Source organism: Oryx dammah, unplaced genomic scaffold (assembly GCF_014754425.2).
Source record: "Oryx dammah isolate SB20612 unplaced genomic scaffold, SCBI_Odam_1.1 HiC_scaffold_23, whole genome shotgun sequence".
Lineage (NCBI taxonomy): Eukaryota > Metazoa > Chordata > Mammalia > Artiodactyla > Bovidae > Oryx > Oryx dammah.
In genome coordinates, this window is record NW_024070207.1 from 110365587 (window position 1) to 110437675 (window position 72089).

Sequence of the window (72089 nt, forward strand, 5' to 3'; positions counted from 1 at the left end):
GAATTTAAAATGATACAACTAAAAAAAAAAAAAATGATACAACTACATTGGAAAAAAAGTTTGTGTCTAAAATGTTAAACATAGACCATACAAACCACTCACTCCATTTACCCAAAAGAAATGAAAACTTATATCCACACAAATACATAAATGTTCATGGCAGTTTAATTTGTAATAGCCTAAAACTGCAAACAATCCAAATATCCATCAATGGGTGAATGTATAAAACTATTGTGGTATATCCATACAATGGAATAACACTCAGCAATGAAAAGGAATGAACTATTAGTATATGTGCAAATATGGAGGAAATTCAAAATAATCTTGCTGAGTGAAAGAAACAAAAGAAAGCAAAGAAAGAAGGAAAGAAAGAAAAGAAAAAGAATAGCAGAGTTAAGAGCAGACTATATGCAGCCATTGATCACTTAGGAAGGCTTTCTTATCTCTCCATGCTATTCTTTGGAACTCTGCAATTCAGATGGGTATATCTTTCCTTTTCCCCTTTGCCTTTAGCTTCTCACCTTTTCTCAGCTATTTGTAAGGGCTTCTCAGACAACCATTTTGCCTTTTTGCAATTATTTTTCTTAGGGACGGTCTTGATCCCTGCCTCCTGTAGTTCTTCAGGCACTCTGTCTATCAGATCTAATCCCTTGAATCTATTTGTCACTTCCACTGAAAGGGATTTGATTTAGGTCATACCTGAATGGTCTAGTGGTTTTTCCTACTTTCTTCAATTACTTTGCTGACAAAGGTCTGTATAGTCGAAGCTAGCTAGGCTATGGTTTTTCCAGTAGTCATGTATGGATGTGAGAGTTGGACCATAAAGAAAGCTGAGCACCAAAGAATGGATGCTTTTGAACTGTGGTGCTAGAGAAGACTCTTGAGAGTCCCTTGGACTGCAAGGAGATCAAACCAGTCAGTCTAAAAGGAAATCAGTCCTGAATATTCATTGGAAGGACTGATGCTGAAGCTGAAGCTCCAATACTTTGGCCACCTGATGTGAAGAACTGACTAATTGTAAAAGATCCTGATGCTGGGAAAGACTGAAGGCTGGAGGAGAAGGGGACGACAGAGGATGAGATGGTTGGATGACATCACCGACTCGACGGACACGAGTTTGAGTAATCTCCGGGAGTTGGTGATGGACAGGGAAGCCTGGTGTGCTGCAGTCCATGGGGTCACAAAGAGTCAGACATGACTGAGCAACTGAACTGAACTGAACTGATATGCAGCCAATGATAGAATTACTGAACTGGAAGGTAGGTCACAAGAAACTACCCAAAAATGAAGCATGGAGAGATTTAAAGGATGAAAAATGTATTTTAAAAAGTATGAGACACGAGCTACAATATAGAGACCTAAAATAGATCTCACTGGACTCCCAGAAAGAGAGGAGAGAGAGAATTAAGAAGTTGCATTTGAAGAGAGAACAGAAGTCATTAATTTCTGGTTTCAAGAAACCCAACAAATCCTAAGCAAGAAAAATCAAAAGAAATTCACACCCAGACACATCACAGCAGAATTACAGGGGTGGGGAAAGCACACACAAGGGAAAAACCGAATCACTTGCCAAAGAGCTATAGTTAGATCAGTAGCTGACTTCTCAACGATAACAACGGAATCCAGAAAACACTATAATGAGAATAACTGCCAACATAGTATTCTAATGTAGAGTTTACAACACACCGAGAATTTAAATGTATGACAACAGTCGTGGGGCAACTAAGCCCATGTGCCTTAACTACTGAGTCCGTGCCCTAGAGGCCAGGAGCCCCATCTACTGAGCCCACGTTCTGCAACTACTGAAACCCATGGGCCTAGAGCCCATGATCTAGAACAAGAGAAGCCACCTCAGTGAGAAGCCCATGCACCTCCCCTGCTCACCACAACTAGAGAAAACCTGTGCAGCAACAAAGACCCAGCACAGCCAAATAAATAAAAGTATAATAATAAACAATACAAATGAAACTATTTACAAGACAGAAATTGAGTCACAGATCTAGAAAACAGACTTATGGTTACTAAGGGGGGATAAACTGGGAGGCTGGGATTGGCATATACCGACGTCTATATATAAAAGATAACTAATAAGAACCTACTATATAGCACAGGGAACTCTATTTGGTGCTCTGTAATGACCTATATCGGAATGGAGTCTAAAGAGAGTAGATACATGTATATGTATGGGTGATTCACTTTGCTGTACAGCAGAAACACAACACTGTAAACCAACTATAATAAAAAGCCAGTTTTAAAAGAGTAAATCAAAAGTCCTCATCACAAGAAAAAAAATTGTTCTTGTAACTATATATGGTGACAGATGTTGTTAACTAGACTTGTGGTGATCATTTCACAGTATATACAAATACTGAATCATTACGTTAAATGCCTGAAACTAATATCACGTTATATGTTAACTGCATCTCAATAAAATATTAAAAATTTTTTTTTCCAAAAAAACATATATATGACAACAGTAGCATTTAAGTTAGGAAGACTAATCTATAGTCCTTACATTTTCTCAGAGAAGTATAAAAGTACCAATTAACATTTGACTTTGATAAGTGAAGAAGTCATAATGTACAGGGTAACAATTATTAAAACAGCAAAAGAAATTTCTTTTATTTGCAGACCAACAGAAGGGGAAAAGTGAAGCAGGAAAAAACAATAAATCCAAAATAAAGCAATTACATAGATAAAAGGTAAATATGCATCTAAATTTACTCAACAATCACTAAAGGTGCAAAAACCAGATCTTCTGTGCCCAAGCATGTGATGCAATATGAAGAACCACCTATTAAGTATTTCTGCCAAAAACCTGAATATGAATCTAATCAAGGCTTCAGATCTAACTACTCATTTGCAAGAAATAAGAGCAACAGAAGAACAAGTTAAATGACATCAAGAGGAAGCAACCAGCCAAATGCAGTCTGTGAGACATTCCATATAACAAATGACCTGATTTCTCTGAAAAATTAATTCTGTAAAAATGGGCGGCTGAGTGGGTGAAGAACTCTTAAAGAATAAAAGAGTCAATTAGGGAAATTTGGATATGGATTGGGTAATATAAGATAAGCAATTATTGTAAATGGTGATGGCATAGTAGTTACATTTTTTAAATGCCATCTGCTTGAGAAGCATACTTGGGTATTTATCAGTGAAGCTACATGATATCTAGAATTTGCTTTAAAATACTGCAGCATAAAATGGGGTGGGAGGAATAGATGAAGGAGATTGGCAAAATGTTGATAATTATTGAATATGGATAATGGGTAAATGGGGGTCCATTATCCTATCCTGACTGCTTTTGTTTATACTTGAATTTTTATAATAAAAATATAAAAATGTACAGGTTAGACAAATATGAAATATTTATCACTGATAAATATCACAAATATTTTAAAACTTTCTTATGTACTGCTTACAAGAGATTAATTTTAAAGCATGATGACACCATAAGGCTATAAGTAAAAATATTTTTTTAAAAAAGGAAAATGTTAAGAATGATACATTTGTAAGTACATAATAAGCTCCCCAAATTTATATTATGTGGTCATTGCAAAGAACCAAGAAACTCAAGACATCCTTGAAGAAGAACAAAATGGGTAGACTTTCCCTAAGAAATATAAGAATTATTCTTGGTACTCCCCTGGTGGTCCAGTGGCTAAGAACTGTACTCACAATGCAGGTGGCCCAAGTTCCATCCTTGGTCGGGGAACTAGATCCCACATGCTACAACTAAGATCTCGAATGCCATTACTAAGATGTGGTACAGTCAAATAAATAAATAAATAAATTTTTAAAAAGAAATATAAGAATTATTCTTAAACTATAGTAGGTCATGTGACTAGTATCCAGAGTATATAAAAACTCTTTCAACTCAATAATAGAAAGACAGACAACCCAATTTTAAATGAGCAAAGGATTTAATAGACATTTCTCCAAAGAAGGCATATACATGGCCAGTAAGCATATGAAAAGTGCTCAACATCCTTAGTCATTAAGTGAAAGTCACTCAGTCGTGTCTGACTCTTTGCGACCCCATGGACTATACAGTCCATGGAATTCTCCAGGCCAGAATACTGGAGTGGATAGCCTTTCCCTTTTCCAGGGGATCTTCCCAACCCAGGGATCAAATCCAGGTCTCCTGCATTGCAGGCAGATTCTTTACCAGGTGAGCCAAAAGGGAAGCCCAAGAATGTATTAAGTAAGTATACTATTTACTCCATTAAATTTTAATAAAGTAGAATTAACCCACTGAAATAATGTTTTAATAATGAAATAATGTTCTAATGTTACAGTAAGTTGGAAATTGCATTCCTTAGTCATTAGGGAAACACAAATCAAAACCACAATGAGATAAAACTTCACATCCACTAAGATAACTATAATCAAAACAACGGCCAATAACAAGTGTTGGCAAGAAAGTAGAGAAATTGGCACCCTCATAATGCTACTGATGGGAATGTAAAATCAGGCAACTGCTTTGGAAAATAGTCTGGCAGTTGGTCAAAATATTAAACAGAATTATTATATGACCTAGCAATTCTACTCCTAAGTATACATACCCAAGAGAAATGAAACTACACGTACATGCAAAAACTTGTGCACAAAAGCTTATTGCAGCATTATTCGTAATAACCAAAATGTAGTAAGCCAGAAAGAGAAAGACAAATACCATATGATATACCAATACTTACATGTAGAATCTAAAATACAACGTGAATGAACAAAACAGACTCACAGACATAGAGAACAGACTTCTGGTTGCCCAGGGGGGAGGCAGGGTAGGGGACAGACGGATTGGGAGTTTGGGATTAACAGATGCAAACTGTTATATATAAGATGGATAAACAACAAGATACCACAATATAGCACAGGGAACTATATTTAATATCCTGTGATAAACCATAATGGAAAAGAATATGAAAAAGAATATATATATGTATGTATAACTGAATCACTTTGCTGTATAGCAGAATTTAACATAACATTGTAAATCAACTATACTTCAATAAAATAAAAAAAAACAAAATAGCCAAAAAGTGGAAGAACTCAATTGTCTGTTAACTGATTAATGGATAAACAGAAGTGGTATACCCATACAATGGAATATTATTCTATCATAAAAAGAATGAATTACTGATACATATCACAATATGGGGGGCTTCCCAGGTGGCTCAGTGGGTAAAGAATCCACCTGCAATACAGGAGACGCAGGAGGTCTGGGTTCAATCCCTGGGTCAGGAAGATGCCCTGGAGGAGGGCATGGCAACCCACTCCAGTATTTCTGCCTGGAGAATCCCATGGACAGAGGAGTCTAGTGGGCTACAGTTCATGGGATCACAAAGAGTCAAACATGACTGAAGTGACTAAGCACACTCGCACGTACTACGATATGGATGACCTTTGAAAACACTATGCTAAGTGAAAGATGCCAGTCAAAAAGAGCACGTATCATGTGATTCCATTTATTTGAAATTACCAGAGTAGCAAATCTATAGAGACCGAAAGTAGACCAATGGTTTCCAGAGGCTGGGAGGAGAGGGGGACCAGGGAGTGACTGCTAGTGAGTGCAAGATTCCTTTTGGGGTGATGAAATATTCTAAACTTAGATCATGGTGATGGTTGCAAAACTCTTTAATTATACTAAAAGCACGCAATTGTGTGTTTTAAATGCATGGATTTTATAGTATGTGAATTATATCTTAATAAAGATGCTTTTAAAAAAGTACAGTAATTCAAACAGGGTGGCATAGTTGCAGAAAAAGACAAATGACAAATGGAACAAAACAGAACACCCAGAAACAGACTCATATACATAGGAATATTTTCAGCTGGCTCTGAAAATCAGCGAAGACAGTACTGGCTTTTCAATAAAGAGTTGAACTTGTATCCATTTGAAATTGAAAAAATTTAAATTGGATGCCTAATTCTTAGGCATATATATTCTAGAACTGACTCTGTGGATTAAAGACTTAGTTGCGAAAAGTCAAACTACAAAGCTTTTCAAGATAATATCAGAGAGCATCTTCATTAGAGTAGGGAAGGGAAGGCTTTCCTAAGACACATAAAGCACTAAACAGAATGAAAATATTTCCATGTTGGTTCTTTAAAATGAAGACTTATGTTCATTAAACAAAGCAACAGAAAGTAAAATGGCAAGCCGTAGAGGAAGAGAAGATACATGCAGAGACTGCTAAATTACATATACCTGGCAAAGGACTAATATCAACAAAGAAAAGGTAAACAATCCAACAGAAATGGGCACAAAAAAAAAAATCTGTACAGGCTTTCACAGAAGAAGAAACACAAATGATCAATAAGCATGTCAAAAGATGCTCAATATTATTCATATTTAGGGATATGTTAAAGCCTCAGTGTAAATTTTTTTTTTTTACATGTACAAAGTTGGCAAGACTTGAAAGTCTGAGAAAATGCTTTGGTGAGAATGGGTAGCAGTGGGACTTTTCATACATTGCTGCACCTGTCAGAGTGTAAATGGGTTCATTTTGAAACAAAGCTTGGCATTCCATGTTAAATTTGAATAATGTGAGAAAACACATTCAGAAATAACAGCTATGTCTGCAACAATAAATGCTCTCCTTGCTAGCTTAACAAGATTTATAATATACTGAGAAAGAAGGATATGGAGATTTCTTATCTAGCACCATCTATAGGCTAAGCATAAAGTTAAGACCTTTTCACATGCTTCTTAAAGTTGAAGCAAAAGGGGTACCCAGACTGCTGTTATTCTATGACAGGAAGCTTCTGGCTGAAGTTCCTTCTACCACATAAAAATAACTCAGAAGCACTGTTAGTCCATGAGGACAAGCTACACATTTACAAATATCACCACTCTCTTGCTTTGCTCTTCAAACGACATAGGTTTCAAACATTTAAATTTTTCAGTACAATAACAATCACATGCTGGGATGTGAAATTAAAGAGATTCTTTCTTCAGTTGAAGACAGACTTGACCCATCACCAAGAAAGTGTTCAACAAGTAACTTCCAGACATGATTAAAACAGCCCACACACACACGATGTATCCTAATGAGATTTCTGAATTTCAAAGATATTTTAAAAATCATATGAACTTTAGAAAACAAAGGAAAGATATAGAAAAGAGAACCAGTGAAATAACATCTATCAACGGTGAAAGGTTTATAACCTCCCAACTAAGGGACTATGACCAAAAGTTTATACCTCCCAACTAAGACAGCATTTGTCTTAGTTGGGAAGGCAAAAGTAGATATTTTGGGGTAGTCAAGGCCTCAGAAAGAATATAAGACACCCACATATCAGACATGAGGGAATAAACATTTGGTACGCATCAATCAAACGACAATTTATTCAGCATAGAGATGTCAAATGGGGAGAGATAAAATGAATAAGAAACAAGAGTAGCAATAAATCTTGCAATATATGCTTACATATAAATAGAGTATGATAACGTGACTGAAGATTTATAATATAAGCAGTAAGAAAGGATTGTTGAAATAGAAAACACGTATCAGACAAAGCAGAATTCAAGATCAAACACTAAAAAGGACAAAAACAGATGCTCTGTACAATCATAGAGAAGATATGTCATACATCTGTCTAACAGAAATGTACAAATGGCAAATACATAATGCAAACTTGAAATACAAGGAAACTGAGTAAAACACCAATATGATGGGAGACTCGAATATTTTTTCAAAAATTTAAAAATCAGGTAGTTAAAACAGTATAATATATATTTGAAATTATAATGAAGTCCAACTTTATAAATTTATTTCATAAGTGGAAAAACATACATTGTACTAATTTTCCTGTACTGTATGTTCCCCCCAAAAAACTTATTATGCCTTGCCCAAAAAGAAAACTATAAAATTCCAAAAAATGTAGAGGATATTTGGGCCACAGTATGAACCCAAGCCAATAAAACTAGTGATCAACACTAGAAAGGAGATATTACCAGAAATGCAAGAGAATAAAATAATTATAAGAGAATATTATGTGCATCTTTATGGTAATAAATAGAAAAATCTAGAAAAGTGGTCCTCAACCATGGCTACACATTGTCATCAATTGAGGAACTTAGAAAATTACTGATGCCTAAGTCCCTCCGTCTAGTCAAGGCTATGGTTTTTCCAGTAGTCATGTATGGATGTGAGAGTTGCATGCTCTTCACATTAACTGTGAAGAAAGCTAAGTGCCAAAGAATTGATGCTTTTGAACTGTGGTGTTGGAGAAGACTCTTGAGAGTCCCTTGGACTGTAAGGAAATCCAACCAGTCCATTCTAAAGATCAGTCCTGGGTGTTCTTTGGAAGGACTGATGCTAAAGCTGAAACACCAATACTTTGGCCACCTCATGCGAAGAGTTGACTCACTGATGCTGGGGGGGATTGGGGACAAAGGATGAGATGGCTGGATGGCATCACCGACTCGACGGACATGAGTCTGAGTGAACTCCGGGCATTAGTGATGGACAGGGAGGCCTGGTGTGCTGCGATTCATGGGGTCGCAAAGAGTCGGACACGACTGAGCGACTGAACTGAACTGGACTGAACTGAACTGAAGTCCCTCCCAGAGATTCCAATTTAATTGGTCTGGAGTGTTGCCCGGGCACTGGGTGGGACAAAGCCTGCCTCACGTGATTCTGATGGTTGACCAAAATTGAGAATCACTGAATTCTTAGTGGGCTTGGACCATATGGTCCATGAACCAGCATCACTATCTCCACGGAGCATGCAAGAAGTGCAGAATCTTGGACCCCACATCAGGCCCACAGAATTAGAATGAGCATTTTCACAACCTCCCTCAGGTGATGTGAATGCACATTAATGTTTGCAGAGTACTGATTTAGAAGAAATGGATGATTTCCCATGGAAATACAGATATCAAAATTCATTTAAGAAGAAAAGTTGGTGGGCCAATTAAAGTAGAAGAGATCATTAAAGTAAAAACCTACCATTTTACAAAGAGGCAGCAGACCCAAATGCTTTCATGACTGAGTTCTATCGAGATTATAGAAAAGTTTCCAAGTTTATCTTATGGAGTTAGCTTTACATTAACATTTAAACCTGATGACAACAGTACAAAACAAGGAAACACCAAAATTATGAACACAGATAAAAAAATTCTTTTAAAAAATACTAGTCAAATTTAAGTAACAATATATTTAAAGAACAATAAAAATTTCCTAAGTAGGATACTTTTATCCTAGAAATGCAAGTTTGGTTTAACTTTTGGAGAAGGCAATGGCACCCCACTCCAGTACTCTTGCCTGGAAAAGCCCATGGACAGAGGAGCCTGGTGGGCTGCAGTCCATGGGGTCGCTGAGGGTTGGACACGACTGAGTGACTTCACTTTCGCTTTTCACTTTTATACATTGGAGAAGGAAATGGCAACCCACTCCATCATTCTTGCCTTGAGAATCACAGGGACGGGGGAGCCTGGTGGGCTGCCATCTATGGGGTTGCACAGAGTCGGACACGACTGAAGTGACTTAGTAGTAGTAATAGTTAGGAACCTATCAGTGTAATTCAGTATCAAATAAAGAGAAAATCAAGTAACTGTATCAATATGTGGTTAAAAGACATTTGATAACATTAGTTATTCCTAATAAAGTCTCTAAGTAAAATAATAGTGGATGGAAACTAACTTTGATAAACATGTTTTCCAAAACCAACATTATACTAAGTGGTTAAATGCTGGACTGTTGCCATTAAAAGCAGGAGTAACACAGAAATGTCTGCTGTAATATATATAGTATTCAGCATTGTTTTAGAAGTTCTAGCTAACATAAAATAGAAAATGGGAATAATTGACATCTTTTTGCAATATGACTGCAAACATAAAAATTCAAGACTACTAAAACAAATTAGAATTGAGACTGTCATGTGGTAAAGTAGCTAGGTCTATGAAAAATATATAAAGATCAATAGATGCTTTAATAGTATCTAAGTTGAGTAGACTATGGTGAGTACAATCTCTGGCAAGTTTTTCAGCTGTTAAAGAGAAGGAGAGAGAGCTCAGTCTATTTTCCCAAAGGGATAGATATGATATATTATATGACTTATAGAGATGCACAGTCTTATTTTGGTCAAAATTTACATTCCTCCAAACATGGTGGCTCAGAGGTTAAATCGTATGCCTGCAATGCAGGAGACCTGGGTTCGATACCTGGGTCGGGAAGATCCCCTGGAGAAGGAAATGGCAACCCACTCCAGTATTCTTGCCTGGAGAATCCCATGGACGGAGGAGCCTGGTGGGCTACAGTCCACGGGGTCGCAAAGAGTCGGACACGACTGAGTGACTTCACAATTCACAAAAACGTCCTCTTGCTCTGTTTACCTATTTATCTTTATACAGTTTTGTATGAGCAAGAAGGGAAGGCATACAGTCTATTAACTATGATTACCTTAAGAAAATTGGCTTGACGGAAGTGTAAAGGTGACATCATTAAGCTGCCTTTATACGGCATGTTACAATAACATGCGTTTTATAACCTAAAAATGTAACAAAATTAAAACTCAGTATACTAAGATTTTCTTTTCTCTGCGCTGTGTCTTGTCATGGCGCACAGGCTCCAGAGTGCGCAGGCTCAGTAGTTGCGCTGTACCGGCCCTAGCACTTCCATGGTGGCTCAGAGTAAAGAATCCGCCTGCAGTGCGGGAGACCTGGGTTCGATCCCTGGGTCAGGAAGATCACCTGGAGGAGAGCATGGCAACCCACTCGATTATTCTTGCCTGGAGAACCCCCATGGACAGAGGAACCTGGAGGGCTACAGTCCATGGGGTCCAAACAGTTGGACACGACTGACGACATGGCCCTAGAGCACGCAGGCTCAGTTGCCCCCAGGGCATGTGGATGTTAATTACCTGACCAGGGACCAGGGACTGAACCTTCATCCCATGCACTCAACATAGATTCTTAAACACTGGATCACCAGGGAAATCACACAGTAAAGATTCATTTAAAGGATGTTCTGGATGGGACTTCCCAGGTGGCTCAGTGTAAAGAATCTGCCTGCCAATGCAGGAGACTGCAGGTTCAATCCCTGTGTGGAGATCCCCTGGAGAAGGAAATGGCAACCCACTCCAGCATTCTTGCCTGGGAAATCTCACGGACAGAGCAGCCTGGCAGGCTACAGTCCACGGGGTCGCATGAGTCGGACACAATTGAAGCAACTAAACCACCACCACCAGTGTTCCGGGTAATAGGATAAGAGGGAAAGGCATTTTACTTTCTTCTCTGTACCATTCTGAATTTTCCATAGTCTCTCCAAAAAGAATGTGCATTAAAAAAAATCTTTTAAGTCAAACAATAGTTACAGAAATACTTGATGTTTGGAAATCACTAAACATACAACAGAATCAATGCTGTGGTTACAAAACACAAGATTTATGCGTTATCAACTGAGACTGGAAGAAAACAAAGAACAGCCCTTTAATAAAGCAAGTGTATTGTGGGTCACATACAATAAAAATTACTTGCAAGATATCCATCTTTGTATAGTTTAATAAATGTTCCCTTTAAAAGCTATTTTTTTCCTGAAGAAAAATTGAAGCATACCACCCTGGGAGAAATAGGAACTAAACGTTTGAAAGTCTGTCACAACTTCCTCAAGAGAGGTAAAACCAACAGGAATATGCAAGGCCAAAAGTAAAGATCTCTGCTAGTGGGCTAATGCCAGAGGGCAACCCAGAATTGGAGTAACCCTTACTTTATGAGAATGGCTTAAGGGAACTTTTCTTTGCTTCCCCTGAGAGGGTGGGGAAGATGGCTGTTCCATTTCTCTGGTAGAGGACCAAGCCGTCTCTCTATAGCTCAGACGGTAAGGTGAACCCCACACTTTCAAGTGACTGGCTGCATTATTCAAGGCCTGGCGTGCTGCGATTCAAGGGGTCGCAAAGAGTCGGACATGACTGAGCGACTGAACTGAACAGAGACTGGATGGAGTAAAAGATTCGGCCTCTGAGTCTCTCAATCCAGCTTTACGATGTGAAGCCACATACCCAGTGCGGGTGGTTTATGTCTGTTTTCAACGTAATTAGAACCTCCCAAACTCCATCAGATAGCTTTGGAATACCTCCCCTCATTTCAGAGTTCAGGCAAGGTGAAATGGGTTCTGCATTTAAAGTCAAACACAAGCATGAAGGAAAAGCAGAAATTGGCCTCTCTTGAAAAGTAAAATATAGGTCTAGTTAACTATTCCATTTTTGTCAATGGGTTTAGCTATTTCTGAGTAATTCACATCATCAGTGAATAAAGACCATCCAGAAGTACTACATCGGTTTTCTGTGCTGAACTTCCCTTGTGGCTCTACAGTATCAGTACATCACTACAACGCCAAGTCCTTTGTGTTCACCAGTATCAGCAACCCAAGTAACCCGAGACCAAGAGAATAGGAAAAATCAAGGAAAATAATTCTTGATTTTTTTTTACTTTGACCTCAAACTTGGTTGACTGAGTTTCCATCAGAGGCCATGAAAAAGATTCTGAAGTCTGAGCAGGTGCAGATGGTATATCTAGGTATAACAGTGATACTTTCACCGGGCCTAGAAGTGATGAACTACTGAAGGAGTCACATTACTTCCCGCTTGTACTGTGTTGGGGATTTATTAACTGTGTGATTTAAGCCTCGTGTCCATGTATGTGTGTGTAGGCCTTGTCTACAGGCAACACTCCACTAGAGTAACTTAAAAATAGGAATTTATTTACAATAGCAAAGGTGTCAAAAATAACAGGAACAATATATAACAAATCCAAGAGTTATTTTATGAAAAAGGCAAACAATACATACACAAGATAAAACAAAATCCAAAAGGGCAAACTTAATGTGACCTTAACAGCTGCATATGTGGCAAAATGGTTTTTCAGATATGAATTACTTAAGTACTGCTAGGCCATTCAACACACACATTTTTCAGCCTTTCTTTTTTACTTGCTGAACCTTCCTCTGAATTCTATTTACTTTTGAGGAATGTAACTTTGGGGAGGCCATACAAGATTTATGAAGTACATACAGGATATTTACATGTATACTAAAAGATAGACTTACTGACAGGCTCACATTTCAAAAGGGGTATAAAGTGGTGTGAAAGTGAACGTATAAACCGAGTCCCACTTCACCATCACTGCTTCCTTCTAGGGCATGTGTGTGTGTTGTCTGCTACATAAAATTAATGCACCAGTAATCTTTAAAGTTCCTCAAGTGCTCTAAAGCAGTGCTTCCCAAACTTGAGCATGCATCAAAGTCATATGTTAAGACATGTTAAAACACAGGTCATGACTGGGTCCCACACCCAGTTTCTGATTCAGTGAATCTAGGGTGGGGCTGAGAATTTGCGTCTTTTAACAAAGTCCAGGTGATGATAATGCCACGGCTGCTACCAGGCCACACTTTCAAAACCACTGCCCTGAACTATCACCCTTTTAAGATTTCAACTACTCATAAAGCTTCTCCTTACACAAATCCTAGAATTTGTGAGAAATAAAGGAAATTGTTAATACTGAGATTCCCAGAGAAGAGAGCAGTACATTGTCCGTGGTTGGGATCAGACAAGTAAGATCAGGGGTTCTATCGTGATTAAGTTTTTCAGCATGGCGTGGTTTTGTCTTTTTTTATGGCTCTAGACAGTGACATTCACCATGTCTTCTTAATCATTTACCTCAAATTTTGATTAGTGTTTCAACTATTAGAGAAACACTTGTTCCAACAGTTAAATAACTGTAAGATCTCATCTTTAAAAGTCAAAGATGACTCAAATCTGTTTTATTATTTTCTTCTTCTGACTCCTGATAACTTTTACCTGTCTTCTGATTTTTATTATAACAATGACCGTTCTCTAGGATGTTAGTGTCTACTAAAGCCTTCCAACTGTGTACAAAGGGGTAACTCTAGGGCAGGGCTTCTGCTGTGGAGGTGAGGACAACCCCACTGATTAAATGTGCTATTGGACTGATGCTGAAGTAAACTTTAAGTGCTCTCAAAAACCATTTTGTGCGTGGGGAAATTTATCTTGGGGGAATTAGAGATGCTAATAAAACAAATCCCTTATGAAGATAAAAGAAAATAAGAATTTAAAGGACATGCTCATCAAAGGACTTCCCAATCACCTCTTAACTTCTCTGAAATGTTACTTGCAAATTTGCAGAACTGAAATATTAGTAGTATTTAAATCCAAGTCACAAAATTCAAAGCAACCAAGCATTGTGCATTACGCTGCTGCATGTAAGGAATTAAGAAATGGGGAAAGGAAAATAATCCACTGCTTTTGATGTTTATTGGGTTTACAAAAACTGTACATTTTTTTTTCTTAAGAAAAAGCATTAACTTAGTACTGGTATCAAATAGACTAAACATTAACAGGAAAATATTCTGATTTTTATTTTTGCACGTTATTCTCAAGTACACAATTACAATAATGTCACACATCCCTATATGATTTTATGTATTTTACTTTTTTTACAAAGTGTACAGAGGGAGGGACATACAATATTTAATAGGATATTTCTACAGAACAATAACTTATATTATGTCCTTGTAAAAATCTGTACCTCTTTAAAACATTTAACTGAAACATCCTTTTAGCTTTGCTAATCAAAATTGTTTTAAGAATTAAAACTAGGTTGTAACTAATGTCAGTACATAACAGTGACTACGATTTCAGTTTCTCTTTATACAGACAAATACACTTTATCATATTCACTTGACCAAACCCTTAAATACCTTTGAAAGGTTTCAATATTGTGCTTTAAAAAGAAAAGAACGGTGTATGATTCCAGACCATGTAAGAGAAATATAAAGTGTGTAAATTGTTGTGTTCTTTATCTTTCAGTTTATTTAAAAAAATATAAATGACCAATTATATTTTCTGTATTAATTTTTACAGGATGTTTTAAAATTTAACAAATTTCCACTTTCATTTAAGTGTTTTCTTTTACATTATTTGTGGGAAAAATAAAAATTAAGGGAGATTTTAAAGGTTCTCACAAAAAAACAGACAGAGCTTTCAACTGTACTGCGGGGCAATGAATCACAAAATTGTTAGTTACTTAAAAAAAAAAAAAAAAAGCACGTTACGGGGGGCAAAAGGGCACAGGCGTTTCTATGCCCTGGCTTTCACTGGCATTCAAGGATGGTGTTCATACCCGCCTAAAGCACTTGATTTAGAAATGGACTCAATCAATCTAGCACTTCAGAGGCTTGCCAAACACTATTAGATTTCTAACCCTAAAAATATAACTCTTGCAAAGAAGTATCAATGGCAAAGAGAAAGATGAAAGCTAAAACCCTAAAACCCTAATAGCACAAAGGAGATAGAGCACCGTAAGTGGCAAGGCAGGTAACAAGTGGGCAAAGAATTCCAAAATCTCCCACAATGTGCCAGATACTCGTGTGTCAACAGCCAATGTACTAAGGATTTGTTCAGTTGTGTCCGACTCTTTGCGACCCCATGGAGTATAGCCCACCAGGCTCCTCCGTCCATGGGATTCTCCAGGCAAGAGTACTGGAGTGGATTGCCATTTCCTTCTCCAGGGGATCTTCCCGACCCAGGGATTGAACCCAGGTCTCGAGCATTGCAGGAAGACACTTTAACCTCTGAGCCACCAGGGGAGCGAGACCCCAAAATCCATTTTATGTTCTCCAAAATTCACCTTAACCAAATTCTAAGTAACCAAGTACATTCTATGTATTTATGACCCTGAATCATTATCTATTTGTTAAAAAACAAAGTTAACTGCTGAAGAAAAACACAACTGTGAAAAACTTGGTGATATTCCAAATAAGGCCTCAAAATTTTCTCATGCACTGAGAATACACCTTTACCTTCTAATCAAAGCCAACATGAGTGTTACATTTTTGAAAGGTTGCTAGCTATAATGGAGAAGTAACGAGCAGTCTCAACTTGCTAACTGGAAGTCGTAATTAGCACCCATTCTGTGGTACATGGAACCGCTGCTTCCTTAGTCCCCTCCCTTGGTGACACAGAGTCCCCTCACGGGCTTCTCAGAGAGAACTGAGGGAGTATATATCTGGATACTCATTAGCTTTTCAGAAAAATATAAAGGCATGAAGCTGAAGTTATATGAAAACATTCTATGTAGAAACATCTTAAGTTCTATTTTTCAGTTACCAAAGATATTTAAAAGAAAATACCTTTACTCTTTAAAAATACTAGTGTCCTTATTTTCCTTCTAATTCTTCACCTGAGTAGTCTCTCCAAAGAGCATGATTTACAAAATGCTCTCTCATGCATCCCTGCATCTTTCATGTTACTGTAAATTTAATACTTTTCATTACTATAGATTTTAAACAACTACTAATTGGGGTTGTGTGTATAAATATGTAAAATAAGCAATACACACGATACATGTCATATATATGTGCATATACATGTCAGGGTACATTTACATATATAAAGTTGCAAAAGATCCTATGAGCCACGAATTACCTCTAGGAGATTCCAAATGCAGTCCTCAGTAAGTCTCATTTGTAGCACACAACCATTCCAACACAAAGCAGCACAGACAAAATACAACAGGATCAAGCAAAATTTTTCAATAAAGTTTTCTAAAAGTTTGCTATGCTGACAAAAGGTGTAAATACTCCAAAGAAAGCACCCCCTGAAAGGATATTTTGTCTGCTGAACAAAACGAAAGTTAAACCCGAACCTAGCCACTGCTCTTCACTCAGCAATGCCAGGGACGCAAAAGCTTGAATGAAAACTTTCACTGTCACGTGGTCTGAAAATATTAAACAAGAGTAAATGACCTTCATGTTAGGATAATTAGACCTGACCATAAAATCTCCCATTTATGTTAGCAGATGTCTCTGACAATTTTATTGTGAGAAATTTATGGGAAAAAATAAGTCAACATGAGTACTTTCAGAGTTACCAATCTAAAATTACCTTAACTTTAAGTTAAATGGTCTTAGAAGAGTACCATCAAGGTAAGCAAGGTAAATATTTAAATAAATATAAAACTTCTAAGATAGAAAAATTCAGTATAGAATCAGGGATTACTTTATTAAAAGCAACTTGCTTGTTGCTGCTTTTCCCCATTTATTAAACAAACTGAATAGAATTCAGAACACACTATTGAACAAAATGTAAAAAAAAAAAGGCAACTAAGAGCAATAAATCTATTTGTACACAGCATAAATCAATATACAGTATTGTATGTGAACAAGACTGACTGGCTTTTAAAATGATTTTTCTGCTTCAAAGCCAACATCTCTACAAAAGTCTGCCGAAGTACTACTAGGGCAGGCCAACTTCTTTATGATGTCGCATTATGTGCTGGTTCTTTTCTGAAGGTCTTCGAAACCCTTTCTTGCAGTACTCACAACGGTGAGGGTAGTCTTTTGTATGAATGGAAATAACGTGCCGTTTAAAGCCTGAGGCATCTGTAGTGCTATACTCACAGTACTCACACTGATACACTTTCCTGCCACTGTGTGTCTTCATATGCTTTTTAAGCTCATTCTGTTGCCTAAATCCCTTTCTACATCTCTTACACCTAAACGGAAGATCTTTTGTGTGAACTGAGAGAATATGGCGACTTAGAACAAACGGATCTGCAATCTTAAAGTCACAATGTCTACACTGGTGCATTTTTTTACCCTTGTGGGCAGCCACATGTTTCTTGAGTTCTGAAGGCCTATGAAAGCCTTTATCACACATGTCACACTTATGGGGGTAGTCCTTTGTGTGAACTGAAATTATGTGTCGTTTCAAATCGCTTGAGTTCGAACTCTTGTGGTCACAATGCAAACACTGGTGTGTTTTGCTTTCTTGGTGGATAAGAGCATGTTGCTGGACCTCTTTGGTATCTGAGAAAGTCAGAAGACAAATGTCACACTTGAATGGCATCTCTTTACTATGCTTAGTTTTTACATGCGTTTTCAAGTTAGAAGAGTCTGCAGACCTATATTCGCAGTACTGGCATTGGTATGGCTTCTCGCCAGTATGGATTCGCATGTGCTTTTTGAGCTCTGATGGATGACGAAAACCTTTACCACACTCCACGCATATATGAGGAAAGTTTTTGCTATGGACCGCCAAAAGGTGGCGATTCAGTAACCCTTGTTCAGCTGTCTCATATTCACAGAATTTACATTTGTGCATTTTGTTGGCTCCTTTCTCCTTATGCACCATTTTATGAGTAAACAAAGCCCCAGCATGAGAGAAATGCTTTCCACACTCGTCGCATTCAATGGCCTTCTCCGCCTTGCTGGTAAGCTTGTGGCTCTCCAGGTGGTTGTGTAAACTTATCTTCTTGTTGGTAGTGTAATCACAGTCAGTACAGCGGTACTTCTTCTTGGTAAGGTGTTCAGGATGGTTTTTCATGTGCCTTTTCAAAAAACCTCTCGACTTAAACTTTTTCCCACAAATCATGCAAGGATAGACAGTCAAGGGATGTCCATCAGGGCCAATAATTATTGCTAAGAAAGGAAAAGAAAGGAGCATGAGTGATTAAACCAAGTTCTGTTTTGGTTTCTCATTATTACATTTAGTGGGTCAGATTCTCTAAAAAAAAAAAAAAGAAGAAGAATTTAAAGTGTGTGTTCTGAACATTATTGGGCAAGTACTCCTATGTTAGGCTACTTGCTGCTTAACAATCCTTTTACAGTTTTTCAATGTAAGAGATTAGCAGCCTCATCATGAAGGGAACCTAGTCTGGAAACTCCACTCAGTATGACTGTACCAATCTCACTCCCTTCAGCTTGGAAAAAATAAATGAAATAAATATGTAACTTTTACCAACTAGCAACTGAGGCTATACCAATTAAGAAATCGGTGGAAAATTATTGATAAAAAAGTTTCATAATCACAATTGCTGTTTTGGTTATTCTTAACAACATAACTTATGTCAATTTACAGTAAAGTTTAAAGATGTCTAAAAAATTTTAGTATGCAAATCAGCATGTAAGAATAGACAGGAATATGCCACATGAACTGAAGTACTTGTCCTACTGCTCTGTAAATTATTCCTGCTTTATGCTGACATAATCAGATTCTTTAAATATGTTCATTTTTTTAAAAAAGTTAATACTTATAACATATCTCAGGGATTTCTTTGCATAGCCACATAAAAATCACCCAAGTTTTGAATTTTTAAAATCTACATTTGATCCACTCGCTGTTGTTTTTAATCCAAGGAAATCATTCATGAATATCACTGAATTCTTAAAATTATATTTTTAAATTCAATACACAAAAACTCTATGTGGTCTAGCAGCTAAAATGCCATCACAACACCTTTAAGGATACACACTAGAGTTTCATCTGAGAGCTCGCAAAGCACGCTGCGCTGTGGAACTCGTATGCCCTCACCTGTTTGGTACTGCCTGGAATCAGGTCTTCTCCTTTTCTTTGGTTTTTGTTTAGCCAGTCTGCCAAGCCCAGCAGACTCATCTATGTGCAAGAGGGCACTTGCAGTGCCATTCCGGTTTTCAATTCCATCAGAATTATTACCTAACAATGTGCATTAAAAAACAAAATTATACAGTATTATAAAGAATTAGGGACTCTTTATTAACTATAACAACGAAAATAAGCCATGATACTCATGAATGACGGAAATTCCCCACTCTAGGTAATGGGTTTTATGACCACATCTATTACAGCAAGACTGTAAGAAATGCCTACCTTCCATACCTAAAAAATATATGTCAGCATTTTGCCCCATGGACTCCCTTGTTGTCTCCCCAAACTGTAAAGTCATGGGCCACATATAATCAAGATGAAAAGTTTCAGCTTGAAAGCTTGTGTACTTCTTGCACTACTTCCTTCTACGTGATATACACATGAAGGAAATTCCTTTTAAAAATAAAGGCAAAAAGTAGACTTTATAATCTTCCTCTATTCTTATTCAAATCAAATAACCCTTACAGGATGCTGGTATTTTAGATTTGTGAAACGTAAGACCACAGAAACTGTTTTCAATCATGAATTCACGTTAAAGAACCAACTCAATCCCAAGAGTTGCAACAGGACTTACCGTAAGCTGCTGCCCATGCTATTGGCATGAAGGTTTTGATTTCGTTGTCATCCATCTGCTGCTCATGGGCGGCAGCAGCTGCTGCAGCGGCAGCAGCATCCTCCTCTCCTACAATCACTTCCATATAAACTTCATCTGCAATTTCAGCAACATCTAAGTAGAAAATTTTAGAAACTACTGTGACCATGTTTACAGAGATCACATATTTTCACATGAATTCGGTTAATAGACAAGTAGAAAGAAGGTTCACATGTTATATACCTAGAACACAGCTTTCACATAGTAAGCACTCAATCAATATTTGTTGAATGAATCATATTTCTTGGCTTTTAACATAATTTGCTTTAAATTTTATCTTTCCATATTCTTTTCCATTATGGTTTATTATACGATTTTGAATACAGCTCCATAATTTGTTCTTAAAGCCATATTCTAAGACACGCAGTAAGTCATTGATGTTTCTCTTGGAATACAGCAGAATCACAATTTCTATAATACTGCTATTTGTTTCCTCCAGTTACTGGCCATAAAAAAAGAAAAAAAAAGAGCTACAGGAACATAAAACTCTCTCCCACAAAAAGGCCACCTACTTACTTAAATCTTCATCTTCTTGCTGAGAGTCGTTGACAGTCATATAAACCATCTTTTCTCTTGGCACACGAATACTGTTATTCTGATCAAGTAGTTCAACTCCATGATCATTCTCAGGCTCACTCTCCACAATGTCTACAGTCCCACCTATCAGGGAAGATGACAGCTTCAAGAATCTACGTGAAAACTTCATTTCCACTTGTTTTACTTATTACATTTGCATACTTTTCTACTGCTATATTGGAATCCTCGCTTAAAAGGTTATTTTCAGAAAAGATTACAAATATTCACTGTCTAAACCACCAAACAGTAATTAGGGTGAAGTGTTTGATCAGGACGGATACTACACTGAAGGTCTTCTCTTACCTAAGTCATCTTCTCCAGGGTCAGCTTTAAAAATGTACACCTTGATAACTTCAGGGCAAGTGCCATCTACTTTACAAGGATCGATCTCCGACTCTGCATCCATGGTCATTCCAGAGGAACCGTCATGTTCTATTTTGCCAGCATCATCCACTAAAAAGGGCAGGAAATATATAATAAATAATAACAGCAGATATTTAAATAAAATGTTACCATTTTAAAACGCCCTTTTTACAAATATAATCTCTTAACTTGATTCACATAAAACTGGATGATTTTTACCTCAACAAGTAGACACGCAAAACTGATTGTAACAGGTACTGGAAATGTGGCTAACTGCTAAGATAGAGCAGGGTCATGGAGGGCTTTGTAAAACCAGGCAGAGGGGTTCAGACTTGACTCTGATAGGCAGAAGGTTTCACAGTCTGGTCAGGTATGACAATCGCTCAGGAAACTTAAAAACAGGGGCACCGCCAAGCAGTTCTACAGAATCAGAAACTGCAGGGGTGGGGCCTGACAGATTTAGAGGTACCCTGCCCCAGGGATTCTGATCAGCAGTTCAAGAACTTCTACTATAAATGGTGGATGAGTCTCACAGAGCTGGCCTTGAGAAAGGTGGCTTCAAAGGGATCAAGACACAAAGCAGAGATACCACTTTTGAGTCTACTGCAATAATGCAAGGCCTCAAAAATCAGGACAGGGGTAGGATGCATGGGGAAGAGGGCTATCCTTGAATTGTATCTAGGACTAAAATTGTAGAACCTGGAGCCCAAATGAAAACTGAAGAAATGGATCTCTTCCATTGATAAAGCAGAATCTATTTTCATTATTCAGTCTTTTACAGAAGTAGAATTCACCTTCAGATTTTCACCTTGAAAATGTGTCTACTAACTTAAACTATGAAATTATTCTGAATATGAAATATTACAGAAGTGATTTACTTTAAAAAGAAAACACTTTGGTGGTCCTAGTAAGTACTAAAAATTTCACTGTGATTTTAAAGATTCCATTAAAAATGAATTTCTAAAAACAGACAAAGAAAGCTTTCATAACATTGAGTCATCACACATATGATTCCTGCATAAGTGCCTCCTCCTAATGTTGTAATGAAGAACTAAAGTTTCAGAATAAGACCTCTCCAAAACAGAAGAGCATAATTTCTGGAAATTAAGACCACTTCTAATAATAACTATCATTTGCATAGCATTCTGCAATTTCCTTAGCATTTCTATATAGTTTTATTCCATTTGATTCTTACCTTTTCCAGAAAAAGAAAGGAAAGCTCTGAAATGATATGTGATTAGCCCCATCAGTTAATAAGTAAGCGGTGGGAGAAAGAGTGGGCAGGTGCCTGTTTTTAGAACTTAAGACCTCCGTCCTCATCCTCAGATTTTTAAAGAAATGTATGTTCACTATATAAAATTTGGTATTAAAAAAAATCACCAATAGTCTCACTAACCAGAGATTGCATCTTTAGTAAATTTTCTTCCTAGTTTTTTCTTTTAAAATTAATTTATTTTAATTGGAGGCTAATTACTTTACAATATTGTGAAGTCTTATGTAATAATAATCATCATTACATCCCATTTAGTATCTTAAAAGCTAAAGAAAAATCTGACTTATCAATGATCTTATTAGCAAAAGCAGAACTACAGCAAAATACAGGCATACTTTATCCTTAGGTTACCTTTTCTCAGAACTTTGTAGATACTGTTCCACCACTGTCTTCTAGCACTGAGTATTTCTGTGTGGATGTCCCTATAATACTTTATCCTCAAAGTTCCTAAACATCACTGTGATTATGACTTAGTAGTTTTATCATTTGGTCAACTTGAAAGAAAGATTTAATCTTTATTTCAGGAAAGTTCCTTGAAGATTCTAATCTTTATTTCGGAAAAATTTTTTCCATTATAAGTATTTTTCTAGTTCAGTTAGTCCCTTCCTCTGGAATTTCACTTATGTGCACTTGTCTCCTTTATCTGTCTCCCATATCTATCCATCTTCCCCATAGTCATTTGTATCTTTTTATTTTTAACCATTTCATTTTTGTGATTTTCTAAAGCCAGGTATCCCTCTGCCCCTCCCTGGTTACATACTGAGGCATATTTACTCTTATAGTTACTTCTATGGTGGCTTTTATCTTGATCATATTCTTACTTTTCAACTTCTGTCAGTTTACTATTTACCTCTATTGTCTTAGAATACATTTTTTGAACCTCTGTATCTCTTCTCTGTGTTTTAAGAAATCACACTGTTTGCAATTTCATTGAGCCTGCAGGTCAGTGCTAACCAATAGAATTTTCTGTGATGACGAAAATGTTCTATATATCTGCACTAGCCACATTTGACTACTAAGCACTTGAAATGTGGCTGGTGCGATTTAGAAACTATGTACTTAAATTCATCTTGCAAAATATTAAATAAAATATTTCAGAGAGCTGAAGAACATGAATCTTCAAAAGGCTCACCATGCATGATAACACATGAAAAAAGATCCACACCTAACGAAATACAACCTATGATCATATTTCAGACCAATGGGGATGAAAAGATGATCTGTAAAACTTTCAGGTGAAAAAGCAATATCTACAAAGAAATGAGAATCAAAAGGCATTAGGCTCTTAAACCAAACGTTGGATGACAATGAAACATGCCATCACAAATTCTCAGGGAAAATTCATTTCAACCTAGACTTCCATACCTAACCAAGTTATCAGTTAACTTAGAAGTTCACTTTTAGACTTCCCTCTCTTATCTTCCTCAAGAATCCTCTTTCTGAGGTTAAAATTTCAACTTTATTATATAGCCTATAAAATATTTCAAAGAATTGGTTATAATCTGATCTCCTTTAATTCTTGAAACTTTCCTAGAGAGGTTCAAAGGCTTTCTTAGTCTCTGTAGACAGAGACTTAAAGGATCAGAGCCATTCAAGTGCCTACCCTGTTAGTCATCTCCAACATGGCATCAGAGATATAATTAGTGAAAAATATAGGCCAAATTACACTGAATTGGTCTAAAACACACAGTTAATTAAACCTAGTTAAGCAAGAACTCCTTTCTTCACTAATTCAGGGGGAAGAGGAACAACTGCTACAATTCCACCCTATGCCTGCCTTTACCCAAAAATGCCCTGATGGGACAACAGGAAGGTTTTAAATGAAGCCAGTCCAGGGTTAGTCTTGCTAGCCCAATGGATGTCACCAACAGAGAGACTCTGTGTGGATGATTACTATGGCTAGTAGTTATTGACAGGCATGCTTTGTGCTGGAAGCCTGGTGTGCATGACCTCTAATTCTCACAACCACACTGTCGGTCAGGTAGTATTACTGCCTTTTCACAAATAAGACTTTAAAAAAGTGAAATTAGTAATTTGCTCAAATTCACACAGCTCATAGGCAGCAGGCATGGCATCCAAGTTGAAGGAAGGCTGGCTGACTCTAAGCTACACGTGCTATTTCCACACACCATGCTGCTTCTCTATCATCCCTATGAAAGGACAGGTATGTTCTCTCTCCCTCTCTCCTGTCTCTCCACTAACCAACTCCCATCATCCCATCAAGTAAGCAGAGATCTGTCCCAAGAGCAAGCTATCAGACAGTTTTTGTCTAGGGCTCAAGCAGATAAATAGTAAATATGAATCACAAGCCCAATCTGAAGCTCCAACTGTATCTAAGACTTTCAAGATGTAGAACTTTTAACCCAATCTTTTTTGTGGTGGGGAGAAGGAAGGAACTACAACATCTTTATCTTATTTGAGCACTTTATCCCCTGGTGGCTCAGATGGTAAAGAATCCACCTGCAATGGAGAAGACCCAGCTTCGATCCCTGGATCGGGAAGATCTCCTGGAGAAAGGAATGGCAATCCACTCCAGTATTCTTGCCTGGAGAATCCCATGGACATAGGAAACTGGCACCCTACAGTTGATGGGCTCGCAATAGTCAGACACGACTTAGTGCTATCTTTCTTTCTTTTGATTCAATGACTTCCTGAAATTTTTAATGAGAAGAATATTTGCACATCTGTTCATATTCTTCTTTGACCTATCAAGTAATGAATAAACATCACAGGAATTCAGATACACCACCATCTCTCATGTTATGAAGAGCATTAAAGCTGACTGCTAATAATGGCATCTCAGCATTCTCTATCACGGATAAAATCAGGCCATTCGTGTGTATGTTTGGCACAAAGCCCTCTCAATCCTAAACTTCTGAAATCAATAAAGGTTTTAAGTTAAAATGCAGCATAAAAGAAGTATCTTTACTGGGAGGCAGAAATAAGAGAAAAGCTAATTAATTACAAGGCATTCAACTGGTTTGATTCCAAAGCCAACAGTTTAACATGATTATTACTTTGAAGGGAAAAGGGATGACAGTGTGGAGTAGAGGAAAACAGTGAAGAAGTGTCTGTGTCATAGAGAAGACAAAAGAAACTACCAAAAGCCACCATCCCTAAAGCCAATTTAAAACCAATCCAATCATTTCATTAGAGTAAAATAGGGGGATAAGAACTTGTATTTACTTTTTCAGGAAACATTAAATCTATATAAATTAGCAGAAACCCCAGGCCTACAAAAAAGATTATAAAGATTTTTTAATAAAAATTTTGCAATTCTGAGCTCTAATACAAGAATCTAGTACACTGTGTCAACCATTACTAAAGAAACTTCTGGCTTTTTGGATAACCTTCTTGGAAGAGTTGACTTCTTAAAAGGGTAATAAAGTGAGATGCTGTGCAACTAAAGGTCGAACCAATGCCATACATTTTACTCCTCAGAAAACAGGTTTAAGACAGGGCAGAAAATGGAAAGACAAGTCAAGAATGGAGAGTGCTTTCTCTCCACTGATGGAGACAAAGATCCTTGTCCCCTCGAAAAGCACAATGAACCCAACTCCCTCCTTTCTCCAGCCTTGCCCTTGGGTTGCCTAGTTGTGGGATACAAAACCTGGCAGTTATATTTAAAAATAGCATTTTCATACTAAATAATGCATCTTACAAATAAACTTAAGTCTCCCAAACTCACCTGGCCCCTGCAGTTCAGCAATCGATCTTATAGGCTCTTAGCTTCCTATCCTGGCCCATCCCCATAAGATAAAGGTCTTTGCTACTACCCTTCAGCTCCCACTCAACCTCTGCAGGTCCTTCTATATTAGCAGGTGAATTTGCTACACAAGGAAAATAGCTCCCAACATTCAAACACTCCTTTTAAACTCACTGTCTCAGGCTCTCCAAATTTCCTGAACCGTACTACCTCTCTCTCGCTCTTCCTTTCTAGGACTCACTTATCAGCTTTCCACCACTGCCCTGAACCCTACTCTATTCCTCTTCTCTGGAACCTGCTCCACCTGTTAGTTCTTCCTTTATCTTCAGTCCCTGTTCAACAGTTTGTGTTCTGCACCTATAAACCTATAAATGCTCAACACACTTCCACCATCCAGCCAACCATCAAAACCTGTACTCATGCTTTTTCTGTCCCTTCAGTAACCAAAATGGCAATTTATACAAACTGCTTCACCTACTCCACCACTTCCACCAGCTTCTCAACCCATTATAGCTTATCTCCTCTATGTCCTCTCCACTGGCCCATGCTTTATTGAAACTATTCTAATTAAGATACCAATAACTTGTTATTATAATTTTTAAAGTTCCTTTCCATTTACAGTTATTACAAAACATTGGCTATATCCTCATGTTGTACTATACATCCTTGAGCCTATATTATACCCAATAGTTAAAATAAAAATTTTTTTACATATGGTAATATACATGAGGGATAGGATGGGGAGTGAGGTGGGAGGGGCGTCCAGGATGTGGGGACACATGTGTATCTGTGGCTGATTCATGTTGATGTATGGAGAAAACCATCACAACATTGTAAAGTAATTATCCTCCAATTAAAATAAATTTAAAAAATGAAAAAAAAAAGAAAAAATTTTAATTAAAAAATAAAGTTGCCTTTCCACAAAAATAAAAACAAAGGCTCACTGAAAAAGATACCAATGACCTCTTAACTGCCTAAAGAAAAAGGCCACTCCCTCCTCAGTGATCGACACTCTTAGAAATTCTTATCTTTGACAGTGTTAAAAACACTCTAAAGATTTTTCTCTTCCTCTTTTTCCTTAACCTTCCTGATTTTCATGGGCTCTTCTCTGCCTACTTCTTAAATTCCCAAAGGATCAATACCTGACATTCTTATTTGATAAGCACTTTCTGGGGCCCACCATCCATTTCCAGATAGGACAGGATACCAGCTATATAATCTCTTGTCCTAAATTTCTTCCTCTCTAGTCACAAACTCTCTCAAAAGCACCAAATTCATATTTTGAACCTCCACAGAAACATCCACCAGATTGTTCCCAGCAAACAACCCAAACTTTAAACAGGTCCTAAATCACTTTCTTTCCACTGAATTTATTCCTCCTCCCAGGTAACAGCATAACCAGGCAGTCATCTCCCAAGGTAGAATACCTTAGGGTCCTCCTCGAATTCTTTCTTCCTTAAATCCCTACCCCTAATCTATCACCAAATCACATTCATTTTACTTCCTAAACTCTCTTAATCGCTTCTCGGCCTTTTGGCTAAGATCAAGTGTAAACTCTCTTAAACTGAACTTCCCTTCTTATACTCCCACTATTATGAAGGTACTCAGATCTTGTCTCATCTAGGAACCATTTCGACTACTCTCTACCACTAACCTCTCCTCACCTATTCTTACTCCATATTACTACTAGGATTATCTTCCTAAAATAAATTCAAGTTTCAAACAGGGTATTAATATTTTTCCTTGTCAGAATGCCAAAAGTTAAAAGGGGAAACAATGTCCTCCGCTGGTCACAATGTAGGGAAATGGACATTCTCATAAACTTGGTGGGTGGAGTTAATATTAGGGAAACTATCAAGGCAAATATAACCAGACTTGTAAATATGTGTACCCTTTGATCCATCAATACTACTTCTAGAAATGCATTCTAAGTAATTAAACAGAAAGTGCACAAAGATACAAGTACATCCTAAAGTTCCCATTATTCTCAGAAGAAGCCAAGACTTTTTTTGACATACTATACCATTTTCCTGGAATGGCTCCCTCTCATCCATGACCTTCTTCATCTTGTTAAACTAGGAACTCATCATTGAGTTCAAAGGTCAGCAACTCCATTCTGTCTCCACATTAATTTAGTCATACCTCTACATCATAGTGTGACCTATCTGTCTCTCCCATTGTAGACTGCAAGCTCTCTAAGAACAATGGTTTTGTGTGTTTTTTTTATTTAGCATATATCCATATTCTTGGGTTTTCCAGGTGGTGCAGTGGTAAAGAATCCACCTGCCAATGCAGGAGACACAAGAGATGTGGGTTTGATCCCTGGGTTGGGAAGATCCCCTGGAGAAGAAACAGCAACCCACTTCAGTAATTCTGCCTGGGAAATCCCATGCACAGAGGAACCTGGCAGGCTATAGTCTATATTTGCACTATCTACACAAATTTCTGAAACACAGTAGAGGCACAATAAACGTGTTGGAGTGAAGGCATTTTTCTTCTTTTCACACAAACAATTCTCTGATTTCCAAAATCTTAAGAACTTTTAAAAGGTATTTCCTAAAATGCTGGTGGACTCCAACATGTTCTATTAAATTAAATGTAACAGGTATTCAATCAAAGCAAACAGTCTCATAAATTTATATGAGCAAATAGTCTGTGAGTGTTGTTTGAATTTAGTTCCTAAAGGCCCGGGAATTTCCACACTGGGTCAGAACTGTGGTCTATTCAACTGTGGATTTTATCTCTGACAGAGGCACCAAGAAACAGATTCTAAGATGACACAGCTGTCCTCCCAGATGTTAGAGGTGTGTTCCAAAACAGTTACTTTTCTTCAATAATCTAGTATGAGTCTGTCACATTTGAAATGTTTTGGAATCATTTGTTTAAATACTATGCCAGAGCTCTTTTCCATGCTGTTATAATAAACAGCATTTTACATACTGTATAAGTACGTGAGTTGGAGAAGGCAATGGCACCCCACTCCAGTACTCTTGCCTGGAAAATCCCATGGATGGAGAAGCCTGGTAGGCTGCAGTCCATGGGGTCGCTAAGAGTCAGACATGATTGAGTGACTTCACTTTCACGCACTGGAGAAGGAAATGGCAACCCACTCCAGTGTTCTTGCCTAGAGAATCCCAGCGACAGGGGGAGCCTGGTGGGCGGCCATCTCTGGGGTCGCACAGAGTCAGACACGACTGAAGCGACTTAGCAGCAGCAGCAAGTAAATAAGTATTATATAAGTAGTACTGTATATCCATATACAAGATTGTAAGTAGTTTCATTACACATTTTTCTCCTTTTAAGTTTCAAGAGGACTCCTAATTCTAATAAAGGCTCGTAACAACCTAACCACATCCCTCATGATTTCACAAAGTTCAATTCTATTCCTTTCCACCTTTGTCTTTCTAGACAAAAGAAATTTCATCTTTCTATTGTGTCCTTAAAAAGAAATAACTCTATTCTGTATCATTTCAGTTTTCTTAAATTTTGAGTTGTCTTACAGGGTCCAGACTGAAACAACAATGAAAAAAGGTCAATGAGATTTAATTTAATTTTATAGAAGTCAAGAATATATCCTCCCAATCTAAGTTAGAAAAGACAACCTTTGAAAACACCTTTGACAATCACTGCACCACAAGACTTACAGGAAATCATAAGGTAGTCCTCACAGTTGCCTTTGTCATCCTCCTGCTGGTCCACAGGGATCCCGTTGGCATCTATGACTGCTTCTGAGGCACAATCTGCTACCAATACTTCTTCTGACACTACATCAGCTGTCAGAGGATCAGTGACGATTTCTGCCTCTACTACGCTATCATGAACAACGTGTTCAACGTGTCCAATGTCAGACACGTGTATGGATTCACTCGTCAAGACGTGTTCTGGCATAGACATTGAGGCTGAAGTAATATCAGAAGCTAAGACGTCATCTGGGACTGTGCAATGTGCTAAAGACACTTCTTCTGTTACATCTGAGTCCAGCACTTGCTCAGGAATGATGACTGTTTCAGATACATCTGCTTCTTCCATGATATCTGGACATTGAACATCTTCTATAACAACGTCCTCGATAACATCTTGGATTACAACTGAGTCTGGGTCATCGGGAACAAAGTTATGCACAGTTATGTCTGAATCCACAACATCTGAAACAAAAACAGTTTCTTGTACTTCCACAACAATTTGATCACCATCCATGTGTGTAGCGTCAGCTCCTTAAAAAAACAAAAATTAAAATCACAAATTTCAGGCAGACCTGCATGACTACCTCAATTAATACAAATGTTACTTAAGTTCTACCAGGAAAACAGTCTAGAGCTCCTCAGTTGTCTCAAACATTAAGGCAGATTAAAGAAATAAAGAGGGAATCTATTTTTGAATCATATCAGAAATTAGAAATTCTTAACACAAGAATTTTTATACTCATCCCAAATCAACTGATAAGGAAATAATAGAAAAACAAATTGAAATAGTCACACAAAAAAATATATTCATGAAAGTAATTTCCTAGGCTGACTAAAATTAAACCCATATGTATAGATACTTGAGGGATGATTATAAAAATTAGTAAGTAAAGCAACTTCAGGAGGTAAATATACCATTTCCCTCATTATGTTTTTCACTCTTTCCCTTCTTGCTCCATGTCTCTCTCAACTCATGTTTTTCCTTCTTTTCATCTCTCCCATGTTTTCTTTTACTTCCCTTCCATTTTTTCCCCTTTCTCCTGTTTTGTTTGAGGACAATACCCCACCAATATCCTCCATTTATGACTACAGAAATTCAGAAACTATCTTCTGAATCTAGAATATAAAAAGGATTGGGCCATAAATAAAACCAGGGCTAGAAAGCCACAGTTAGAGAGGAAAGACAACTGATTAAGGAGCCTCTGTGGAAAGGTAAGATGAATAAAAGTGTAGCTGCTCTGCAGCAGTGGAGGGTAAGGTTAGTTGGAGCAGGGCCTGATCCAACCTCACCAGGGTAGTCTGCCTCCATCCAGCTTCCTCCCATCTTCCCATATCCCAATCCCCCAGGCAGTTCCTCAGAATATAAGAAACCCTATTCTAGTCCACTGTGCAGTTAATGAATGAAGGTAGAGGGTTGAATCATTTGAAGCCCAGTGAGATTAAATGACTTCACCAAGATCACACAGTTTGCACAGATTATGGTGCTCAGTAAATATTACTCTGAATGAATGCCACAAATGAGAATCAAAATCAGATATCCTTGCCAAAAACATAATGTAAGACAAAACAAATCCAGTATCTTGGCTCCTGATCCAGAGAAGAGCAAACAATATTTTATAAAAGTCTTACCTAAAAAGCTATTCAGTCGATTAGTGCTTCTGGATGTGACTCAGACCAAGCTGAGTCCAAGCAGCTGCCTAACTCAATGACTATATCAATGGCCAGGCCCGCAGAGACACACAGGGCTTTTTAAAAAAAATTTTTTAACGAACACAAATAATCAACAAGGGCCAAAGAACCTTTAAAATGTAAGACATCTTAAAGCCAGTTAATATTCATTTTAATTTTAATTATTCCTAGAAATAACAAAGTGTTTGCTTTAATTCCCATAGAACTCACACAAAATGTTTTATACTGTTTTCAATATTCTCAATGTAACATCAAGTAATAGAGCACTGTAATCTCCATTTTGCAGGCATGAAAATGAAAGCATTTAGTGGCAAGAGTACCGGTTAAAAAATCTAAACCACAGGGCAGGATTTGGACACTTATTAGTTTTGTGACCTTGGGCAAGTCATTTAACCTCTGAGTTTAGGTTTCCTCATCAGTAAAATGAGGACAGTAGTATCTGCCATGCATACCTCACAGGACTGTTGTGATGATCAAATGGGAATATATGGGAAGTGTTCTGAAAAACTGTAATGAAAGGTTTCATTATTATTAGGACATATGGAAATGGAGGCCCTGGCAGATTAAGTGACTTGCTCAAAGATAAACAAACACCATAAGTGTTAACAATCAGGGCTAGCAACAGCCCTTCAATCTACCCCTCAGCCCATGATCTAGGCTTGCATGCAGCAAGATTAAGCTAGTAAATAGCGTGCGTTTTTCTCCAAAGAGCTTAGTCTCTCCTTCAAGCACATTAATTATACTTCATGTTCTAAAGAAGAAAGAATCATAACTTTGCATTTATCATTATCAAGCTGAAATTACCAAAGGTGAATCAAAAAACTATCCCATATTGTTAAGAAAAATACACAACCCCCCATTAGATTTAGAGATTAAAGAAAAGTTAAAATTAAATATCATTAATATTTAATTTCCTGATAGTTAATTACTATTTCCTTAATATACTACAATAGTCATTTCAAGTCCAATGGAAAACTCATTAACATTTTATTTATAAGGGCTCCTAGTTAATGTTATATAAAACCATTTTATATTATAAAACCTAGCATAATCACTTCACTATGTTATATAATAGGAACCATGAGTAATTAAAAATTGTGAATACTTTATTCTATTTTTAGGACTTCATAAATTTAATTTTCCTTGAACAATTTGGGGAGTGAGGTAAGATTCCATCTTCCTGAAGCAAATGGCTCCTTTTGTTACCTTGTGAGAGAGAGGATTTTAAAAGTAGGATGGTGTCAGAAAACAGAGTGCCTTAGGTTTATACTTTACCTCCTGGATAATGGGAAACAAAAATGATGAGATCCATATGTTATTTTATGATGAGTACTCTGATTGCTGGGCTAGCCAAAAAAGACTAAGGGGAAGGAAAATAATTTAAAAGTTACTGAAGACTAAGAATGAGATGATAGAGTTGGTCTATGTGGAAGAAAGTAGAATGAAGAGATGTAAACAAGGAATATCTTCAAAGGAAGAACTTTAATAGTTAAACTTAATGCTATAACTGAACTATACACTAAGGTTTGGATCCTGTTGCTGTTACTGACAAGAATATGAGTGATGGTTAAGAGGGAGCCATATTTTTAGGCAGGGAAATAATAATGTACTCACTTCAACATCTGTAGTTCTGACAGGATAATAAGATACCTAAATGTGAATATCAACGAGAGCATCTGGCAATTTGTCCATTTAACAACCAACTCCAAATCTGGTAGTTGGGAAGTGGAACAACCCAAATAGTTATACCTGTTGTATCAAAAAATGAGTTTGGTTCTTGTGGTTGTAATTCAAGTCCATCTTCATCCATGGCCTTTAATTTTCATCAGTCACAGCTCCTAAATTAGGGGGGAAAGTAAACCAAGCATTAGGTTTTTTATATCATGTATTAACAATGTCATATAATATTTACACTTCTGAAACACTCAAAATTATGTGACAAATGAATATCTATCAAAAATGTATCTAGGTGAAATAAAAGAGAAAAGTTAAAATTAAATTGCCAAAAACATAATGATACATGGGCATCTATATGGCAAGCAAAGGTAGATAAATCAAAAAACCAACTTTGCCTAGGCTTTCTGAGATACTACTTACATCCATCATACATACAGCAAACATCCTGATGAATTCTGACACATGCATAAATCTGTGTAATCACTACTCGACCTAGATCAAGAAGAGAACATTTCCAGCATCCCAGCACTCTTGTCTCCTCTCAGTCCGTAATACTCCTCACTCATACAAGGTCAACTGGCTTTATTAAGACTCAAATCTGTAGCTTACTGGGAGGAAATTCCTGCACAATTGTCTTATTACTTCTCTAAATTTAACGTAGTCTGCCATCTTCCAACCAATACATTAAACAACAGTAAAAATTCGAAGTGTGTAATTGTAGCAAAAACCCTTTAGGATCTCTGCCTTAAAATGACCTCTTAACTAACCCTCCAGTCTAGAGAAGTAAATTCCCACAGTGAATTTATATTCTTCTAGCCATAGCTGATTGGCACTAACTATAAAACAGTACAAATAAGTTCATCTTTGAGCAAAATAAAATCAAAGTCCTATCCCTAGAATTGAACCATGAGCAAAGGTCACTCAGTCTCTCATTCTCTCTCTCCTCTCCTCATGGCTGGAACATAGGAGGTGAGGAAGACTATTTACCAACTTCAGCTTAGACTAGTGAGATAAAGTTTACAAATAAAAAACAAAAAGAATCCAGTGAATGCCTTGAGAAATAGAGAAGAGGGAGCAGGGAAGAGAAGCTTACCAATAATAGCTTTTTAGCTCCTGGTTCTAGATCTTTCTGAGGTCCAGCTACAGTCTGCCTTGAGTTTTGCAAGGCACCCCAATGACCTTAATGCTCCCTTTTCTACTTAAGCCAAAAGTTTACAACAAAAAAATTAACCAATCAAATAATATACTACTTAATACTAATCACTGCTTCAAAAGAGCAGACATCAGGGATTAGGGCTTACTCATGTTACAAGTATTACATAAACTTCCTCCCTCACTGGTTTCCTTATCTCTACTTTCTCACTTTCTAATCCAACCTAAATGGTAGTATTAAACACATCTTTCTTTTACTTTTATCATCTTTTGCTGATGATAAAAGTGCCGCATGATGCTTGCTAAAATTTCAAATAACAGAAACGAGTCGTTTTTTTTAAAGCATCAGCTAGGTGATATCAGGCCTCTGTTCAAAAAATGTTTAATGGCGCTCTGTTTCCTTCAAATAAAGCTGAAACTCCTGCCATCTTCTAAGTTCCAGCTGCAAATTATCTTTTTCTCATTATCTTCCCTAAGTCTCTTTCCTTCAAGCAACATCCCCAACACCACATTCACACACTTCAACCAAACAAAAATGCTCAATGTCCACAATAGATCCAAATTCTATACTTGGCTCAGAATTTCTTCTACCAGGAACATCTTTCCCCTGTCATCTGTTCTTCCCCCAAACCCCCTTCCTCACACCCAAAAAAGAAAAAGATGAAAATAACATCCCCCCTCCTCTGAATTTCTACAGCATTTTATCCTTTTCCCCTTTTTCTGACTGTACTTGCTTGCTGTAAATTATTTATGATTATTTTCAGATGCTAAACCTGCATTTACATACACATATATAATCCTTAATGAAATATCCATGAGAAACTCAATTAACATTAATAAACAGATTTTCAGCTTGTCAATTCTGAGACGTATTCTATCCATTTTCAGGAAAGTGAATGTTTCATGTTATTTATCTGAAGTTGTTCAAATTAAATGGACCAAAAACAAAAATATTTCAACTATAAAAAATGTAAAACATAAATGCTCTGAATAAATTGTCACTGCTCTCTCCCCAACAAAATCACCTCTGACCATAGTCCATTCTTGCCTTTTAAAAATGTAACTACAAAATTATAAATGTAAGCTAATTTTCTAAGCATAATGACAGTCTTAAAACATGAAATTAAGCCAATCTGGAAGATAATAAACCCAAACCCGTCAGCTCTAAGAATTTTCCACATGCACAGTAACTCCTTTTCTCAGCTTTTCTATGAAAGAGTTTGACAGCTAATCCCTTTGACTGACATTCTCTTTCCTCAGTTTAAGTGACACTCTTGTCTCTCCCTATCTTCCCAGCTTCTGTCTACTCTGCTGGCCCTCTCCCCCTTACTTCAGTCCTGCCCAGGATAGGACACTTAACCCTATTGTCTTCTTTCTCTTTATTCCAGAGTTTCAATTACGATTTACACAAAGATAATTCCCCAAATCCAATATTCAGGGTAGTTCCTAACACTTCCACCAGGCTGTCTGCTGAAGATTTTCATCAGGAGAAAATCCTGCTTTCTCCTCCCGATATGACCACTAAGGCCTTTTCCTTCTTCCCTGCTTATATTCCACCAGGTTGTCAGACTGTGTCCCTTCCTTCTCCACAGGTTCCCTGGAATCTGTCCCTTTTTATTCCTAGTGTCACCATTCACTCTCAGTTTCATATTTCCTGATCCCCAAGGGACAAAAATAGCCTCTCAACTGGCCTTTCGCTTTCTGCCACTTCCACAACAAATGACCAGGAACCTACAAGTAAGGCCTGGTGCCAACTGCCAGGGCATTCCTGCCATCTGTGGGCAGACTAATTTTCAGAAGTACTGTTTTGTTCAAGACACTCCCTGCTCAGAAAGCTCCAGCAGTTCCCCAAAACTCAGGGTGCTCTAAAATATTAACCCAAGTTACCATATTAGACTTATTTGCTATTATTCCCAACATTTCACATCATATCCATTTCCTCAGATACTCTGGTCCAAATGGAGGGTGTCCGCCCACTCACCTTATTTTGACTCAGGTAAGCAGTAACTGTTCAACAGTTTTGACTGGTTATTTTTCCTTCTATTTTGTCATTATAAAAACTCAAATCAGGAAAAAAACATGTTTTGAACTTCCAGGCAGAGGTTACTGTACTTTGTAACCCCTCTGGGTTAGAAACCTCTCTGATCAGCAGACTGAAACCAAAGTTCTTAGAATGGGACTACTCAGGACACTTCTATGGATTGTGACAAAGTCGGGGTGGTAGGGGGCACACACTGATGATGTAACTGAAAGTGCCCCTACCTTTGCTGCAAGAACCACGTCCAGGGACCAGCTGAATCTGAAGACAAATCAGCAGAATGGTTCAGAAAACCAAGAACCCAACAATTTGGGTGAACACATAGTTTTAGTCTATCAAATGCCCTCAAAATAATTCCAGGACCCCACTGTCACCTTAAGCTCAGTAAAATATTCCCTTCCTGGATGCAGGAGCTTAAAAATGCTATGGAAGAATTCACAGCAGAAAAACGTACCATTTTAAGAGAAATAATGGATTGAGCTAAACTCAGGAAATTCAAATAACTTTCTTCCATCCTTTAAAATAAAGCAATAAAAATACCATGTCAAGTTAATAAGTATAGCAGTGGCATTTTATCTGTCTTAAATTAGGGATAAAGAATATAATTTATTTGTTTTATGTCTTTTGATACCTAGACACTTTCACAATCTTCCTCTCAGGCAGATTAACAGGGTGCTTATGTATTCCCTCTGCTTGCTGTCATAAGCATACAAGAACCACTTGTCTGCTTCTGGTCTTCCAAAACTTAGTGCCTTTTAATTTCATGATGTAACTCTAGTTCCTCTCCCTAAGACATGCTCAGAGACTCAAACTGTATTACACATGTTAGATGAAACTGCTCAAGTCACAGGAAACACAAACAAAAGCAGACCCATCTGTAACAGAATTTTTCTTAAAAAGAAAATGAAACTGCTTAAAATTTACATTTAAAGCCTAACATGTTCTCTCTTAAGCTACATTTCTTTACTAATTTCCCCCAAAATTCTTCAATGTGGGATATGTAGTTATCATTTCTTCAGATATCTAACTTTCAAATATGGAATGCTATTTCCACTTCTCTCACCAATTCAGCCCTTAAATTTGTCTCACAGCCAGTCACTCTTAAATTCATCATGTCCCCTTTATTTTCACCACAAGCTCTGGTGGGCTTCCTCCAGAACCCAGTGGCAATCTTCCAATCAAAAGTTTGAGCCCTTTTTGAATTGAAGAAATTTTCTGTTTCTACACTTTCTTCCATTTTCTCTGTTCATTCTTACTAGAATTTCTATTATAGAATGTTAGAACTCCTCAATCTAGCTTCCACATTGCTTTAACCTTTTCTCCTGTATTTTCTATTACATTCTCAGAATCCTTAAACCCTTTCTTCTAAACTAGCTATTTGATCTTCACCCCATCCACTGATTTTTACTTAAAATACCATGTTTTGGGACTTCTCTGGCGGTCCAGAGGCTAGGACTCTGTGCTTTCAATGCAGGAGGCATGAGTCGATTCCTGGTCAGGGAACTAATATTCAGCATGCCAAGTAGCATGGCCAAGAAGCTTTTTAAAAAAGTCTTAATTTCAAAATAAACTTAGTTTTCTTTTTCACAGTAGCCTTTTTCAGTGGATACTGCATCTTCTCAAATATCTCTGAGGATTTATTCTGTACTCTATATTAAACTGTCTCCTCTACTGTTTCATTATTCAGTGGGTTGAATTTGGTGCCTCTCTTTCAGACTGATGGTATTCCTCAAAAGCATTGTTCTTACCGGTTCTCCACATATATTTGTGGATGAAGGTCTAGACTAGAGTTATATTCTGATAGCTGGGCTGTATTCTGTATTTTCTTAGCCCAAGTGAGAATCCCTGGTTGCCTAGCAATGAACCCAAGTTCTGACCAAAGGAGTCCTGTCTAGAAAAAGGCCAAGGAAGAGAAAGGAACCATGTAATTAGCCAGGCTTTCCTTTATGGTGGATGAGTATCCCAAAGTGCAGGTACTAGAGGTCCAATATCCTCTGGATAGCTATAAGCTACCTAAAGCACTGTCCTTAGCTTTCTCCCCACAATACTCACATTGGAATTTCCTATGGATGAATTTGCAATTCAGAAAGCCAAATTTCTGGCATTAGCTCAGGAGGACAACCACTAGAGACATCTATACTGATAAGTAAATGCTTGGATTTCCATAACTTTAATTATCTGGTTGTGCCCATGGCTTGCTCTTTCTTCTAGGATGTCCCCAGTTCTGACACTGGGGATAACACAAAATGACAATTTGGGGATGGTCCTTCCAGTTTTTCAAATAGGGATACATGTTCATTAAGCTAAGCTCTCTAGGGCTTTGTCATTGATTGATTCCCAATTGCTTTATGCAACCAGAAATTCATCATATTCTAGACTACAAGTAGCATATCCCTCAAGTTTTCTTTTTTTTTGAATCTGTATACTTCTTCCTCAATGTGATTTCAAAAGAAAGTAAAAAATAAATATGTGTTCTCTAGTCTATCTTGAAGTCATTATTAATTTGTATGTGTCAAATAAAACAGCATGGAAACATGTAAAAGGAAAAAAAAAAAAACAACTATGAGATAGAAATGGAACCAAAAAAATCAATAGTAGTAAAAAGTTACAACTCTTATCAACACCTGACAGATCAAACACTCAAAAAATAAGTAAAGATATATATAAGTAATATTAAGCTAAAAGGTTTAATTCAAATTCCACTAACAGAATATTTTAAACAACCTTGCCACCTCTGTGTTAAGAAGAGGAAAAAAAATGCTTCCTGTTGTAAATGTCAGAGCCCCTCCTTCCTTGTCCTGTCCTACCTGGAATTCTGTACATTTTGCTCAAAAATTTAATGCCAAGTTGTTACAGATTAGCTTTTTCCATAAAACCATTGCTCCAATCAGTCACTTCAAGGTTTTTTGGTTAAAGTCTAAGAGTTCAAACTTTCAAAATCTACTAAAATTTTGTCCTAAAACTAAAACAACACTGCCTATTAGCTATACTTCAATTAAAAAAAATTTCTTTAAAAAGCTTTTAAACAGGAAAAAAAAATTAGACCTAAAAATGACAAATCTTCCTAAAATCTTATTTTTCCAAAGCCCCTATTCATGTTCAGATTAAGAGTTGCCAAAATATTAGTACCTAAATGTCCACTGACAGATGAAGGGATAAAGAAAACGTAATATATAAATACAGTGGAATAGTATTCAGTTTCAAAATCCCATCAGTCACACTCAGAGAAGCAGACAGTAGAATGGTGGTTCCCCGGGGTTAAATGGAGATGTTGGAGAGATAATGGTAAAGGATAGAGAGTTCTGCAAATCCTCTATATGGCACAGTATCTATAGCTAACAATACTGTAGTGTACACTTAAAATTTCCTAAAAGGGTAGATCATATGTTAAGTGTTCTTACCATGAAGGAGGTGGTGAAGAGAAAAAGGAATAACGGGAAGATAACAACAGGATTCCACTAACATGAAATGGGAAGAAAATGCAAATCCATACAGACAAAAAGTAGACTGGCAGGGGGTGGAAACTGATTGCTAACTGGGTACAGGCTTTCTGAAGTGATAAAAATGTTCTAAAATTACTGGTGATAGGAGGACAACTCAATCTACAAAAAATTCACTTTAGTGTACAGTTTTGAAGGGTGTATTTTGTAACAGCTTTCTCTCAATAAAGTTGTTTAAAAAAACACACAAGTACATGCAAATCAAAAACTAGTTCATGTTACAATATGTATTTTTAGATAGGAGACTGATATCAGTATCACTTTATAACAAAAAGAAATGTATTAAAATTCAGGTGAAACACTAGAAGTGTTTCTTCTCAAGTCACACTTAAGACAAGGATGCCCACTATTAGTATTTAAGATTGTATGGGAACTGATAGCCAAAGCAGTAAGATAATGAAATGCAAGATATAATTATTATTTGAAAGAAATTATCTTTATTTACATATGACTTACTGAGGAAATTCAAGAGAATCAACTAAAATCTTAATTTCAGAGTGAATTCATAAAAGTGTGCTGATATAAAATTAATATACTTGAAGGCAAAGGTTTTTCCTTTTTAAGACAAAAGCTTTTTTATGCCATAGTTAAAAATGTAAAATACCACTGATAATAAGAATAACTGAAAACTCTACTAAGTAGGATTTTTTTTAAAAAAATACAAATACAAAGAAAAGTCAATCTTGCTCTTCAATATATTGGATCAGTAATATTAATTTTCTTTGATTTCTATATTCAATTAAAATCCTGACACACTTTTGTTGTAAATCAATTGACCTCATATATGTAGGTCTACTTTCAGACTATTCTGTTCCACTGACCAATTCAGCCTTGCACCCACTACATTAATCATTATAACTTTATAATAAGCTTTGATATATGGTAGTGTAAGTTTTCCAACTTTTTTTTTCAAGACTGGCTTTGCTATTCCAGGCCCTTTGCATTTCCATATAAATCTGATATGGTCTATCAAAAAAAAAAACCTATTAGGGTTTTGATTGGGACTTCATTGAATCTGTATGTCAAAATTGACATATTTATAATATGGAGACTCATGATCCATGAACATTGTGTCTCTCTACATTTATTAGCTTGTCTTTCATTTCCTCTCAGTAATGCTTTTTAACTAAAGGTCTTAGTAAGTTGTGCTGAGTTTATTTCAAGGTATTGAATGCTTTGTGATCTTTATTATAAATTGTACTACTGGATTTTAAAACAAAAATATGAAACAATCAATCAACTGTACTGGCTTTTAAATCTGATTTTCAAATTGTTTGTTGTTAGTATAGAGAAATACAATTTATTTTTGTGTATTAATCAATGTCCCTCAACTATAAAGTAGTAAAATCAGAAATAAATGTCACAGAGATAATAACACCCCCCACCCCCCCCCAAAAAAACCCCATAAATTTGAAAGTCTCAGTAATTCAATGGGCAATAGGAAAATTATAAAAATCACAATACATTTAGATCTAAATAACAAAAAATCAATTCATATCAAATTCACAGTATCCAGTTACAGCTCAGAATAAATTTTATAGTTTTAAAGGCATTTAACAGTAGAGATAAAAAACTAATGAGATAAACTTCAAATTAAACTTTTAAAATGTCAGAATAAATGCAAATAAGAAAAAAGAGAACCATATGAGCAGAAACAAAAAGGATCAATAAAAAGAACTATTTTAAAAGCCTTAATATAGGCAAGTTATTGGCAGTACTCATCAAAAAAAGGAACAAATCAATGAAATTAGACATTTTAAAGTCATTAGAGAAGACTATATTTTATACCAATGTATTTGAAATGTCATCTCTCTCTATAATACTTTATTTTGTATAAAGAAAACTCAAGAAAAGCCAAAAGACCTATTACCATGAAAAAAACTATTAACCAAAAAACAATTCAGAAAAATAAAAAGACACCAGGCAAAGACAATTTCACAGATGAATTCTAACTTTCCAGAAAAAGATCATCTCTATTAAACACAACTTACTTCAAAAAGAAATACTCAATACATACCCCCTTCAAAAAAAAAAAAACCCACCCCACCAAAATATCGTTTTTAATGATAAAATAGTAGAAGCATTCCATTAAACATTAAAGTACCTAGACAATAATGCCTGTTATCAATGTTTTCATACAAGTCTGTGCTAGAGGCATTAGTCAATGAAGTAGAAGAAAAAGAAAACAAAAAACAGAGGCAAAAAGGAATCAAAAGAAGAAATAAAACATCTTTATTCACATACACTTATGTATTTAGAAAATACAAACGAATTATAAACTCCCACATTTCACTGAATCCAAAAATACCACCTGTTTTAAGATGCATCCTTGTTCTACCTACAACTAAGGAAAATACACTGTCAGTTAAACTGATACTACACTTTAACATCTAGAAATCTCATTTTAGACTTATCAAGACAATTCTTTTAGACTGATTTAGATGTATTTCCATCATAGCCTGTGCATATACAGAAGAAAAAAATAGAAGCAAAAGAAATTGATAGAGGGGTACTCCTAAAACTTCACATTCAGGGTTCTACTAACGCTCTTCTACTTAAAGCTCTTCAATTTTTCCTAACAATACTGTCCTCTACCAATAAGAGTATTGGTGATACAGCATTTCGTAAATGTTCCATTATTATCTATGGGATTTTCTTTCTGGTAAGACACTCACTTCACAATTCCTTCTGCCTTCAGTTGTATTGCTGAGCAAGAAATTACAAAACAACAATCCACATACTCATTTAAGTGATGACAAAATGAAGAGTCCTGACCAAGTACGTGCATATAAAGATAACATCAAGACATGGACAACCATGATTACAGGACACTATCAACTGAAGATCTATGTGACTCTCTGAGGGGGAGAGATGTAAGATATAATGGAGAGGGGGAATGTACTTCAGAATCTATGAAATATAGTAATATGCAAGTTCAACAAGGTTACACTATCAATACATTAAGTCCACAGTACTCTCTATATATCAGCAATAACTAGAAACAACATCTAAAAGATATTCACAATAACAAAAATAATACAAATTTTTTCTAGCAAAAAATCTAATAAAAGCTGTGCAAGAGCTTTATGAAAAGCAGTAGAATACACCCAAGACTCAAATCTCAGCTCCCCTATTTAGCATATATCTATATTTATCTATATATTATTCTGTAAATTTGATGCAAATACAATAAAAATCCAACAGTTTTTCATACAAACCAACAAACTGACCTGAAAATAAAGGAAGGAAAACAGCTTTAAAACTCTGAAAAAGAACACTTATTTTAAAAAGATAAGATTAGATCCCTACATCACACAATAGAGAAAAAATTCCAGATGAATTAATGACCTAAATATGGAAAAAGTACAATATCATTTATGACCTTGGAGCAAGGGAAGAATTTCTTGCTGATATAACATAAGACACGTATTAAAAAAAAAAAAACTGAGAAAACTGACTACTTTCACATTAAGAAGTCCTACACAAAAAACACTGCACAAAAATTAAAAGATTAGCCACAGACTAGAAAATGGTATTTTCAGTGTGTAAAACTACACATTATTTAGTATTCAGAATATAAAGAGAATAACCATAAACCAATGAGGAAAAGGCAACAATCCAATAAAAAATGGACCAAGGTTAGGCACAAGTAAGTCACAGAAAACTCATACAGCCAATAAATACATGGGAAAAAAAGTTCAACAACATGAGTAATCTAAGAAATGCAAAATGAAAACAGCAATGAGATACCATTTTTACCCAAAAGACTGGAGGAAACTGCAAAGTCTAATCTTTTGGCAGTGGTCTGGAGAAATAGAGGCTCATACACAGTTGGTGGGGATGTCAAATGGAGCACAATTCGACAATTCCCAATAAAATTGACAAATGCGCTGACTCTTGAATGTAGCCACTCGACTTCTACAGTCTCAAGAGAGAAGAACCCCCTATTAGGATGCTCAGGGCCACATTGTTTGAAATTGCAGAAAACTGCTAACAACCTAATGGCTCCTCCCTAAGAACAGATAAATAAACCATAGTATATATACACATTAAAATATAAGTAAAATGAATGAAGTAGATCAGTGGTTTTCAAATTTCTTGGACTCGGGACCTCTTTACACTCTTAAAAATTGAAGACCTCAAAGAGTTTTTATGTGGGTTCTATCTAGACATGTTTATGTTAGAAATAAAATCCGAGACATCTTAAAAAGATTTATTAGTTGATAGAAAATCAACCCACTGTATGTAAACATGAACACTGATTTTTAAATAACTATTTTTCAAAACAAAAAAATTGTGAAAAGAGTAGCACTGTTTTACATTTCGGCAAATCTCTTCAAAGACAGGCTTAATAGAGGACAGCTGGATTCCCATAACTGCGTCTGTGTTCCATCTATCATGACATCATGTTTCGTGGCGCCTTTGTACAGTACTTGTGCAGTGCACAAAAGAATGAGGCTGGAAGAATCTCAAGGATCCCTGGGAATTCCTGGAGCACTCTGAGAATCACTAAACTAGATTCACATACAAGCATGAAAAAAATCTCAAAAAACACTTTGCGAAGTGAAAAAATATATATAAAATGATAAACACAGTATGATACCATATATGTAAAGTTAAAACACACAAAGCAGTACTTGATATTGTTTCTGGTACATACGTAGTAGGACAGTGGTTATTTCTGGAAAAGAAAAGACAGGAATGGGATAGGGAGGCACTCTTTATAATCTGTGAGGTTTTCTTTAAACACAAAGCAAGTTATGAAACAAATACGTGTAAGATATTTAAGATCTGTTAAATCTTTGTGATACTTGCTTTTTAGTAATTCGGAGATATTTCATAATTTTAAAATTTTAAATATTTTTTCAATCCTAATGGTTGTATTTTCAAGGTCATGTAGCTTCCTCAAAATGTACCTCCCTTTGAGTAAAATACAGTTACAAGATTCCTGGATTTTATAAAAAAAAATTCTTTGGAAAATAATTTGACAGGAATGAGAGGAAACTGGCTATATTAACCCCAAGTTTAAGCCGTGGGGGTTACTCAGCTTATGTGGTATGTCTTACTACATACACCCCTTGGTCAAAGAACACGGTGACTAGACAAGATACTTTAATAGTTGAAAACTATCCAACTACATACAATTCTCTGCACCCAATAATTGAGATAATTGTTTTTAGGTAACTGTCTTTACTATGTGCCAGGTAATGCTCTGGGACAAGGATAAATGAGAACCTGTCTCTACAGGTTTAGAAAAGATAACAAAAATATAAATACACAGTTAAAACAGAATAGGTTACATGCTAAATTAAAACATACCGACACTGCTATATGAGACAGAATAAGAAGCCTGGAAAAATGATGGTGCCATAAAAGAAAGAAAACAAGCTAGCAGCAGGAGTTGTTTTAGGGGCTCTGAGTTTAAAGAACAATTTCCCCCCCAATAAACAGTACTGGGCATCTACTATGTTCCAGATAAATCTGGTTTCAGCCATGTTAGACACCCGAATAGAGGTGATTAATAGGCAACTGAAAAGGCCAGATGAGAAACTAGAAAAGAGGGTGGGCATTGTAAAGGGCACCAAAACCACGGGAAAAGATTCAAGAAAACAGCATAGATGACTGACCTGGAGGAAAATCCCATCCAGAAGACAGAGAAGGCACAGAGTTTCTGAGACACAGACACTTTTACGAGATACACCTGCTGACATGCTGTGGAAAAGCTTCCCAATTTGGGAAGTATCGGATCTAGGAAGAGTGGGATGAACAGAAATAAAAGTGCTGGTGAAAGGAAAAACAGCTGAAGTTTTTTTAAGATGAGCAAACCCAGGAATGTTTTAAGGACAGGGAAAGGCACCAGCAGTTAGAGGGCAAAGATGCAAGTGGCAGAACCACACTGACAGAGCTCCATCCTTTGGGACCGGTGGATCCCACAGGCAGAGCGTCTGGGCCTGAAGGGGGCCAATTCTTCCTGCAAGCGAAGAAGAGGAGGACAGCCTAGGGAGAGACAAAGGAAGAGCTTCAAGTGGCAGGAAGGAAATTCAATTGCTTATATCTGATAGTCGTCTATCTCTCTGGCCTAAGTAAACGATTAGGTAATCTCTGCTGAGGCTGAGTGGTTTAAAGGACAGGTTGAGGAGTTAAAGAGTAAAAAAGAGAAGTCAGGAATTGCCAGTGTACACAAACACAAATAATACAAACAAGGACACCAGGGGCAATAAAAGTCTAGATGGGTTTAGGAAAGAAGCATTTACCAAAGTTTTTCTTCAATGCATTATGAGTATGCTTTTTAAAAAAGGCAAACTTGCATCTATCTGAAAGATACACAAATTGAAAATCAACACCTAGTTTATCCAAGATGACCAGTGTTCCACCAGTTTTAAACCACAGATGTCTGTCCTCTTAACTATACAACTTGAGTCCAACTCTGAATCTTATTCATCCACTCTTGCTGTACTGGAACATCCACCGCTGCTGTAATGCATGTGCAGCAATAACAAGTCTCTCTTAGAGTTCTATGTATTTCCCAGTTGTCAAGATACAAAGCAACTGGTTCTTTCAAGTTTACGTTTACCTTTACCATCTCAACAACCACAGCCCACCTTAGTATCTTGCTTAAGAGTCAGCCTCCTACAACGCACTGTCTCAAACGTTTCTAACCCATGGCCCTTTACAATCAACATGAGACTCTTAAAAAAAAAAAAAAATGGAAAAAGTGAAACAACTTTCTAATGAATATTTATGCTACCTATAAATTTACGTTATCATAAAATTCTAGGAAACACATTCCCAAAATGTACATCTAGACTAATTCAAATATTAATCAAAACATGAGGCGGCTTAGTGTAGCGAACTGCCTTAGTTACCCTCTTAATCAAAAAGGTGGTTCCTCTTACTAACCAGAAAAATAGGGATTCCAAAAAAGCCATCTGAAGGCTGCTGCCTTTTTAATCATCATTAAAACTGACTTCTTTAATAATCACCATGGGGATACTTACAGGTTCATTCCTCCTTTTGGTAAAGTAACCCACAGCACTGATCCTGTAATGTTCAACCACGGTAAATGAACAGCTAGAAGTCCCTCCCCATTGGTTTATTACAGAAATTATAGCAACTCTTGAACAAAAGGTTACTTGAAGTGAGAAATTAGGACAAGAAAAGGAGCAGTTATCTATAACAAATTTTTTTAAAGTAGCGAAATTGGCTGAACTTCCAAACATTCTTGATAATCATTCCTGTAGTGAAACACTGCTTTTCAAGGTTAACTTGCTACTCTCATTATATCTCAACTTTGAAACTTCTGAGGCCAGCGGAAGGACCAAGAGACTATCAAGCCAGCCTCAGGCGCGTCATCACTCTTGATACTTGAGGGCTCTCTGGGCCTTTCCCATCAAGTATAAGCCTACCTACCTGCAAAGCAAGCTCCATCTACCTTAGCCACCACTCCCCTACCTACACCATCTACTCCAGCCAAATTATACACACTTACTGTTTTCTGTAAGAAGCGTTCACCCTTGAAACGCCCTTTCCCCACCCCCATCTCCGTCAAAGTCCTACCCATCCTTCAGGAACCTCAAAATGTGACCTAACTTTGCTTTCCTCTGAAACCCCAATAACTGGTTGTACCTTCCCCGCACCACCTCAGTACATCTCACCTCATCTGCCTCTGAACAACGAACTTCTTGGAGTCGGCGTCTGCACTACAAGAATCTTTTTAATCTTTCGAAGCACCAGCTGGCACTGGGCTCCGAGTTCACGGGAGAGTAGAGTATGCAATCAAAACTACTTACAAGGTGGAACTGCACCGTAGAATTTTTCACATCAAATAGAAAACCTGAATACCGTACCAGGTACAGGAAGCGCGCTGCATCACTTTATGCTGTCCTTCAGTAAGAATAGAAAACTTCTGCCCTTTTCTTACTCCTGGCGGAAAAAAAATGCTACCAACAGATCGCTAAGAGCTTAAATGTATCTTTGCTAGAAAGCTGTTGCCGAATTAATGAAATTCAAATGACTCCGTAAGATTTTTCATTCCTCCGTTTCTGTGCTGTGCAATCTGCATTTTTCCCTTATAGCATAAAAGTGCTAAGAACTTCTTACCTATCGATTTTTTTTTCTTTTTTACTCCTTAGTTTTTTTTACTCGAGAAGACAGTGATTGTTGGAAAACAACTGCATCTAGGGCACCCTAACAGTCACGTGTGACTTCGATGTGGTAAAAATTGAAAAATGTCTTGGGGTCCCTTTTGCGTGATGAATCCACAAGCCTGGGCGGCCATCCGTCCGGACGACCCTCAAATGACTACCAGCGCGGGGGAAGGGACCTGAGGGACGAGATGGCACCGGCACCCGGGCGCCAGCTATGGCCGCCTGCGACAGCTCAGTTAAAATACAGCGGAAGCAGGAGCCAGTCACGGGGCTGCGGGAGGCAGGGCAGGAAGGTGGCGCTGCCGCCGAGCGCCTGGAGCCCGAGCGCCCATCATGGCGGCGAGGGCAATGGCCGCTGTGGGGAGCGAGCACGCCCCCTCCGCACGCACACGCTGCCGTGCCGGGCCTCCGGGACCCGTCACCGGAGCCGCCGCCGCCGCCGCCCGCTCTCCGACCCCCCCTCACGGGCTGTAGCGGAATTTTCTCTTCAGACGCCGCCTTCAAGATGGCGGCTCCCCCTCCCGGCAACCCCCTCAACCGTCCCCTGTAGCAGGCGCCGAGGTGCCGCCATCTTGTCCCCCGTCCCTCCCCCCCCCGTCGATATTTACATAGCGAAAATCGGCCCGGCCGGCCTGCGGCCTTCACCTCACGCCTGCAGCCTTCGCCTCCTTGCCAGGCCTCACCCCCGCAAGATGCCCCAGGCCGGCCGCGACACCGACCCGGGGCCCCTCGGCCGTCTCCAGGGCCACCGGGCAACCCTCCCCCAACGCCCGCCCGTTTGCGGAGCGCGCCTCCGCCGCCGCTCGAGGCAGCCGGGCTCCTCCCCGGGCCTAACTGCGGCCTCCTTGGGGCCTGCTCGGCGCCGCGCGCCACACCGCCCGGCCTAGCGCGGAAGGGCGCCACGCGGGCCGCCGACCAGGCCGGGACCAGGCCCCTGAGCGCAGGCTAGGCCCTACGGCCGCGGCGGCGCCCGGAACTCACCGGACGGGCGTGCGGGCGGTCGGCGACGGTGGCGGGTGCTGCAGGCCGGCCTTTCTCTGGAGCACTGGGCCGGGCTCCGGCTGGTGGGGCGGGCGGAGGGAGGGAGGAGGGGCCGAGTTCGGAGCTGACAAAAAGCGGCCCAGCTCCCCGGCACGGGCCCGCCGTCAGCACGTCACGTCACCGCCCGGGAGAGAAACCCAGGAAAATGCGGAAGGATAGATAGGCCCCCTCCTTCGCCCGGTGTGTCCCCCTGGCGCCCCGGTCGGCGCGCTCACGCTCCGCGACCGGGGAGCCCAGCGGCCTCGCTGCGGCGGGGTCTCCGGCGGCCGCAGTCTCCGTGACAGCGCCCCCCTTCTTTCCACCTCCTCCGCGCTCCCTCCCGCCGCCGCCGCCGCTACACACGCGCCGCTGCCGCCGTCTCGGCCGTAAAAGCCCGCGTGGGGCCGTGGTCTGCCGACCCCGTGGAGAGGCAAGCGGCCCGCAACCGGCCCGGCCGCCCCCCACCATCTCCCGAGGGCCGCGGCCGGCCCCCGGGCCCTCCCCGGAGACCTACCGCCTCTCCGCGCCGGTCCTGGCCCAGGCGCCTGCTCGAGTTGTTTGCAGGCCCTCAGACCCCCGCCCGCAGTAAATGTGTTTTCTTCATCCCTGTGGCTGGAGAAGAAGATAAATTTAGCAACCCCCACTATCCCCTGCCTTCGCTTTAAAAAAAAAAAAAAAGCAACTTTGAAATAAAATGAAAATAGGCTTGCCAGTCTAAATGGGTGTGTGGGCAAAAGGAGGGGGAGAAGGGTTATCCTAGAGCACGTAACAACCGTTTAATTTTTTCTTTTTAATAAACGTTCAGAAAACCTAATTGATTACGGCGGAAAAAATAAAAAGTGTTACGTGTTACATTTTGAAACTCGTTTCGCACATTGCAACGAACAGGAATTTTTAACGTATATTTTCTCTATATCTGTGTTTCACGGTTGGCGAGTCTGAAATATATGTCTTGTGTGATTGTTTCATAACTAAATAATTTTTCACATTCTTTAATAAATATAGAGGGAGCAGCAGAATAGCGATATGGCCGTTTTTTACAAACTACTTAAGCCTTTCAAAGTTTAAAGAGACATAGAAAAATATGTATTTGAGTAAAAACATTTATCAACTCCAAAAATGTGTATTTTGCAATTTCGCTACTGAAATTGGTATGCTTTTTCCATAGTGAACCCAAACTAAGTTTAAAACTTACTAGTTAAACGCTAAATAATGTAGCCTTTACATTAATTCGAATCTGATATGCTTTATTTCTTTGTTCAGCTCACTAAATGTTAAAGATACTTCTAAACAGTAAAGAACACAAAACTTATAAAGCAAACAGCATATTAGTGTGAAATCTCTTCAAATATAGAGGCCTTCTATTTTAGTATCCCGTGATGACTTTTTAAAACTCCCAGAATGCAATTTGTCCTTTCCTTCAGACCTCTTAAAACTATAAAGTTGCTTTCAAAAAGGAAAAGCAAAGGTACAGTAAGAAGTACTCTCTGAAAATGTACTTGATGGTAAATTTTCTCTCAAGGCTTTAAGCTTGATTTTTTTCAAGCAATTAAATGATAAATGACGTCATCATTTATAGAAAATTCCACTGGGCTGAGATACTGACTATTCACAGAAAGGTAAATAAAACTAGTATTTTTTCAAGTTAAAAAAAAAAGTGAAAAATTGCTTGTATACCCACACTAATATGGTTTCAAAATATTGGTAACCAGCATTTAATAGGTACTTTCCAAGGGCCTCCTTTTAATGCTATGACATGTCAAGAATGGGTCTCATCAGTCATGTAACTAAGCAACATAGGACACAACCTAATGTCAATATTCTTGTTCTAGTTCTTCCGTAATTACCCTCCAATACTTCTAAGTCCACTAGCACTTGAGGAAAAAGTGTCAAGGAACATAAAAAAGATGTTTGCTCAATTTAAAAAGCCGAAAGCAGTTTAGGTACAGATACTTTTAAAGAGCCTTTTGCCATTGCCTTTCATCCATAAAAAGACTTACGGGACTTCCCTGGTGGTCCCAGTGGCTAAGACTCCCTGCTCCAGATGTGGAGGAATGGGTTCAATCCCTGGTCAGGGAACTAGATCCTACATCCCTGCAACTAAGACCTAGCACAACCAAAAATAAATATATTTTTTAAAAGACTGTTAACTTTGATGGGAAACAAGGAAAGGATGGCCTAGTCCTATTAATTATATTTAACAGACCATTACTGAAGTCCAACAAAGATTAGTCTACGGATGATTGTACAGATGAGGTCAGCTATAATCTTTTTTTTTTTTTTTTTGCATTTTTTAAAAAGGTATTTCAAATCCATTTACGGAAGGCTGTAAGAAACAGTATATGATAAAAATCATTTCACTGGAACTACATTTAATACAAAATTCTCATGTTATAAAAGTGAAGTCGCAAAGGAAGTATGAACAGCAGAGATCAGAAATTGTTTGATGGTTCGATGTTGGGACTTTGCTGGTGGCCCAGTGGCTAAGACTCCACGCTCCCAATGCAGGGGGCCCAGGATCAGGGAACTAGATCCCACATGCCACAACTAAGACCTGGCACAGCCGAAAAAGAAATAAATATATTTTTTAAAAAGGAGATTGTTCCATATTATATAAAACACAAAATATAGGTTGTGAAAATATTCACAGTAGGACCCTGAAGACACCTAAAATCACTGAAAGCATTTGATAATCAAGCACTAAGTGATTAGGCACCTGAGACCTTGCATTTAAGGGACCTACTGCAGCCTCTCTTGCACTCATACTTTTTTTGTTGTTTTAGTATTAAGGACCTAGAGAATTCTGGGCACAGGGAGTAAAAAGATGTGGTGCTTGCCCTTGGGGAACTAAGAATAAGGAGGCTGTGTATGGCTGAATACAAACATTCTTAAGTGCTTTCATTTTCTCACTTAAATAAACACAATAAAGTGAAATTTTATTTAGGGAGATTGAGAGTAGAACATTTCAAAGGCATATGCTGTGAATACAAACGAGATGGTTTCAAAGCAGTCAAAGGGATTTTGGTTATGTGCTAAAATTTATTTGTTCCTTCAGAGCTGTTAATGTATATCAGATAGTTAAAAGCAACTACTCAAGGTTTTGACAGTGTTTTAATAACTTAACTAAAAATCCCTGACATGTTTATGGGTCCTTGAGCCAGGAATAATGCAAGGCCTTTCAATCATCTCTTCAGAAAAAGATTATTCAGAAAAGAAGCTGTTAAAAAAAGAAAAAAAAGAAGCTGTTGCTTTTCATTTCTCATCACTGACTGACAGAAATCCAAATAAGAAACAATAAATTACTAGCTTATGAGAAATATAGACCTTCTTGAATAAAGTTGTGATAATTCATTATATTATATCCCAAAGGTTAAAAAAGCATTTACTTTCCCCTAGCAAGAACCTAGTTTTATTGAACTAAGCATGCCCTATAAAAATTTATCATTTATCTGGTACTTGATACTTAAGTTACACTTAACATGAACACGTTGCATCATGTTGGAATTCAGCTGACTATAATTAATGCCAAGTAAGAATTTTTACTCTGAATCTTTAAACCACCCTACCCAAGGGAGATAATTTTAAAATAAACACTGACTGACAATTAGGTGGTTTTCGAACAGTATTTTTCACACAAATCATTAGTTGAATAAGACACTGTTTAATTCCTGAAAATTACTAATAGCTAAATTCTACCTCATGGATTATAACTCATAGGACAAAGCAAACAGATTAGCTCCACTGAAGAGGTAAAAATCAATATATGAGATCTAGAAACAATAACCAGTAATGATGAGCACCCCAGGCACCCAGACTGGGATCTCTATATATAATTTCCCACTACAGGACCAGGGTTTCTGGGAGAAATGACTGATTCCTGGGCTGGAGCAGAACAGTACAAGATGAACCAGTGATATCTTCTCATAAAAGAAAGCAAAGAAAGAAAGTGTCAGAAGGTCTCAGGAGCCAGTTTAAAGAGGCTCCAGCTGGCTAAAGATGAAAAACAATTGAATGTTAAAAGAATAATTGCTTTAGATCAAAATACATCAAATATGTCCCTGAGTTTATACTGAGGCTTTTAAAAATGATCACCTAGTGGTGACGGTTGCACAACTTTGTGAATATACTAGAAACTAGTGAATTTTATAGCATGTGAACTATATCTTGACATCTAAAATATGATCACCTTTGGAGAATACTAGAGAACCAACCAGGCTTCCCAAGTGGCACTAGTGGTAAAGAACACACCTGCCAATGCAGAAGAAGCAAGAGGCAGGGGTTTGATCCCTGGGGTGGCAAGATCCCCTGGAGGAGAGCATGGCACCCCACTCCAGTATTCTTGCCTGGAGAATCCCATGGATAGAGGAGCCTGGTGGGCTACAGTCCATAGGGTCGCAAAGAGTCAGACATGACTAAAGCAACTTAGCACACGTCCATGCAAAGAACCAACCATTATTTTAAAAACTAGTAAAGGGAAAGATCAAGTATTTATCGTGTATGAACTAGACTGAAATAGCCAGAATACTGGAGTGGGTAGCCTTTCCCTTCTCCAGGAGATTTTCCCAACCCAGGGACTGAACCCAGGTCTCCCGAATTGCAAGTGGACTCTTGACCAGCTGAGCCACAAGGGAAGCCCAAGAATACTGGAGTGGGTAGCCTATCCCTTCTCCAGCAGATCTTCGCAACCCAGGAATCAAACCGGGGTCTCCTGAATTGCAGGCAGATTCTTTACCAACTAAGCTATTAGGGAAGCCCTGTATGAACTATACCTCAAGTTAAAAAAAAAAGTTGATGAAGGGAATATTCTTTTAATAGAAGTATCCCTTCTCCAGTGGACCATGTTAATGCAGAGTTCCAAAGAATAGCAAGGAGAGATAAGAAAGCCTTCCTCATTGATCAGTGTAAAGAAATAGACGAAAACAATAGAATGGGAAAGACTGGAGATCTCTTCAAGAAAACTAGAGATAACAAGAGAACATTTCATGCAGAGATGAGCACAATAAAGGACAGAAATGGTATGGAACTAACAGAAGATATTAAGAAGAGGTGGCAAGAATACACAGAACTATATAAAAAAGATCTTCTTGACCCAGATAATCACGATGGTGTGATCACTCACCTAGAGCCACACATCCTGGAATGCGAAGTCACGTGGGCCTTAGGAAGCCTCACTATGAACAAAGCTAGTGGAGGTAATGGAATTCCAGTTGAGCTATTTCAAATCCTAAAAGATGATGCTGTGAAAGTGCTGCACACAACATGCCAGCAAATTTGGAAAATTCAGCAGTGGCCACAGGACTAAAAGGTCAATTTTCATTTCAATCCCAAAGAAAGGCAGTGCCAAAGAATATTCAAACTACCACACAGTTGCACTCATCTCACATGCTAGCAAAGCAACGCTCAAAATTCTCCAAGCCCGGCTTCAACAGTACATGAACTGTGAACTTCCAGATGTTCAAGGTGGATTTAGAAAAGGAAGAGGAACCAGAGATCAAATTGCCAACATCCGTTGGATCATTGAAAAAGCAAGAGAGTTCCAGAAAAACATCTACTTCTGCTTTATTGACTATGCCAAAGCCTTTGACTGTGGTGGATCACAACAAACTGGGGAAAATTCTGAAACAGATGGGAATACCAGACCACCTGACCTACCTCTTGAGAAATCTGTATGCAGGTCAGGAAGCAATAGTTAGAACTGGACATGGAACAACAGACTGGTTCCAAATTGGGAAAGGAGTACATCAAATCTGTATATTGTTACCCTGCTTATTTAACTTATATGCAGAGTACATTATGAGAAATGCTGGGCTGGATGAAGCACAAGCTGGAATCAAGATTGCTGGGAGAAATATCAAGAACCTCAGATACGCAGATGACACCACTCTTATGGCAGAAAGTGAAGAGGAACTAAAGAGCCTCTTGATGAAAGTGAAAGAGGAGAGTGAAAAAGTTGGCTTAGAGCTCAACATTCAGAAAACGAAGATCATGGCTTCTGGTCCCATCACTTCAGGGCAAATAGATGGGGAAACAATGGAATCAGTGAGAGCCATGAAATTAGAAGATGCTTGCTCCTTGGAGCAAAAAGCTATGACCAACCTAGACAGCATATTCAAAAGCAGAGACATTACTTTGCCAACAAAGGTCCGTCTAGTCAAAGCTATGGTTTTTCCAGTAGTCATGTATGGATGTGAGAGTTGGACTACAAAGAAAGCTGAGTGCCGAAGAATTGATGCTTTTGAACTGTGGTGTTGGAGAAGACTTTTGAGAGTCCCTAGGACTGCAAGGAGATCCAACCAGTCCATCCTAAAGGAAACCAGTCCTGAATATTCATTGGAAGGACTGATGCTGAAGCTGAAGCTCCAACAGTTTGGCCACCTGATGCGAACAACTGACTCATTTGAAAAGACCCTGATGCTGGGAAAAATTGAAGGCGGGAGCAGAAGGGGATAACAGAGGATAAGATGGTTGGATGGCATCACCCACTCAATGGACATGAGCTTGAGTAAACTCCAGGAGTTGGTGATGGACAGGGAGGCGTGCTGTAGTCCATGGGGTCACAAAGAGGTGGACATGATTGAGGGACTGAACTGAACTGAACTGAATAAGTATCCCTACAATATATGAAGAAGACTTGATAGAATATCACCATTTTGCAACCACTAATAAATCAATGGATCTGAACAATGATCATCAATAGCTGCTAACCAGAGTAACAACCAGACATATGCCTCATGATGGAAATACACAGTGCATTGGTGAAAAAAAATGAAACCTGAACCTAATCAACCCACTAGCTCTCTCTGCCGATTTACAGGAAATAAAAGAACAGAGAAATATACCAATGAAACAACAGGGATGTAATCGACAAAATCTAGATGGTAGGAAACACTATGGGATCTTCTTTCTTCAATAAATAAATTATAAGTCAAAAAACATTGGAGGGGAAACCAACAGATGAGAAAAGCGACAAAAGATATCTCAGTCAATTGAAGTGTATGAACTTCATCCGAATCTTAAGTCAAGTAAGTATAAAAAAATCAGACAATTAGAGAAATGGGAACACTGACTGGATTGCTATCGACACTAACCAGATAAATGCTGACATAAATTATTGTTAATCTGGTTTAGGTGTAAAGATGGTGTGATCATATCTTTGAGTCCTTATCTTTTAGAGATACATTATCAAAATATTTACAGATAAAATGATATGCTGTCAGAGATGGCCTTCAAAGAGGGTGAGTGGAAAAGAGGTTGAGGTTGAGCGGTGGATAGAATTGAAAGAAGATTGCAGTTGAGCAGACAATCGTTGAAGCTGTATGATACGCACATGGGTGCTTGCTGCATTATTCTCTTTGTGCATATATTTGAAATTTTCCATAGCAAGTTTAAAAAACAAACATATATAAACATAGAAGGAAAAACATTACCTTCAAATTTCAAAGAATCTTTGGAGAAGGGCGAGCATTACAGATACTAGTTGCTTCTTTACTCACTTTTCTGTGGACCATATAATACCACTTATTTTCAAAACAATAAGAATAAGCACTAAAAGAAATAAAATTAGACTACATATTAGGAAAACAGCAATGCCTTTCAAATTTGGAAGGGAATACATTGTTAAAGATGTGAATTCCTGGGCCTCAATTCCTAGAAATTCTTATTTTTAGTAGGTACAGTATACAGCTGAGGAATTTGCAGGTGATACATAAACAAGTGGCCCACACACCAATAGTACTTTAAGAAATTCTAGTACATCCTTTAATACCTCTTTGCCCACATTTATAAAAACTTTCTCTTTGAGTATCAACGAAGTAAAATTGCTGGATGTGGCACATTTTCAGTATTACTTTCCAAAATGACTGTACTAATATACATTCCCTCCAGCAGAAGAGAATTCCCAGTTGCCCATTCCTTGGCCAATTCTTGATGTGCTTGTGCTTTTAAATTTTTGCCAAGAACATAACTATCTTACAGAATGACCTTTCAGCTAGCAACATTTGTTAAAGCAGCTCTTGAAAAATTTTCCACATTTGGAACAAAGACTTCTTTTTAATGACATAACGACTTTTCACCCCAAAACACATTCAATAAATATGCTAAAAAGAAATGATAATTCAACCTTAACCTTAGAGCAACTACAGGACATTAGAATTATTAGTCAGAGAATCTCATATGGAACAAATTTGAATTGTGCTCTGTGTTTACATAAACCACAAATGTTTTTTGATTGTTTTTGCATACAAACATCAAGCAAATAGAAACAAACGGCCCAAACTGAGAACAAAACAGGAAGAAGCATCTGGCAGAAATGTGGCAAGTTTCGTAATTCTCCAAAAGGTGAGGCGAGCCAAGGACACAGCAGGAATCTGACCTAGTAAAATTAAAGTTTCAATAAAGTGTGAATTGTGCATATAAGATTCCTAGTCCTTGGTAATAGAGTCCCCACTTTATGGTAGTGACAGTAAGGGAAATTTCACATGGAGATGAAGTAAGCAGTAAAAAGAACATGACATGATGTGGTCTGGTGAGGAGTCTGGGAAGGATTTTGCTATGAAGAATGACTTGTGAGTAGATCTCCCCACTCCAAAAAAAGGACTATGAATAAAAGGGTTAAAGTGGCCTGTGCTCTGGAGCCAGGCTTCTCAAATGGGCACACAAATCGCCTGGGAATGTTGTGAGAAAGGCTTCCTGTGACGCAGTGAGTCCAGTTTGGGGCCTGAGATTCTGCATTTCCTTACTAGCGTCCAGGCTAGGCCTGCACATCAGGGGTCTGTGGAACCTGCATAGTTGCCCTCATCCCCATAACTTTGCCTGAAGTCTATCACTGAGAAGTAGTGTATGGCAGGTACCTGCTGGTACTGCTGCTAGAGACAGCAGGCCTGGCCCGGGAAACAGCTGAAGCCTTCTCCACAACCACCCAGCATAAAGGAGTTGGCTTTATGTAAACAAGGAGTTCTGCCGCCTGGGCTTCTGTGGCCCCGGGAGTTGGGGGTAGAACAAGGAAGAAGTTAACGGCTATTGAGATTAACACTGCCGACCACGTCCACGCCTCCAGGAACTCATCAGGCAGAGGAGGACAAAGATAAAGATAGGAAGAACAGGGCGTCAGCCCCAGCACCAGGGACTCGCTGTTCCCACCAAGGCGTAGGATGAAAGTTCTTGGAGAAGAAGGTCTTCCTAAACTGGAGGAATATCTGTATCTGTGGACTGAAAGAACTCACCACAGTTCACGGCAAATTATCTACCTGCCCACAGAGACATTTGGCAACAATGTTTAATAAGGGGTGGGGCGGGGGTTGGAGGAGGGGTAAGTCCTGCCATCATTCAGGGAGAAGAAAACAAGTGATCATTAATGGAGGGCTTGAGTTCCACGCCATATGGTACTTTCCATGAATTCTCTCATTTAACCCTCATAGCCTTCCAATAAAATGGTGGTGCTGGCCGTTAAGTGCTCTGGATTCAGCAACTGGGGCCATCTTGTCAGGATCCCTCTGCCCTCCAGCTGCCTCAGCTCTCTCATTGCGCGTGGGAGCAGGCAGGCTTCCCCCAGATGCACACAGGCAGCTCTGGGCTCACAGTGTCCCAGCTCAGCTGCCCCAGAAGAAGACAGAGTCCCTCTTCCGGTTTTCCCACAGAAGGACACCGGTTGTTTATGTTCTATGCTCGCCCTTGGATCCATGACGGTGGGCCAGAGGATGGAGTGATATTCAAGCAGGGGCTGAGGGTACTGTGACTAGAAGTCCCACCAGAACTAAAAGGTTAGAGTGAGAAGAAACAGACGAAGAAAAGAGAGGAAGGCTGGTCTGGCTAACAGATCCCAAGGGTCCACGACAGGGAGGTCTAGGAGCTGCCCCACTGTACGGAGGACAACAGTAAGGATCAGAGAGGTCAAGTCACTTTGCCCAAGGTTGCACATCACGGGCAAGTCAAAGAGCCAGGACACAAAGCGAGGTGGTCTGACCAGAGCTCTTAACCACTGTGCTCGAAGGCAACAAAGCCAGTTTGGTTTCAGACTTCTCTGCAACATCAGTTTTCAGAAGAAAAAGTCTAGCAACAGCTCAACTTTTGGGGGGAAAAGACTGTAACTGAAAAGATCTGTGTGCTCTGCCAAACTGTCTTTCTCACACACACACACACACAAACTCACACTGTGTGACAGGCAGTGTTCTAAGTTCTAAGGGGACCTCTGTATTCCTCTGCTTGAGCTGAGGGAAGAGGAGGCTGGTGGCCCACTTTTCCCAGAGTGACACGTCTGCTCTGGAGGAGGGTAAGTGGGCAGGGATTGTAGCCCCTCATCTTATCATCTCACTCTTCCTGATATGGAACCTTTGCCCTGTGAGCAAACAGGAGCAGGAATGCTAGAACCCAGTACTACACAGCCTGCCACACGTGTGCAGACCTTCCGTCCTACCGTGGAACCTGGGCAGGGGAGAGATCGCCAATCCTCTGCCCTGCCCCTGCCTGGATATATACCTTCTGCAGCACAGAGCTGGCTTCAATGAGAGGTGGCGTTGGCCTGCCTCCCTGAAGTGAAACCAAAGCTCTAGACCAGGAGATGTAAGGGAATGGGGCCTCATCTTTCTGGTTCTATTTTCTAAGAGTTCTAAGAGCAGAGCCTCCATCATACTGAGCTGGGGGATAAGAAGCAGTCCTTGGCTCAAATTCTACGGACTCCCATTGTTCTTCAGTTCAGTTCAGTTCAGTTGCTCAGTCGTGTCTGACTCTTTGCAACCCCATGAACTACAGTACACCAGGCTTCCCGGTCCATCACTACGGTCTGTGGATTTTCTTGAATAAATGCTTCTCTATTTGCTGTATGTCCTTAAAACAAATTCCAGATACTTAAAATGATTGACTTTTAAAAATAATTTTTACCAGTTAAATGGTTATTTCACTGAGGCGAGTATCTCCCGACTTCTTTATCCCACTATTTTAAAAGTCAACTACCATAAACAGGTTTTTTTTTTTTTAAGGTAAAAATAAGTTTTCTTGGTAGTCTGATACTCGTGATTCAAAGATATTCAATGTGTCTCAATTCACTGCAGGTTTTTTTTTTTATTTTTTAGCTATGCTGCACCTAGGCTGCAGGATCTTAGTTCCCCAACCAGGGATTGAACCTAGGCCCACAACAGTGAGGGTTCAGAGTCCTAACCACTAGACTGCGAGGGAATTCCCTGATGCAATTATTTTTTACTAATGTTCAAATTATCCCAAATTATCCTTGGCTACAAGGAACTTCTTTGAAAAGTTGCCTTCAGATTTCTTCTGAAGTGACACTAACAGTCACGGAGAACTTTCTTGCTATTACAATACAAGGTACATGACATTCCATAGACCCACAGAATGCTTCTGAAAAACTTAAAAGTCATAGTTACCAGGGAATTCCCTGGCAATCCAGTGGTTAGGACTCCGCGGTCTCAATATTGAGGACCCAGGGTTCAATCTGTGGTCAGAGAACTAAGATCTCACAAGCTACAAGGTGCCACTGAAAAAAAAAAAAGCTTACCAGTATCAAAAGGAACACATAGGCCTTCCAAAGAAACAAAGAAGATAAAAGTAAACACTCAAAAGAGAAAAATAAATGTAAAAATCACAAAGCAAATAAAAAATGATCATGCACGTGTTCAATCGCTAAGTCATGTCCAACTCTTTGTGACCTCATGGACTGTAGCCTGCCAATCTCCTCTGTCCATGGGGTTTTCCAAGCAAGAACACTAGAGTGGGTTGCCATTTCCTTCTCTAGGGGATCTTTCCGACCTAGGGATCGAACTCACATCTCCTATGTCTCCTGCATTGACAGGTGGATTCTTTACCATTGTGCCACCAAAAAATGATGAGAAAACAAAGTAGCATAGAAAAATGAAATGAATAATAAAACAAATGTATTAGTGATCATGATAAATATAAATGGAATCTACTCCCTTATTAAAAATTTGCATTCACAAATTGAATTAAAGTTCAATTTTACATAACTTAAATGAAGCACAAGATGAAACAAAAAGATTAATGTAAAGGAAGAAGAAATATATAAAACAAATACAAACTAAGAGAAATCTAATATGAAAAACATTAGTAGAATTTGACATTTAAAAAATGACACTGAAATTTAAAAAGAAATTTATACATAGGATGCTCAGTCGCTTCAGTCGTGTTTGACTCTGTGTGACCCCACAGATGGCAGCCCACCAGGCTACCCCATCCCTGGGATTCTCCAGGCAAGAACACTGGAGTGGGTTGCCATTTCCTTCTCCAATGCATGAAAGTGAAAAGTGAAAGTGAAGTCGCTCAGTTGTGTCCGACTCTTCGAGACCCCATGGACTGCAGCCCACCAGGTTCCTCCACCCATGGGATTTTCCAGGTGAGAGTCCTGGAGTGGGGTGCCACTGCCTTCTCCAATACATAGGATAGAGAAACACTAAACAATATGATTAATATCCTGCAAACAAAAGTCCAAGACGGACAACCTCACTGAGGAATTCTACCAAACATACAGAGAACAACTTATACCTACCTTTATCAAATGATTGCAAAATAACTGAAGAGTGGGAAACAGTGCCAAACTCATGTTATGAAGACATCACTCTGATACCAAAATCAGACAAACACACTACAATAAAAACAAAATTACAGACCAGTATCTTTTATGAATACAAATGTAAAAATCCTCAAAAATATTAGCAAAATGAATTCAACAATGTGATATAACACATTAACAAAAGGAAAGACAAAAACCACATAATCATCTCAACAGATGCAGAAAAGGCATTTGACAAAATTGAACATCCATTCCTGATAAAAATTCTCACCAAAATGGGTATAGAGGGAACATAAGAAAAGCCATTTACAACAAACCCACAGCCAACATAATACTCAGCAGTGAAAAGCTGAAAGTCTTCTTTCTAAGTTCAGGAACAACACAAGGATGCCCACTCTTGCCACTTCTATTCAGCATAGTATTGGAAGTTCTAGCTACAATAATCAGAAAAGAAAAAGAAACTAAAGGTATCCAAATTGGAAGGTTAGAGGTAAAACTGTCACTATTTGCAGATGCTGTGATATATGTAGACAGAACCCTAAAGTCTCCACACAAAATCTATTAGAGCTAACAAATGAATTTAGCAAGAGAGCAGGATAAAAAAATTAATACACAGAAATCTGCTGCACTTCTTTATACTAATAATGAAGTGTCAAAAAGAAAGTAAAAAAAATCAGATTTAAAATCACATTTAAAAAAATCAAATACCTACCAATAAACTTAACCAAGGAGGTGAAAGACTTCTACACTTAAAAAGATAAAACACTGATAAAGGAAATTGAAGATGATTCAAAGAAATGGAAAGCGACCCCATGCTCTTGGATTGGAAGAATTAATACTGTTAAAATGGCCACACTACCTCCAAGCAATCTACAGATGTAATACAATCCATGTCAAAATACTCATGACATTTTCCAAAGAAATAGAAAAACTAATCCTTAAAGTTATATGGAACCACAAAATGCCCAGAATTGCCAAAGCAAGTTGGAGGAAAAAGAACAAAGTTGAGGACTTCCCTGGCAGTCCAGTGGTTAAGACTCCACCCTTCCACTCCAGGGGGCACAGGTTCGATCCCTGGTCGGGGAACTAAGATCCTGCATGCCACACTGTGCAGTGCCTGTTCCCCACCAAAACAGAACAAAGCTGGAGACATAACCCTCCCAGACTTTAGACTATATTACAAAACTACAGCAACCAAATAGTGTGGTCTTGGAAAAAAGCAGACATACAGATCAATGGAACAGAGTACAGAGCCTAGAAATAAACCCACAACCCTACAATTAATTAATCTATGACAAAGAAGGCAAGACTATACAATGGAGAAAAGAGAACCTCTAAAACAAGTGGTGCTGAGAAAGCTGGACAGCTACAAGTAAATAAAGAAATTAGAATACTCCCTTATACCATATACAAATATAAACTCAAAATGGTTTAAAAACCTATGGATAAGACACAACTACATCAAACTCCTAGAAGAGAACATAGGCAAAACATTCTCTGACATAAATCATAGCAGTATTTTCTTAGATCTGTCTCTCAAGGCAAAAGAAACAAAAGCAAAAATAAATGGGATCTGCTGCTGCTAAGTCGCTTCAGTCGTGTCCGACTCTGTGCGACCCCATGGACTGCAGCCTACCAGGCTCCTCCACCCATGGGATTTTCCAGGCAAGAGTACTGGAGTGGGTTGCCATTGCCTTCTCCGAAACGGGATATAACCAAACTTAAAAGCTTTAGCACAGCAAAGGAAATGATCAACGAAATGAAAAGGCAACTTGTGGAATGGGAGAAAGTATTTGCAAACAATGCTTTTGACAAGGAGTTACTACACAAAATAAACAAATAGTTCATACAGTTCAATGTCAAAAAATCAAACAACCCAGTCAAAAAATCAGCAGAAGACTTAAATAGACATTTCTCCAAAGACACAGAGATGGCCAACAGGCACATGAAAAGAGGTTCAACATTACTAATCATTAGAGAGATGCAAATCAAAGCTACAATGAGGTATCACCTCACACCAGTCAGAATAGCCACCATTAAAAAGTCTACAAATAAATAAATGCTGAAGAGGGTGTGGAGAAAAAAGAAACTTCCTACACTGTTAGTGGGAATATAAACCGGTGCAGTCAGTAAAAGAAAACAGAATGGAGGTTTCTTAATAAACTAAAAATTGGGCTAGCATATGATCTAGCAATCCCATTCTTGAATATATATCTGAAAAAAATGAAAACTCTAATTCAAAAGAATACAGGTATCCCAATGTTCATAGCAGCGCAATTTATAATATCCAGGACATGGAAACAACTCAAGTGCCAATCAACAGATGATTGGCTTAAGATGTGGTATATACAGACAATGGAGTATAACTCAGCCATAAAAAAGAATAAACTATTGCCATTTGCAGCAACATGGATGGACCTAGACAATACTGTATGCAGTGAATTAAGACAGACAGACAAAGGCAAATACTATCTTAACTCACTTATATGTAGAACCTAAAAATAATACAAATGAATCTATATATAAAACAGAAACAGACTCACAGACATAGGAAATAAATTTCAGGTTACTAAAGGGGAGAGAGAGAGAGAGAGGGAGGGACAAAATAGGATTATGGGATTAACAGATACAAACTCAGTTCAGTTCAGTCGCTCAGTCGTGTCCGACTCTGTGACCCCATGGACTGCAGCATGCCAGGCCTCCCTGTCCATCACCAACTCTTGGAGTTTACTCAAACTCATGTCCGTTGAATCGGTGATGCCATTCAACCTTCTCATCCTCTGTCATCCCCTTCTCCTCCTGCCCTCAATCTTTCTCAGCATCAGGGTCTTTTCCAGTGAGTCAGTTCTTCATATCAGGTGGCCAAAGTATTGGAGTTTCAGCTTCAGCATCAGTCCTTCCAATGAATATTCAGGACTGATTTCCTTTAGTATGGACTGGTTGGATCTCCTTGCAGTCCAAGGGACTCTCAAGAGTCTTCTCCAACACCACAGTTCAAAAGCATCGATTCCTCAGTGCTCAGCTTTCTTTAGAGTCCAACTCTCACATCCATACATGACTATTGGAAAAACCATAGCTTTGACTAGACAGAACTTTGTTGGCAAAGTAGTCTCTGCTTTTTAATATGCTATCTGGGTTGGTCATAACTTTTCTTCCAAGGAGCAAGCGTCTTTTAATTTCATGATGGTGACTGCAGTGATTTTGGAGCCCAAAAAATAAAGTCTGACACTCTTTCCACTGTTTCCCCATCTATTTCCCTTGAAGTGATGGGACCAGATGCCATGATCTTCGTTTTCTGAATGTTGTGCTTTAAGCCAACTTTTTCACTCTCCTCTTTCACTTTCATCAAGAGGCTCTTTAGTTCCTCTTCACTTTCTGCCATAAGGGTGGTGTCATCTGCATATCTGAGGTTATTGATATTTCTCCTGGCAATCTTGATTCCAGCTTGTGCTTCTTCCAGTCCAGCGTTTCTCATGATGTACTCTGCATATAAGTTAAATAAGCAGGGGGACAATATACAGCCTTGTTGTACTCCTTTCCCGATTTGGAACCAGTCTGTTGTTCCATGTCCAGTTCTAACTATTGCTTCCTGACCTGCATACAGATTTCTCAAGAGGTAGGTCAGGTGGTCTGGCATTCCCATCTCTTTCAGAATTTTCCACAGTTTATTGTGATCCACACAGTCAAAGGCTTTGGCATAGTCAATAAAGCAGAAGTAGATGTTTTTCTGGAACTCTCTTGCTTTTTCCATGATCCAGAGGATGTTGGCAATTTGATCTCTGCTTCCTCCGCCTTTTCTAAATACAAACAGATACAAACTATTATACATAAAATAGATAAGCAACATAGATTTATGTTGGGAGGATACCCTGGAGGAGGAAATGGCAATCCACTTCAGTATTCCTACCTGGAAAATTCCGAGGACAGAGGAGCTTTGTAGGATACAGTCCACGGGGCAGCAAAAGAGTTGGACATGACTTAGTAACTAAACAACAGGGAATCATATTCAAAACCTTGTAATAACTTGTAATGGAATACAACCTGAAAAAAAACTGCATCACTTCGTGTCCTGTAATCACAGGACCCTAAAATGAGAAAAACTTACAAATGTACAGTTTATTACAGGGAAAGCACACACTATATATAGCAAGGGTATGAAAGTCAAAATATACATCACAGGGACTTCTCTGGTGGTCCAGTGGCTAAGATTCCACACTCCCAATGCACGGGGTCCAGGTTCAATCCCTGGTCAGGGAACTAGATCCCACATGCTACAACTAAGAGTTTGCATGCTGCAACTAAAGATCCCAAATGCTGCAACTAAGACCTGGCACAGCCAAATAAATAAATTAAAATAAATATTTAAAAAAAATCACAGTGTATGATTCATAGCAGGGGTCTAGAAAGAACAAGTGTAGGGTTCCATTGTTTTTCTCCCTCTGGTCCCACCAGATGTTTTGTACTCATTTTGTATCTTCCTGCCCCAGTGCCTAGAATCAGCCATTTCTTCAAGGAGCCCTGATTCCATTTATGGGAGAATGGTGTTTAGAAAGAAAGATCTGGATGCGAGGTGTGCTTCCTACTTTTGGGGTGTAACTGTTTGTAAGCCATTTCAGCAGCCAGAGCCAGAAACTATATCTAAGTATACTATCTGATATTTATAGACCTATCTATATTTCTGTATCTATTTACCAACTGGAGTACAATATTTATGTATAGTTCTTTTTGTTGACAGTCTTACATTAGTTAAAACATGGGCTTTTAAAAACAATATATTGACAAACATTATTATACTAGTTTCGGGAATATAACATAATGATTCAATATAAGTATATATTGCAAAATGATTCCCACAATAAGTCTAGTTAACATCCATCACTATACATAATTACAGAATCTTTTTTCTTGTGATGAGAACTTTTAAGATCGACTGTCTTAGCAACTTTCAAATATGAAATATAGTACTGAACTATTGTTAAATGAAGCACAAAATGATTCGTGTAAATGAAGTGGAAATATATAAAACAAATGCAAATTAAGAGAAATCAAAGATGAAAATACATTAATAGATTGGGCTTCCTTGGTGGCTCAGTGGTAAAAAATCTGCCTGCCAGTGCAGGAAACATGGGTTTGACCCCTGGTCTGGGGAGGTTCCACATGCCACACGGCAAGTAAGTCTGTGCGCCACAACTACTGAGCCAGAGCTCTAGAGCCTGTGAGACACAACTACTGAGACCAGGTGCCACAACTCCTGAAGCCTGAGCCCTAGAGCCCATGCTCCACCGCAAGAGAAGCTACCTCAATAAGAAGCCCATGCGATGCAACGGAGAGTAGCCCCTGCCTGCCGCAACTAGAGAAAGCCTGTGTGCAGCAACGAAGACCCCGAGCAGCACTAAATAAATAAATAAAACGGTGATATGGAAAGACATCCGTGTTCTAATCCCCACAACTGTTGACTATTACGTCATATGACAAAGGGGATTTTGCAGATGTGACTAAATTAAGAATCTCGTGATTGAGAGACTCCTCTGGATTATCCAGGTGGGTCCTAAATGTAATCACAAGCGTCCTTAAAGAGGGCACCAAGAAAGTCAAAGGAGATAGTAGGAGACCCGAGAATGGGAGCAAAAGGTTGGAGTGATCTGAGGAAGGAGTCACAAGCTGAGGAAAACAGGCTGCCTCCGGAAGCTAGAAAAGTCATGGAAAATGAATTCTTCTCTAGAGGTTCAAGAAGAAACCAGCCCTACAACACCTTGACTTTATTTAGCCTAGTGAAACTGATTTCAAATTTCTGGCCTCCAGAATTGTAAGAGAATAAATTTGTGTTAAGTTTTTATAGCAGCAACAGGAAACTAATACACGTATCTTTAGTTCTGCCTTTTTCAAAATGCCCTATGAGGACTTCCCTGGTAGTACAGTGGATGGGAATCCGCCTGCCAGTGCAGGGGACGTGGGTTGGAGACCTGTCTGGGAAGATCCCTCATGCCATGGGGCAACTAAGCCCGTGAACCGTAACTGCTGAGCCCACGTGCTGCAACTAGTGAAGCCTGTATACCCTGGAGCCCAGGCTTTGCAACAGAAGAGGCCACTGCAATGAGAAGCCCAGGCATCACAACTGGAGAGTAGCCTCCACTCTCCACAGTTAGAGAAAAAAACCCTTGTACAGCAACAAAGACCCAGCGAAACCAAAAAAAAAAAAAAAACCCATATCAATAGAATCATACAGTACTTTTGGGTCTTTGGAGTCTGGCTTCTTTTGCTTGGCAAAATGAAGTTAAGATTCATCAATGCTTATATTATGCATACTTTACCACAAAAAGAAAGATCCATTCATTTTGTTGAGTGAATCAATAGACCTTTCCTTCTTATCACTGACTAGTATTCCATTGTATGCATGTACCAGTTTGTTTATGGGTTTCCCAGGTGGCAAAAGTGGTAAAGAATCTGTCAGCCAAGCAGGAGATATGGATTCGATCACTGGGTCGGAAAGATCCCCTGCAGAAGGAAACGGCAACCCACTCCAGTATTCTTGCCTGGGAAATCCCATGAACAGAAGAACCTGATGGGCTACAGTCCATGCAGTCACAAAGAGGCAGACATGACTTAGCAACTAAACAGCAACAGCAATCAGTTTGTTTATCCATTCACCTGCTGAAGGACATCTGGTTGTTTCCAGTTTTTGATAATGATGCTATAAATATTTGCATACACGTTTGTGTGTGTACATAAATATTCATTTCACGTGACTATTAAAACCAACTCATAGGTATTCATAGCTTTTAGGACATGGAGATGTAGATTTAAATAGCATTACCAGGGAAACATATTACTAAATAATACAAATAAACAAACAGAAAAAAAAAACTGCACTTTTTATTTTTTTTTAAACTGCACTTTTTAAGGCCAAGGTTACTTTTACAGAATAAGCCATTAAGTTCTCAGTTCCAGATGTCTTAGACATAGCATTTTAAGGACATCTTAAGAAACCAGAATATTGTCTTCTTATTCTGTTGCTGGGATTTCTTACAACAGCAGTTAGGGGGGCCTATGATTTTTTCAGACTAAATGCTGAAATTCCATTATTTAGAACTATGAGAAATAAGGACAATTCTAAGAAGTTTAAACTTACTATGGAAAGGAAAGGGGCAAAACAGAATTACAAACAATTGGAATAGGAACATATAATGTTATCCATCTACGGTGTAAATAGAAAAAACCTAACAACAAATATTTGAATTTCTGATTTACAATATTGGCAATCCATTCACTCCTAGTCCTTAGTATTGTTTGCTATGAAACTTTGTCAAATGGTTTCATGAAGTCATTAAAATGTACCTGTTCTTTTTCCAACAGATATGCAGTGATACTTCTGCCAAGGGAGTTTTGCCTGAACAGAGAAAAAAATAAGACATTCAAACATAGAAGTGGCAACATTTTCCCCTACGGCACCAAAGCCACAGAGGAAGAACTCTGAATTGCAACACTCAAGGCAAAATCAGGTTCATGTCACATAATCTGCAAAAGGTTTATAAAACCAACTGCAAAGCATTTAACAAATATTTGTCAGGGTATGGGATTTTCTCCTATTTACAAGCTAACAAGTTAGCCTGTTAACATTTCCTGGATGCCAGCAGCACAGTAAGCAGTAGCAGCACCATCAGCATATTTGTGTGGGTTCCCCAGAGCCCTAAGCCCAGAAAGAGGCCCTGCAGAGGGCCAGGTGGACATACTATGCACACAGTGCATGTCTGCATCACACCGAAGGACACTGGCCTTGGGGAACTGACATCTTATATAGCAAGCTTGCTCTTTACCCCAGAGGGAACTATCACCTCCTCCTTCCTTGCAAATACAGCCCAGAGAAAAGAGTCAGGTAAAGTGGTCAGGGCCTTGCATTCTTGGCACATAAAGCAAGAATAAGCAGGGACACTCTGGGCTGTGTCAGATTGTATCTCCTTATACTACGCCCAGAGAGAAAAGAGGCCGTCTCTCCTCCCACTTGAAGTGAACAGTAAGATGTACTGCCTGAAGTTTTGCCCCTAGAAATACCTTCTGCCTTTAGCTGGTGCCAGCAAACTGCAAAAACCAGGCCTGTGCTTTTTCTCTGTTAACCAGTCATAGAGAACTCTCGGGAAGCCATAAATGTGGATTAAGTGAGAAATAAATTGATAGGATCGAGTACCATAGGAGTTTAAGACACCTCTCCAGGCAGTTTACTGGTGCCTTCTGACTAGCCTGGACTTAATTGTATATATAACATTATCATTTTCAAACAGAATACTGGTGTCATATCCAACTTTATGCTTCCATGGATTAGATAACATCTCGTTTCTAGTGGTCCTTTCAAGTGGCATATCTCACTCTCCTTTTGCCTTCCAGATCTCCTGTCCATGCTCTCGAATGAGTGAACCTACCCAGAAGCCAGAGAGCAAGGAAATCTATTGATCCAATCCCTTCCCAGGGCACAGCAGAGGCAGAGGGTGGAGTGAGTCTGGAAGGGCAATGGAAGATATCCAGCACAGCCCATAAATGGCATTGATGTCATTGGTGTGATTTTCTAAAACATTAAACCATTCTTGGTAAGGTTCCAAACAAAACAACACATACTCCTTTCAATTTACACAGTAGTTCCGTTCCTGGAAAATTCCAGGATATTAAAACTGCTCAAAAAATACTTTGAGTTATGCTCGCTTCAGCAGCAGTATACTAAGATTAGAATTATACAGAGAGGATAAGCATGGCCCCTGCACAGAATGACATGCACATTTGTGAAAGCATCTCGTATTTTTAAAAGTAAATTTTAGAAAAAAGTACTTTAACTTTACATGTAAATGAGGTTAGGCTTAGGCTTGGACGACCACAGATAGGTTTTTCATACACATGGATGGCTAGAGGGACATTTGAAAATTATGTAAAACGGAGGAACATTCATCCCTGTACAAATGTCACAGACACTGAAGGACACATGACATTCTTGGCTCCTGCCCTCTAACTGCCAGGAGATCCCTGCCAGGGGATTCCTGTCAATCACTGTAACAACAAAAATAGCCCCATGTGTTTTCAAAGTATACCCTTGATGGCACTGCCCCCAGGGAGACCCACTCTCCTAAGGCGAAACATTCATCCTTACAGAATTTGAGTTTGATACTTCACCCTTTAGTGGCTGGGGGAAACAACAAATAGAAGACATGACTTCTTGATTCATGGCTCCTTGTTCAGTCCAATATACAGAAGTCTCTGACCCAGCTACCAAACACTTGCTGCAATTTCTAGCAACATGAAATTGTGAACTTGAATTTTATGATTTGGTATAAATAAACAGTAAGAAAATAAATGGATGCAAAGCTCAAACTTCACATGGAGCCAGGTAAAGTTTATAAATAACCACATTCATGTCACTTGAAATTAAACAATAACATTTTTCTACTTTTAACTTACATATATATTTTTTAAAATTTTGTTTCTTTTTTTGGCTGCACAGTGGTGCATGTGGGGTCTTAGTTTCCCCGTCAGGGATCTAACTTGCACCCTCTGCTTGGGAGCATGGAGTCTTAACCCCTGAACCACCAGGTAAGTCCCTTAACTTACACATTTTAAGTAACACATACATGTTATATAAAATTACAAAATCTAGACACAAAAATAAAAAGTAAAAACATCATACTCTGTGGCAGACAGAATAATGGCCCTACTCAAAGATGTCCATGACCTTATCCCTGGAACCATTTACATGGCAAAAGGGATTCTGCAGATGTGACAAAGTGAAGGATTTTTTTTTTTAAATCAGAGGATAATTGCTTTGCAATGTTGGTTGGTTTCTGCTATACAACAACATGAATCAGCTATATGTGTATATAAATTCCCTCCTCCTGAGCCTCCCTCCCACTCTACCCCCACCCATAAGTGAAAGATCTTGAGATGGAGAGATTACCCTGAATGATCCATGTGTGCTCAATGTAATCACAAGGATTCTTAGAAAAGGGAAGGAGGGGAATCAGAAGGCCTCATAAACCTGTAAGAAAATAAGTTTGTATTGTTTTAAGCTACTAATTTGTGGTAATTTGTTTCAGAAATAAGAAGAAATTCATAAACACCCCCTGCCGCCCGTCACAGAGATCCACCATTGTTAACACCTCAGTATCTGTACTTCAAGAGATTTTCCTACGCTATTATGTGTGTGTGTGTGTGTGTGTACATTTCCCAAGGATGTATCACAGTGTACATGCTATTTTATAACCTCCTTTTTCAAGTCAACAAACTCCATCTTTCCATCAAATACCTAAACCATATTAAAAATTTCCCAAATAACATAAAAATGCCCTTATCAGTTGTTTTATCCAAATCATGATCTGTTCAAGGACCACCCACAGCATTTAATTTTTAGGTATCTTTTGTTATGATCTTAACTATTGAAGAGATGGTCCTACAGTTGTTCAGAGCAACCTGCTACCTTCTGGGTTTGTTTAGTTTCTCTATTTTGAACATCATTATTAAATCATGGGTTTTCACAGAATTCATTTGTTTCCATTAATTGCCACCATTAGTCTTTATAATGTTCTAAATGTTATGACTATGGCCAGTGGAACATAACCCCACTGATTTTTGAGAACATTATGGATTGTGAGCATAAAAGATGTCCCTAGATCT

The 72089-nt window shown here is 38.5% G+C and overlaps 1 protein-coding gene and 1 non-coding gene across 7 annotated transcripts; one reads left to right on the forward strand and one right to left on the reverse strand.

Annotated features, from left to right (window-relative positions):
* Window positions 1–12689: 12689 nt before the first annotated feature.
* ZFX (zinc finger protein X-linked) lies at window positions 12690–49507 on the reverse strand. Of its 6 annotated transcripts, XM_040266640.1 has the most exons (9): window positions 48869–49193; window positions 33123–33211; window positions 31826–31880; window positions 29646–30215; window positions 20963–21112; window positions 20600–20743; window positions 20006–20158; window positions 19339–19479; window positions 17250–18446 (listed from the first exon to the last, which is right to left on the reverse strand). In XM_040266640.1, the coding sequence occupies exons 4-9, from the start codon at window positions 30196–30198 to the stop codon at window positions 17263–17265; spliced, it is 2325 nt and encodes a 774-aa protein (XP_040122574.1). In that variant the 5' UTR covers window positions 30199–30215; window positions 31826–31880; window positions 33123–33211; window positions 48869–49193; the 3' UTR covers window positions 17250–17262. The 6 variants fall into 6 exon arrangements, with proteins under 6 accessions (XP_040122569.1, XP_040122575.1, XP_040122574.1 ...); XM_040266635.1 differs by lacking the exon at window positions 31826–31880 and having other exon boundaries at window positions 12690–18446; window positions 48869–48981; XM_040266637.1 differs by lacking the exons at window positions 31826–31880; window positions 48869–49193 and adding an exon at window positions 49422–49507.
* A 20619-nt stretch (window positions 49508–70126) lies between these two features.
* On the forward strand, window positions 70127–70230 carry LOC120882665. Its single transcript, XR_005725534.1, has one exon. It is a non-coding gene; the product is annotated as a U6 spliceosomal RNA (small nuclear RNA).
* The last annotated feature ends 1859 nt before the right edge of the window (window positions 70231–72089 follow it).

What these genes read in the sequence shown, in the direction of transcription:
- ZFX (XM_040266635.1), bottom strand. Translation starts at nt 33,183, where the DNA reads ATGGATGAAGATGGACTTGAATTACAACCACAAGAACCAAACTCATTT. An exon ending in AGCATGGGCAGCAGCTTACG is followed by an intron (nt 19,480 to 20,005) that starts GTAAGTCCTGTT and finishes GCACATTGTTAG; the next exon opens with GTAATAATTCTGATGGAATT. An exon ending in TTCCAGGCAGTACCAAACAG is followed by an intron (nt 18,447 to 19,338) that starts GTGAGGGCATAC and finishes TTCCTTTCTTAG; the next exon opens with CAATAATTATTGGCCCTGAT.